Below are 60,948 nucleotides of genomic sequence, written 5' to 3' on the forward strand. Positions count from 1 at the left end.
TCTTGGTGTTCTGACCTCGGAGGGACCTTTCCTAAGGGGCCCATCAAACTCTTGTTCATCTGGAGATTTTCGCCGATAGCTGTTACATCCTCGCCTTGAGAGTTTTATTATTTCTTTATCTCTCTATATGGCCTGTTTATGACCGACATCTGGTTTTTTCGTGTTTCTGGCTTACGGGTTTGATTCATTAAACAAAAAATATATTGTTTGTCATGAGAGAAAGGAAAAAGAAATCTAGGTGTGTGCATCCGTAAATATTCTTATGGATATTAATTGTGGAAAAAGGGCCGTATACAACAGAGCCCACCGCATTAAAACGATGCTCAGCTGAGCGGGTCGAGTCACGGACAGGGGGGGGGGTCACCTTATCTTTGTCACGTGCCGTAGCTCACGTGACTTCTGACATGACAATGTCTGGATGTTTTCGCCTGAGGACGACCGCTCGTGATGCGATCGAAACGTCGTGATTTATTTATTATTATTTTATTTTTCTACCTACGTGACTTTACTCAAAGATGCAAAGTGTATGAAAGGCGTCTTGTCTGCTGATCTTGTTCATATCCTCGTACATCGAGATCCCACATTGCTTACACGTACACACCACACACAATGAAATAAACAGAAACTAGATCGACTTCCGGGGATGGGAAAAGATCGAGGAATCTCTTTCAATGGAGCTAGTTAAGTTTGTTCGATTCAACATCTCTCTGTCCGTCTGTGTCTCTGTTCCCCTCTGTGTCTCTCTCTCGCTGACTGTGTCTCTGTCGTCTGTATCTTTCTTTCTGTGTTCCTCTTGTCTGTGTCTGTCCACCTCTCTCTTGTCAGTCTCTGTGTGTCTCTATCAGCGTCTTTCCAACCGTGTTCAACTACTGTCAGTAGCAACATGCGCCCGTTCAACTTTCACGGCCCACGACTGCACGCGACTCAAACTTGCTCAGAGTCTCTGTGTGCACGTTGAAATTATTTCGTACCGTAAGTAGCCAACCATGCTAATCTGTGGGTCTCTGTGTGAGTCTCTGTGTGTATCTGGAACTTCTTTCGCACCGTACGTAGCCGAACCTGCACAGTAGGAGCGGCTGGTAGCTGTGGAGCTGTGGGCTGGGTACATCTGTCAGCAGGAGCGAGAGACAATGAAGCTCCCAAGCATTCACTACGTTACCAACATCATATTTGCACTCATAAGTCGCTTGACTAACTGCCTCGGCAACTCGGTGTTTCGTATCGAATCTCATCTCAAACAATCGAAGGACCCCCCCTAAGTGGCAGCTGCCCCTGTGTGGCACAAGGTGGCCCTGCACCGGCCTGCACGTGGACATGAGTCTGTCGGTAGGGGGCGATCATTGACGCGCCATCTCCCTTGTGTAGTTTCTGGATAATGTTTGGAATTGCCACAATGTTGACCGTGACACCAACATGCAATGACCTGTGCGTTGTGAATGACACAACGCTATGTTTTACAGCTGCCGTGAAGCAGACTGCGCATATCGTGGTGATTGTTACTGGGGTAGCCAGGTGTGCCTGTCGCATTTGAACCGTGAACCTCTGCAGTAAATAGCGAATGTGCTACAATATTCTTGGTTCTTTCGGTAAAGTCACGTAAATAGAAAACACAATTTTTTTTATTTTTTATTTAAATTGTCATTTTGTTCTATTTAAGTGACTTTACCGAAAGAACCAAGAATATTAATTCCTGCAGTCACGAAAGTTTCAAGTCAAAATAGAATTCGCCTCCACTCGACTCGCCTCAATCTGCGTGGAGGCGTTGGGGGGGTCAGCCTGAGAGAACTTCCTTCCAGACGGCTCCACGCAGCTTCGTGCGGAGCGACAGGCCAGGGAGCTCCCACACAGCGTGGCGCAGCTGATGAACATTTATATTGTTGGTTCTGTCGGTGAAGTCACGTAGGTAGAAAACAAAAAAAAAATTGGAAAATAATAAATTGATGAAAAGATGGCATTGGTCGACTGACTGAGATGACTGTGCCCACCACAGTGTACACACACACAGTGTACACACACAGTGTACACACACACAGTGTACACACACACAGTGTACACACACACACAGTGTACACACACAGTGCACACACACAGTGTATACACACACACAGTGTGTACACACACACACAGTGTACACACACAGTGTATACACACAGTGTACAAACACCCACAGTGTACACACACAGTGTACACACACAGTGTATACACACACACAGTGTATACACACACACAGTGTATATACACACACACACAGTGTACACACACAGTGTACACACACAGTGTACACACACTGTGCACACACACACAGTGTACACACACAGTGCACACACACAGTGTATACACACACACAGTGTGTACACACACACACAGTGTACACACACAGTGTATACACACAGTGTACAAACACACACAGTGTACACACACAGTGTACACACAGTGTACACACACAGTGTACACACACACTGTACACACACAGTGTACACACACTGTGCACACACACTGTGCGCACACACAGTGTACACAAACAGTGTACACACACACTGTGTACACACACTTTGTACACACACTGTACACACACACAGTGTACACACAGTGTACACACACACAGTGTACACACACACTGTACACACACAGTGTACACACACTGTGCACACACACTGTGCACACACACACAGTGTACACACACAGTGTACACACACAGTGTACACACAATGTGTACACACACACTGTGCACACACAGTGTACACACACTGTACACATACACTGTACACATACACTGTACACACACACAGTGTACACACACAGTGTGTACGTACACACACACAGTGTGTACACACACACAGTGTACACACACACAGTGTACACACACACAGTGTACACACACAGAGTGTATACACAATAATGTCCACGTTGTTGCTGAGCTCACACACCCAAGGGGTCTCTGTTCAAGGGAGGGAGCAATGGAAAATGAATCTAAATCAACTTAAACTCCAACCACGTTCACAAACACACACAGTGTACACACACAGTGTATACACACACACAGTGTATACACACACACAGTGTACACACACAGTGTACACACACAGTGTACACACACTGTGCACACACACACAGTGTACACACACAGTGTACACACACAGTGCACACACACAGTGTATACACACACACAGTGTGTACACACACACACAGTGTACACACACAGTGTATACACACAGTGTACAAACACACACAGTGTACACACACACACAGTGTACACACACAGTGCACACACACAGTGTATACACACACACAGTGTACACACACAGTGTACACACACAGTGTACACACACTGTGCACACACACACAGTGTACACACACAGTGTACACACACAGTGCACACACACAGTGTATACACACACACAGTGTGTACACACACACACAGTGTACACACACAGTGTATACACACAGTGTACAAACACACACAGTGTACACACACACACAGTGTACACACACAGTGCACACACACAGTGTATACACACACACAGTGTGTACACACACACACAGTGTACACACACAGTGTATACACACAGTGTACAAACACCCACAGTGTACACACACAGTGTACACACACAGTGTATACACACACACAGTGTATACACACACAGTGTATATACACACACACACAGTGTACACACACAGTGTACACACACAGTGTACACACACTGTGCACACACACACAGTGTACACACACAGTGCACACACACAGTGTATACACACACACAGTGTGTACACACACACACAGTGTACACACACAGTGTATACACACAGTGTACAAACACACACAGTGTACACACACAGTGTACACACAGTGTACACACACAGTGTACACACACACTGTACACACACAGTGTACACACACTGTGCACACACACTGTGCGCACACACAGTGTACACAAACAGTGTACACACACACTGTGTACACACACTTTGTACACACACTGTACACACACACAGTGTACACACAGTGTACACACACACAGTGTACACACACACTGTACACACACAGTGTACACACACTGTGCACACACACTGTGCACACACACACAGTGTACACACACAGTGTACACACACAGTGTACACACAATGTGTACACACACACTGTGCACACACAGTGTACACACACTGTACACATACACTGTACACATACACTGTACACACACACAGTGTACACACACAGTGTGTACGTACACACACACAGTGTGTACACACACACAGTGTACACACACACAGTGTACACACACACAGTGTACACACACAGAGTGTATACACAATAATGTCCACGTTGTTGCTGAGCTCACACACCCAAGGGGTCTCTGTTCAAGGGAGGGAGCAATGGAAAATGAATCTAAATCAACTTAAACTCCAACCACGTTCACAAACACACACAGTGTACACACACAGTGTATACACACACACAGTGTATACACACACACAGTGTACACACACAGTGTACACACACAGTGTACACACACTGTGCACACACACACAGTGTACACACACAGTGTACACACACAGTGCACACACACAGTGTATACACACACACAGTGTGTACACACACACACAGTGTACACACACAGTGTATACACACAGTGTACAAACACACACAGTGTACACACACAGTGTACACACACAGTGTACACACACACAGTGTACACACACAGTGTACACACACAGTGTACACACAGTGTACACACACAGTGTACACACACACTGTACACACACAGTGTACACACACTGTGCACACACACTGTGCACACACACTGTGCACACACACTGTGCACACACACACAGTGTACACACACACTGTGTACACACACTTTGTACACACACTGTACACACACACAGTGTACACACAGTGTACACACACACAGTGTACACACACAGTGTACACACACAGTGTGTACACACACAGTGTGTACACACAGTGTACACACACAGTGTACACACACACAGTGTACACACACACACAGTGTACACACACACTGTACACACACAGTGTACACACACTGTGCACACACACTGTGCACACACACACAGTGTACACACACAGTGTACACACACACTGTGTACACACAATGTGTACACACACTGTGCACACACACAGTGTACACACACTGTACACATACACTGTACACATACACTGTACACACACACAGTGTACACACACAGTGTGTGTACGTACACACACAGTGTGTGTACGTACACACACAGTGTATACACACACACAGTGTACACACACACAGTGTACACACACACAGTGTACACACACAGAGTGTATACACAATAATGTCCACGTTGTTGCTGAGCTCACACACCCAAGGGGTCTCTGTTCAAGGGAGGGAGCAATGGAAAATGAATCTAAATCAACTTAAACTCCAACCACGTTCTGTGACGTCACCACTCAGCATTACCTTATCGGCGTGAAACGCCAGGGGGAGGTGTACCTCGCTAGTGACGTAATGTCACCAAGGTGTTCACCCCACCCCGTCCACCGCGCCCTTGAGCGTGACGTCACTCATGCCTGGGTCGCTTTCGTTATCTGTTCAAGTACAATCCTTATTTGGGCACATGTACTCACGGTGACTGGCGGCTCATTAACATAATGTCTTCGTGAAAGCCGTCGCGAGTTTATTGCGACGAGTTTGACACCCACGCCCCATCCCTCCACTTATAGGCCAGGCTCATTAACATAAATTATTTAATTTACAGAGCCGCTCATTGTGGGTGGGGAGTGTCTTGTTCCCCGCAAGTGACGTCATGTCACCGCCTCCTGCCGCGTGACGTCACGAGGTAACTGGAATCTGCCGCTCCGCGCGTAAACTGAAATCCGAGGTGAGAAATTCTCATCGCGGTTGTGGTGGTTGTTGTTTGTGGTGGTGGTTGTTGTGGTTGTTGTTGTGGTTGTGGTGATTGTTGTGTTTGTGGTGGTTGTTGTGGTGGTTGTGATGGTGGTTGTGGTGGTTGTTGTGTTTGTGGTGGTGTTTGTTGTTGTTTACCGAGGTAGAGCCTCGCTTTCTCTCTCGTAGGGATGTCAATTGAGTAGCAGCGAGCTTGGAAGCGATGTCCAGGTTGGAACTTTACAGCGCGGGGCCTAGCCACGTGGCGTCTTGCCTCCTGCCCTCGCCTGATCGCGTTTGCTTCAATTCTCTCGCTTAGTTGAGCAATCTTTGTAAGAAAGTAACAACCAGGCTATGCGTTACTTGTGTGTTGACCGACTCTCTGTGTTGCATTACATTTCCTAATTGTACTCAGTTTTATTAAGTGTGCTTTCTCTCTCTCTGTGTGTGTGCTCGTTTTATTATTATTTACTGCAGTCACCAAAGTTCCAAATCTCTCATTGACACAAGGCCGTAATTATATATTATAATAATTATAATATATTATAATAATATATATTGCGGGACACAACCCTCCCAATTATCAAATATGCTCAAAATATCCCCCCCCCCCCAATATATTGCTATAGCAATATATATAATATAATATTGCTATAAAAATGTTTTCTAAATAATAATTGCTATGCTATGTTAATAAAAACAACAATTTGCTAAACCTTGGCCACAAAATCTGGACTTGTCTTCATATAACAATGCATAGATTTCTGTTCATATGATTGCGTTGTACTTTATGAATCCCTAATCTCTGCCATTACATACTATGAAAGAAGAAAAGGTGTAAAAAGTAAAAACTGAGCAATGTAATACAATACAATATTAGACATGATTGTATCAAATAATACAAAATCCATCCCATGTGTTAGTGAAATTTGTTAATATTTTACGCAGGAAATTGCAGGAAATAAGTTTTCAAATTTACATTTTTTTCTGGGGGGGGGGTTCCCAGACCCCCTGGAAGATTTGGTCTTCCCCAATGTTGACTCCATGGCTACGGCCTTGCATTGACTTGCTAATTTCTCTATCCCCCTCTCTCTCTATTTAAGGCCTCGACACAGAGGCGTTGTTTGTCTGTGTGCGTGTCTCTCTCTGTGTGTCTCTGTGTTATCTCTGTCTATGTGTCTCCGTGTCTGTGTTTTGTCTCTCTCTCAAATTGAGCAATCTTTGGAAGAACGTTATCAACCAGGTGGGGTGTTGTTGACTGTTACGTTAGCCGACTCTCTGTGTTGTTATTGCATTACGTTTCTAAGTTTAACTAGGTTTAATTTCTCTTTCACTTGTACCTGATGATGATTGCTTGTGTTGCAATCGAAACGTCGTATGCTATTTGCACACAGCGTTGGTGTAGGGTGCTTTTTGTGGAATATTTTGCTGTTTTTCCCTGGATTTTCTGTTTGCAGAGTCACATTGTCACTTCAAGATGTTTTCTTGTTCATGTTTAAGTTTTTTGATTGTTGCAGTTGCACCCGATTCAAGAGCCGAATGGCTCACAGGGCTATACTAAATAAATGAAACTGAAACTATTATTTAATTAATTTATTCATTTCTACTTGACTTTACCGAAAGAACCAAAGAGAATCTTGCTTTAGTTTAAATTTCTCTTCACCTGGCTCGCTACTTTGTAACTTTGTTTTAAATATTCACAGTTTTATTTTTATTTTTTTACCAGGCCACGCCCACGTTGAGCTGGTGAAACCGCTCTTGTTTTCAGAAGCGACCTGCCCACAACAACAATAACAACAAGGTGCGGCTTGTCAACAGCGTGGCGGTGTTCACTCTAGACGTGTGGCGGTGTTCACTCTGGGCGCGTGGCGGTGTTCACTCTAGACGCGTGGCGATGTTCACTCTGGACGTGTGGTGGTGTTAACTCTAGATGCATGGCGGTGTTCACTCTAGACGCGTGGCGGTGTTCACTCTAGACGCGTGGCGGTGTTCAATCTAGACGCGTGGCGGTGTTCACTCTAGACGCGTGGCAGTGTTCACTCTAGACGCGTGGCGGTGTTCACTCTAGACGTGTGGCGGTGTTCACTCTGGATGCATGGCGGTGTTCACTTTGGGCGCGTGGCCGTGTTCACTCTCTACATGTGGAGAGGAAACCCGGGGATCGGGAAGGAAATCCATGCGACCACGGGGAGAGTGAGAGAGACAGGCAGCCTCGGCTGTGTTGATTTATCCTCAATGAATTACTTGGTGGAGTGAGGAACCATTAATACTGAGCAGGTGAAGGTGGCCAGGCATGGGTCTGGACACACCACCACCTGTGAACCATGCCAGTGTGTGACAGTGGTGGAGCCAGTGGGGGTGGGGTGGCACGTTCCTCCCCAACGATCCGATCGAAATCCCTAATTTCGATCGGATCCTTGGGGTTTATTAGTAACTAGCTTCACTACCCGGCTTCGCCCGGGACTTGGATTCTTGTCTTGGATACATTTCATATTCCCTTATATTTCACTGAAAAACCCGGAAATGTTGATGCTCGCACGAAGGAAAAAAGCCGAAACAAATCAAGTAACCTAAATCCGATGTTTTCACTAATGGAAATTTAACCTTAATCCACTTCTACGCAAGGTCGATTTTGGCCACTCGGGAAGGGAATGACGTGGCGAGCTGAAAATAGTCGCGTTCACTTAGAAATTCCAGACAGCATGAGCTGTGAAAATTTCATGACGCCAGAGCACAGCGTTGGAGAGGTTTTGCTGCGTCACACAAACAGGTGTAATGTTCTGCTTTATATTTAAGATAGCCGTTGTACCCGTTCTTCGCACGGATATGTATTGAAACTCCGAGAAGCCAATGGCTTCATCAGCCAGGAGCGAAGCGCCACCTAAAATCTCCCTGCACGCTGTTAACACCTCCTAGAAGTACAGCGCACGAAGAGCCATATGGTAGGGGTAAACATTACAGAGCGCTTAACTCAGGTGTGTTGCGGGTTGACTCCACAAACTTCATGGTCATTCCCCCACCCTCCTCCCCCCCCCCCCAGAATTTAAAAGTCTATTTTTATTCTTTTTACGTTGTGTACAGTATGGAACCTACCGACATGCCAAGTGTCAAGTGTGTAGCATGTTGGGAAGTTTGCTAAACATTTCGAACAGACACACATATCCACACATTTCCATTTAATATATATAGATAAATCAGCATTTTGCGACCCCCACTGCCACCGTGTGGCATATTATTACGTGCCAGGGACTCTATGAGAGGACAACAGTCCGAGTCCATAATTGGCAATAATTAACGGCAAAGCAGTTACAAGCGACTTACAGAATTGTGCGCAGTTGCGTATACAGTACACGACTTCCCTGATGGCAAACACCTTCAGCGAGCGTGATACCTTTCACACGCATTGATTAAAAAGCAAGGGACAAGTCAAATTTTGATTTAAAGCTTTCGTGACTGCAGTAATTCATATTCTTAGTGCTTTCGGTAAAGTCACGTTGAAGGGAAACAATAAAATACTAATATATATAAAACAATAAAAATTCTCACGACGTTTCGACCATAACACAACCGTTTGTGTTATGGTCGAAACGTCGTGAGAATTTTTATTGTTTTATATATATTTTATTATTTTATTGTTTCCCTTCAACGTGACTTTACCGAAAGAGCTAAGAATATAAGGGACAAGTCCTTAGTAACAACTCCTTACGAACAACTCCCTACTTACTAACAACTCCCTACTAACAACTCTTTACGTACTAACAACTCCCTACTTACTAACAACTCCTTACTTACTAACAACTCCTTACTTACTAACAACTCTTTACTTACTAACAACTCCTTACTAACAACTCTCTACTTACTAACAACTCCTCTCATTTTTCATTGCTGGAGGGGTTGCCCCCCCTACCTGAAAATCCTGGCTCCACCTCTGAGTGTGTGACAGTGTCAAGTTTGTATTTGCAGTAAAGTCTATTAACTCTATTAGAGTATGGCGGTTATCGCAAAACAGTAGTTTATTTAGTTTTTCTCCGGAACTCTTTGTAAGAATGGAGTCAGGAAGTTATCACAGCAAACGTGCAGCTGAAGTCGGAACTGTTCATCCCAGCATTCAAGGACATCTGTGCCTGGCTTCACACCTCTAAGTTGCAATTGAACATTAATTTATGCATTTCTGCATAACACAAATAGTATTATTTTCAACACCCTTTGCTATGTCAGCTGAATTTAGCTTTCATAAATGTTCCTTTTGAAGCCAGAAAGCCGAAATTGTGTGCTCGGAGTTTTGGGTTAACATTCATTTTGAAGATACGAGGGCTTCCAGGCACGATTGTGACATTTGCCCACTCATTGTGTGCCATAACAGCCCGTGTGATGAATTTGGGACGCTTTTTCACTACAACATGAATATATGAATAAGTATAGACATGTAAGTCACGTGTGACTGTGTGTATGCATTCCTCTGTGCATCGATACTGACGTGTAGATGGTGTGGATATTTTTTTTCTCTCTGCAGCTGTCGCTTCCTCTGCAGAATTTGTCTCATGGAGCAAAGGCACTCGGCGCGGCTCGGTGCAAAAAGGCAGCAATGCGACCGGCGTGAAAACAACCCGGATCGTACTGGAGATTTGACACGGCCCCAGAGAACTCACACGGGAGAGAAACCCTTCAAGTGCAGTGTGTGTGGGAAGGCGTTTGCACAGTCATCTACTTTTGTAACACACCAGAGAACACACACAGGAGAGAAACCCTTCAAGTGCACTCTGTGCAGGAAGGCGTTTTCAAATTCATCTAATCTTGTAACACACCAGAGAACACACACGGGAGAGAAACCCTTCAAGTGCACTCTGTGCGGGAAGGCGTTTTCAGATTCATCTACTCTTGTAACACACCAGCGAACACATACGGGAGAGAAACCCTTCAAGTGCAGTGTGTGTGGGAAGGCGTTTGCACAGTCACCAAATCTTTATGTACACCAAAGAACACACAAGCATCAGAAGATCCACAAGGAGTGGAGTCTGAAATCATCTTGTGGAAGTCAAAGTGCCGCAATGAGCCCACCCCTCATGAAACAAGAACCGGAAGAAAATCCCAGCCTGGACACTTTTAAAGGTATCGAGGTAAAATATGAAGAGGTGAAGGTGAAATGTGAAGAAGTGATGGTGAAGAGCGAAGAAGTGAAGGTAAAATGTGAAGATGAAGATTCCACTCCAAAATCGGACCTTCACATCGATGGAGGCAACGTGAAGCAGGAGGAGAATTCTGACTGTGAGGCAGAGCGAGGCAACTCCCAGCAGTTTGTGGAAGTGGAGGTGTGGGTGGACTTCCTCCGAGACAATACAAAGTCAAATGGAGACCCGGTAGATGTGTAAGCTGGAGACGATGTCGCTGCAATAGATGCACCTTTGTCACAGGCCTTTAATGACAAGAATGTGAAGTTGAACACTCAATTCCTAGTATCAACCTGCAGGGTAACAGTGGCCAGTCTTTGTGCACCTGTGGGTTGGGTAGATCTCTAACCAGGAGCGAATGCCAATAAGCTCCCAAGCGTTGACTATGTTATCATAATTGCATTTATATGGTGCTTGCTTAATCGCCTCTGGCAATTCGGAGTTTTGCGTCGTATCTCGTCTCAAACACTCGAAGAGCATCCCCAAGTAGCAGCTGCCCCTGTGTGGCACAAGGTGGTGGCCCTGCACCGGCCTGCATGTGGACAAGAGCCTGTCAGTAGGGGGCGATGTTTGATGTGGCATCTCAGTTGTGGAGTTTGTAGGTAATGTTTAGAATTTGATACATTTTGACCCAAACGTGTGCATACAATGGCCTAATCGTTTTGATTGACACAATAGTATCTTGTACATACACTGTTAAGCAGACGGTGTGTATTTTTTTTAAATATCGTAATGTTAATACGATGTAACCTGATACAGTATATTTCAGTGCAGTTATAAAATTTAGTTAAAATGACTCAATAATTTAGAATGAATACTTGTCCGATTGTGTGCGTACATGTAACATTTTGTCTATAAGGGACAAACATTGAATAAGTGATGTTAGGACAAAGTGTGTGTTTTGGAAGTAACCTGTACAGATAACTCAGGTGAGACTCATTGTTCTTGTGATACAGGTCAAAGGGTGTTTTTGTGTTTTCAGGAAGCATCTCTCTCCGGATCAACTCATTGTCTTTGAAATAGGGAGCACACTCGGATCATTAATCAGTTACAAGGCATACCACTCAAAAGTTACACGTAGAGGAGATTCATTCTCGACAACACGAATTATAATTTTGTATTACGTGTTGACGTAGATTTTTTTCTAACTAGGACAAGAAATGGTCCTTGCTGATTAACGTCTGGATGTCCGTAACGGTTGAAGCAAGCCCGGCTGCTGTTGAGACGCTGTGCACCAATAAGGGTCCACATGTGGCTTGCACTGAATCAATGATGCACTCCCAGAAGGCTGTGCTAGTTATAGGTTGTGTAAAACATTCCTTTGTTTCGTGGAGAGATCGATAAATGAAAGATGTCGTGTCTGCTGATCTGCTTCATAGCAAGGAGGTAATTTTAAGAGACTACATTTGAAATTCATTTTTGGTACAGATTTGTAATCGGTTACAAGGCAGAGCACATCTAGTAGATACATTCTCCACAACAACACTCTAACCCCCAACCCTTAACCCTAACCCATAAACCCTAACCATAACCCCTAACCCCTAACCCTAACATTGACCCTAATCCTCCCCTAATCCTACCCTAACTCCTAACCATAAGCCCTAACACTAACCCCTAACATTAACCCTAACCCCTAACCCCTAACCTTCACCCAAACCCTAACACAATTTTGTCCAAAAACGGCATAGGTTAGTATACCAATTTGCTTTTTGGCCAAAAAAGGTATGCCGATTTTTTTCCTGTGAGTTGAAAATTTTATTGTGAAATTGTAAATGTGTGTAATATGTAGCCTACTACAGCAAACACAATGTATGAATGCACTTTTTATTGAAAAATAAAGCTATGGAAACTTGGCTCATTTTGGCCATGAACTGCAGAGGTTTTATTTTTTTTACTTTAAAATTTCATGGTAAAATTTCCAACTTTTTAACGAAATAAATACTCAGGCGGAACACACCAGAGGATTGCACTTTTGTTGAAAAATAAAGCTGTAGAAATTTGCCCAATATTGACCAAAAACGGCATAAGTTAGTAATCCGATTTGCTTTTTTTTTACATGAAATGTTCATGGTGAGATGTCACACTTTTAATGTAATATAGAGCATAGTAATGCTAAACAAATGGGAGGAATTCACTTTTTATTGGTAAATGTAGCTATGAAAATTTGGATAATTTTGGCTAAAAACTGCATAGGTGCCTTAACCCTAACTACCCCAACCCTCAGCCCTAAACCTAAACCCTAACCCCTAAACCTTAACCTTAACCCCTAAACCTAAACCCTAACCCCTAAACCTAAACTCTAACCCCTAAACCTAAACTCTAACCCCTAAACCGAAACCCTAACCCCTAACCTTAACCCTTAACCTAAACCCCTAACCATAAAGCCTAACCCGCACCCTAACCATAACGCTAACACATAACCCAAACCCGTAACCCTAACCCATATGCCTTTAAACGTGTCTCAGCGAGGTGAGTTGAATTGTTTATGGCGCTAATTGTCGAGTAGAGTCGAAAGGCAAACGCCACTTGCTTGTGTGACTTGGGCAACCGGGGCGGCATTTTGCATTGAAGTCGATGAAGGATTTGATTGTTGCCGATATGAAGGGCGCAGTCAAACGCACTGCATTCCCAAGCAATTTCAGCAGCGATATTCACCAAATATTCAACGGGGTAAACGTATGGGACATGCTTGGCATGTCAACGCAGTAGTTTGTTACGTGAAAATCCGTGAAGGAATAAAGAATTGCAGAGCAAATCGGCCGCAGAGTTTCCTTTTTATTACCGGCGCTTGACGTGTAACGTGTGCCCTCTGGTGGATAGGTGCAGTACCACAGGTCAAGATTTAGTACCACGAGCATTCAATTCGTGGTTACGTCTGCCCTCTGGTGGACAGGTGCAGTACCACAGGTCAAGATTTAGTACCACAAGCATTCAATTCGTGGTTACGTCTGCCCTCTGGTGGACAGGTGCTAAATTCTCCTGTTTGATTTGTACTAGGTGCCTCTGTGAATGTGTATGCTCTGACTTTAACATAGCCAGTTCTGTGACCAGTCACAAGCTAATCACACAGCCGTTTCAATGCTAAATTCTATGGTAATTCCTTTGTCAAGGCGCTCTGTTTCTTCTCACACAGCTTAAAGGTCGCGATCTGAGCGTGGCTTTTTTCGCTCGAGCGCTGTCCTCCAGACAGCCTTCACCTGATGAAGGGCGCTTGTGTTTGTGGCCGAAACGTCGTGAGAATTTCATTGTATTATTTTATTGTATCAATGTATTATTTTATTCCCATTCTAAGTGGTGACTTTACCGAAAGAACCAAAGAAGAAAAAGTGCAGTACCACCAGCATTCAATTCGTGGTTAAGTCTGCCATCTGGTGGACAACGTGCAGTACCACAAGCATTCAATTCGTGGTTAAGTCTGCCCTCTGGTGGACCGGTGCAGTACCACAGGTCAAGATTTAGTACCACAAGCATTCAATTCGAGGTTAAGTCTCCCCTCTAGTGGACAGGTGCAGTGCCACAGGTCAAGATTTAGTACCACGAGCATTCAATTCGTGGCTAAGTCTGCCATCTGGTGGACAAAGTGCAGTACCACAGGCATTCAATTCGTGGTTAAGTCTGCCCTCTGGTGGACAAAGTGCAGTACAGGCCAGCACAGTACGACAGCAGTTGCCCCTGCCAGACGTCACCCGCGCATCCCCCCCTAGTTGTGAGTCGCTGGTGCTGCGGCGTCCTGGCGTTAGTCCCAAGCGCGGTTGGCTGCGAGGGAGCCGTGAAGACGCCGCTCAGTGCCGCTGCTGCTGAAAATTTGGCTTCTTTTGGCTTAAAACCGGCGTAGGTAAAACAAAAATTTGATTTGGAGCTGTCGTGACTACAGGAAATACTTTTAGTTTTTTTAGGTAAAGTTATGAAGAAATAAAATAATTAAAATAATCGTCATCGGGTGGGACAAGCACAGCGAGAGATCTGCCGTGGCACGAGGCTATAGAGGCCTCGGCAGTAGGGGGGGAGGAAGAAGAGGGGTGGGGAGCAGAGCAGAACGTGGACCCCGCAGCAGCAGCGACACTACCCCAGCGCCCCCCTGTGGACACCACGCGGTACTACCCCAGCGCCCCCTTGTGGCCACCACGCGGTACTACCCCAGCGCACCCCTGTGGCCACCACGCGGTACTACCCCATCGCCCCCCTGTGGCCACGACCCGGTACTACCCCAGCGCCCCCCTGTGGCCACTACGCGGTACTACCCCAGCGCACCCCTGTGGCCACCACGCGGTACTACCCCAGCGCCCCCCTGTGGCCACCACGCGGTACTACCCCATCGCCCCCTGTGGCCACCACGCGGTACTACCCCAGCGCCCCCCTGTGGCCACCACGCGGTACTACCCCAGCGCCCCCCTGTGGCCACCACGCAGTACTACCCCAGCGCCGCGTGAATCAGAATATTTACACTGCATGAGAAATCTAATGAGCTACGATGCTCTTTTTTCACAGGGGCTCTGTGTGGTGAGTCTGTGGGTCTCTGTGTGTTGAGTCTGTGGGTCTCTGTGTGCTGAGTCTGTGGGTCTCTGTGTGGTGAGTCTGTGGGTCTCTCTGTGGTGAGTCTGTGGGTCTCTGTGTGGTGAGTCTGTGGGTCTCTGTGTGGTGAGTCTGTGGGTCTCTGTGTGCTGAGTCTGTGGGTCTCTCTGTGGTGAGTCTGTGGGTCTCTCTGTGGTGAGTCTGTGGGTCTCTGTGTGGTGAGTCTGTGGGTCTCTGTGTGGTGAGTCTGTGGGTCTCTGTGTGCTGAGTCTGTGGGTCTCTGTGTGGTGAGTCTGTGGGTCTCTGTGTGGTGAGTCTATGGGTCTCTGTGTGGTGAGTCTGTGGGTCTCTCTGTGGTGAGGCTGTGGGTCTCTGTGTGGTGAGTCTGTGGGTCTCTGTGTGGTGAGTCTGTGGGTCTCTGTGTGCTGAGTCTGTGGGTTTCTGTGTGGTGAGTCTGTGGGTCTCTGTGTGGTGAGTCTATGGGTCTCTGTGTGGTGAGTCTGTGGGTCTCTCTGTGGTGAGGCTGTGGGTCTCTGTGTGGTGAGTCTGTGGGTCTCTGTGTGCTGAGTCTGTGGGTCTCTCTGTGGTGAGTCTGTGGGTCTCTCTGTGGTGAGTCTGTGGGTCTCCGTGTGGTGAGTCTGTGGGTCTCTGTGTGGTGAGTCTGTGGGTCTCTGTGTGCTGAGTCTGTGGGTCTCTGTGTGGTGAGTCTGTGGGTCTCTGTGTGGTGAGTCTATGGGTCTCTGTGTGGTGAGTCTGTGGGTCTCTCTGTGGTGAGGCTGTGGGTCTCTGTGTGGTGAGTCTGTGGGTCTCTGTGTGGTGAGTCTGTGGGTCTCTGTGTAGTGAGTCTGTGGGTCTCTGTGTGGTGAGTCTGTGGGTCTCTGTGTGGTGAGTCTGTGGGTCTCTCTGTGGTGAGTCTGTGGATCTCTCTGTGGTGAGTCTGTGGGTCTCTGTGTGGTGAGTCTATGGGTCTCTGTGTAATGAGTCTACGGCTTTCTGAGTGCGATTCAGGTAACTTGTAGAATTCAAAGTTCAAGTGTTTTACGACTCTCAGCTACCCCCCTCCATACTCTCTGTTCACTCTCCCGCTCACCCTCACACTCCCGCTCACACTCCCGCTCAGGAAAGCAAAGGGATGGTGGGAATCTGGTTTCAGATAAGCATCCGTATGGGTAGCTTTCCTGTAGACAGAGTGGCTCATTGAACCATCAGGTCTCTTTTTAATTAGGACATCCAAAAAAGGTAGCTTGCCATCTTTTTCGACTTCCATGGTAAATCGGATACCCTACATTGCGGGGATCACGAAAAAAAAGATCTCCAAAATCTTGAATAAACACAAGATCCAGGTCCGTTTCAACACATTACATAAAATCCGTGATCTGGTTCCGTCTGTAAAAGATGTGATTCCGGACATACAATACCCGGTGTCTACAAACTAAGTTGCCTCTGTGGTAGTAGTTACATTGGAGAAACCAAACGCCATGTCTCGGACCGCATTCGTGAACACAAAGCAGACCTTAAACACGGTAGGACCAACACCTCGGCTGTAGCAGATCATTGTTCTAATTCAGTAGGCTCACATGCCATTGACTTTTCCAAGACAGAGGTTCTTTGTAAGCCATCTGGCTTCCATGAGAGATTCGTTCATGAGGCTATCCACATATACAAGCACAGAGACAATTTCAACCGAGAAGATGGATTCTATCTTAGCAATCATTGGAAAGATTTGATAAACCATTTCAGTTCTTAATTGATTGTTCACGCTTACAGTGGCTTTCAGACAGCATACATTATAAAAAATTTCGTCTCCCCCCTCCTCTTTTCAAAATATAGATGGACTAGTCCTGGGTAAACTGCCAATCGCTGCGCGTGACGCCAACGTTTTTTATAAATAAATAAATGCGCCGTTTAAAAATAAATTTATGCAAACCAACACACCTGAAGATGACCGTTTGAGTTATGGTCGAAACGTCGTGAGAATTTTTTATTGTTTTATATATATTTTATTATTTTGTTGTTTCTCTTCAACGTGACTTTACCGAAAAAACTAAGAATATGCAATGACCTGTGCGTTGTGAATGACACAACGCTGTTTTACAGCTGCCGTGAAGCAGACTGCGCATATTGTGGTGAATGTTACTGGGGTAGCCAGATGTGTCTGTCGGATTTGAACCTTGAACCTCTGCCATAAATAGAGAATGTGCTACCATATTCTTGGTTCTTTCAGTAAAGTTACGCAAATAGAAAACAAAAAAGAAAAACATTTTTTGGGAAATAATAAATTGATGAAAAGATGCCATTGGTCAACTGACTGAGATGACTGCGTCCCCCCACAGTGTGTACACGTACACAGTGTACACACACACAGTGTACACACACACAGTGTACACACACAGTACACACACAGTGTACACACACACAGTGTACACACACAGTGTACACACACAGTGTGTGTACACACTGTGTGTGTACACACACTGTGTGTGTGTACACACACAGTGTGTACACACACAGTGTACACACACACTGTGTGTGTACACACACTGTGTGTGTGTACACACACAGTGTGTACACACACACAGTGTACACACACACAGTGTACACACACAGTACACACACAGTGTACACACACACTGTGTATACACACACAGTACATACACACACAGTGTACACACACACAGTGTACACACACAGTGTACACACACAGTGTACACACACACAGTACACACACACACAGTGTACACACACACAGTGTACACACACAGTGTACACACACACAGTGTACACACACACAGTGTGTACACACACACAGTGTACACACACAGTGTACACACACAGTACACACACACAGTGTACACACACAGTACACACACACAGTGTACACACACAGTGTACACACACACAGTGTGTACACACACAGTGTACACACACACAGTGTGTACACACACACAGTGTACACACACAGTGTACACACACAGTACACACACACAGTGTACACACACAGTGTACACACACACACAGTGTACACACACAGTGTACACACACAGTGTACACACACAGTGTACACACACACAGTGTACACACACACACAGTACACACACACAGTGTACACACACAGTGTACACACACACACAGTATACACACACAGTACACACACACACAGTGTACACACACAGTGTACACACACACACTGTGTACACACACACAGTGTACACACACACAGTGTGTACACACACACAGTGTACACACACAGTGTACACACACAGTGTACACACACACACAGTGTACACACACACACAGTGTACACAGACAGTGTGCACACACAGTGTACACACACACAGTGTACACACACACAGTGTACACACACACAGTGTACACACACACACAGTGTACACACACACAGTGTACACACACACACACTGTACACACACACACAGTGTACACAGACAGTGTGCACACACAGTGTACACACACACAGTGTACACACACACAGTGTACACACACAGTGTACACACACACACAGTGTACACACACACAGTGTACACACACACACACTGTACACACACACACAGTGTACACACACAGTGTACACACACAGTACACACACACAGTGTACACACACAGTGTACACACACACACAGTGTACACACACACAGTGTACACAGACAGTGTGCACACACAGTGTACACACACAGTGTACACACACACAGTGTACACACACACAGCGTACACACACAGTGTACACACACACACAGTGTACACACACACAGTGTACACACACACACAGTGAACACACACAGTGTACACACACACACAGTGTACACACACACAGTGTACACACACAATGTACACACACACAGTGTACACACACACACACAGTGTACACACACACACAGTGTACACACACACAGTGTACACACACACACAGTGTATACACACAGTGTACACACACACACAGTGTACACACACACACAGTGTACACACACACAGTGTACGCACAGTGTACACACACACAGTGTACACAGTGTACACACACAGCGTACACACACACAGTGTACACACACACACAGTGTACACACACACACAGTGTACACACACACACTGTGTGTGTACACAATAATGCCCACGTTGTTGTTGCTGAGCTCACACACCCAAGGGGTCTCTGATCAAGGGAGGGAGCAATGGAAAATGAATCCTGCTCTGTGACGTCACCGTCACCACTCAGCATTACCTCATCGGCGTGAAACGCCAGGGTGAGGTGTACCTCGCTAGTGACGTCATGTCACCAAGGTGTTCACCCCACCCCGTCCACCGTGCCCTTGAGCATGACGTCACCTCTGCCTGAGTCACTTCCGTTGTCTGTTCAAGTACAATCCTTATTTGGGCAAAGCTACTCCAACGTAATTTATTTAAATTAAGACCCGCTCGTTGCGAGAGGGGAGTGTCTTGTTCCCCGCAAGTGACGTCATGTCACCTCCTGCTGCCACGTGACGTCACGAAGTAACAGGAATCTGCCGCTCCGCGCGTGAACTGAAATCCGAGGTGAGAAATTCTCATCACGGTTGTGGTGGTTGTTGTGTTTGTGGTGGTGTTTGTTGTGTTTGTGGTGGTGTTTGTTGTGTTTGTGGTGGTGTTTGTTGTTTACCGAGGTAGAGCCTCGCTCTCTCTCGTAGGGATGTCAATTGAGTAGCAGCGAGCTTGGAAGCGATGTCCAGGTTGGAACTTTACAGTGCGGGGCCTTGCCACGTGGCGTCTTGCCTCCTGCCCTCGCCTGATCGCGTTTGCTTCAATTCTCTTGCTTATTTGAGCAATCTTCGTAAGAAAGTAATCAACCAGGCTATGCGTTACTTGTGTGTTGACCGACTCTCTGTGTTGCATTGCATTAGATTTCGTAATTGTACTCAGTTTCGATTTAAAGTTTTCGTGACTGCAATGATTCATCTTTGGTTCTTTCCGTAAAGTCACGTAGAATGAGAATAAAATAATAAATTGATAAAATAAAATAACACAATAATATTCTCACGACGTTTCGGCCACAACACAAGCGGCCTTCATCAGGTGAAGGGACGAGACTGTCTGGTAGGACAGCGCTGGAGTGAAAGAGCCACGTTCAGATCACGACCTTTAAGCTGTGTGAGAGGAAACAAAGCGCCTTGACAAAGGAATTAGCATAGAATTTAGCATTGAAATGGCTGAGTGATTAGCTTGTGACTGCGGATGTGTATGCTTTAACATAGCTATTTCTGTGACCAGTCACAAGCTAATCACTCAGCCATTTCAATGCTAAATTCTATGCTAATTCCTTTGTCAAGGTGCTTTGTTTCCTCTCATACAGCTTAAAGGTCGTGATCTGAACGTGGCTCTTTCACTCCAGCACTGTCCTACCAGACAGTCTCGTCCCTTCACCTGATGAAGGCCGCTTGTGTTGTGGCCGAAACGTCGTGAAAATATTATTGTGTTATTTTATTTTTTCAATTTATTATTTTCTCATTCTACGTGACTTTACCGAAAGAACCAAAGAAGATGTACTCAGTTTGTTTGATTAAGTGTGCTTTCTCTCTCTCTCTGTGTGTGTGTCCTCGTGTTATTATTATTTACTGCAGTTACCAAAGCTCCAAATCTCTCATTGACACAAGGCCATAATTATAATATATTTTAATAATTATATATATTGGGGGACACAACCCTCCCATTGATCAAATATGCTCAAAATGTCCCCCCCCCCAATATATTGCTATAGCAATATACAATATATAATATTGCTATAAAAATGTTTTCTAAATAATAATTGCTATGCTATGTTAATAAAAACAACAATTTGCTAAACCTTGGCCACAAAATCTGGACTTGTCTTCATATAACAATGCATAGATTTCTGTTTATATGATTGCGTTGTACTTTATGAATCCCTAATCTCTGCCATTACATACTATGAAAGAAGAAAAGGTGTAAAAAGTAAAAACAGAGCAATGTAATACAATACACTCGTGGACATTATTGTATCAAATAAAATAAATTCCATCCCATGTGTTGGTGAATTTTAAAAATATTTTATGCAGGAAATGGCAGGAAATAAGTTTTCAAATTAAAATTTTTTTCTGGGGGGGGGTTCCCAGACCCCCTGGAAGATTTGGTCCCCCCCAATGTTGACTCCATGGCTACGGCCTTGCATTGACTTGCTCATTTCTCTACCCCCCCCTCTCTCTCTATTTAAGGCTTCGACACAGAGGCGTTGTATCTCTGTGTGCCTATGTGTGTGTCTCTCTCTGTGTGTCTCTCTCTGTGTGTCTCTGTGTTATCTCTCTCTGTCTATGTGTCTCCGTGTCTGTGTTTTGTCTCTCTCTCAAATTGAGCAATCTTTGGAAGAACGTTATCAACCAGCTGGGGTGTTGTTGACTGCTACGTTAGCCGACTCTCTGTGTTGTATTGCATTACGTTTCTAAGTTTTACTAGGTTCTCTCTTTTTCACTTGTACCTGATGATGATTGCTTGTGTTGCAATCAAAACGTCGCATGCTATTTGCACACAGCGATGGTGTACGGTGCTTATTGTGGAATATTTTGCTGTTTTCCCCTGGATTTTCTGTTTGCACAGTCACAGTCACTTCAAGATGTTTTCTTGTTCATGTTTTTGTTTGTTGCGGTTGCACCCGATTCAAGAGCCGAATGGCTCACAGGGCTATACCAAATAAATGAAACTGAAACTATTATTTCACTTCTTTATTTTTTCTACGTGACTTTACCGAAAGAACCGAAGAGTATCTTGCTTAAGTTTTAATTTCTCTTCACCTGCCTCGCTACTCTGTAACTTTGTTTTGTTTTAAATATTCACAGTTTTTTTTATTTTTTTACCAGGCCACGCCCACGTTGAGCTGCTGTACCGCTCTTGTTTTCAGAAGCGACCTGCCCACAACAACAATAACAAGGTGGGGCTTGTCAACAGCGTGGCGGTGTTCACTCTAGACGCGTGGCGGTGTTCACTCTAGACGTGTGGCGGTGTTCACTCTAGACGTGTGGCGGTGTTCACTCTAGACGCGTGGCGGTGTTCACTCTAGACGCGTGGCGGTGTTCACTCTAGACGCGTGGCGGTGTTCACTCTAGACGTGTGGCGGTGTTCACTCTAGACGTGTGGCGGTGTTCACTCTAGACGCGTGGCGGTGTTCACTCTAGACGCGTGGCGGTGTTCACTCTAGACGCGTGGCGGTGTTCACTCTAGACGCGTGGCGGTGTTCACTCTAGACACGTGGTGGTGTTCACTCTAGACGCGTGGTGGTGTTCACTCTAGACGCCTGGTGGTGTTCACTCTGGGCGCAAGGCGGTGTTCACTCTAGACGTGTGGCGGTGTTCACTCTAGACGCGTGGTGGTGTTCACTCTAGACGTGTGGCGGTGTTCACTCTGGATGCATGGCGGTGTTCACTTTGGGCGCGTGGCCGTGTTCACTCTCTACATGTGGAGAGGAAACCCGGGGATCGGGAAGGAAATCCATGCGACCACGGGGAGAGTGAGAGAGACAGGCAGCCTCGGCTGTGTTGATTTATCCTCAATGAATTACTTGGTGGAGTGAGGAACCATTAATACTGAGCAGGTGAAGGTGGCCAGGCGTGGGTCTGGACACACCACCACCTGTGAATCATGCCAGTGTGTGACAGTGGTGGAGCCAGTGGGGGTGGGGTGGCACGTTCCTCCCCAACGATCCGATCGAAATCCCTAATTTCGATCGGATCCTTGGGGTTTATTAGTAACTAGCTTCACTACCCGGCTTCGCCCGGGACTTGGATTCTTGTCTTGGATACATTTCATATTCCTTTATATTTCACTGAAAAACCCGGAAATGTTGATGCTCGCACGAAGGAAAAAAGCCGAAACAAATCAAGTAACCTAAATCGGATGTTTTCACTAATGGAAATTTAACCTTAATCCACTTCTACGCAAGGTCGATTTTGGCCACTCGGGAAGGGAATGACGTGGCCAGCTGAAAATAGTCGCGTTCACTTAGAAATTCCAGACAGCATGAGCTGTGAAAATTTCATGACGCCAGAGCACAGCGTTGGAGAGGTTTTGCTGCGTCACACAAACAGGTGTAATGTTCTGCTTTATATTTAAGATAGCCGTTGTACCTGTTCTTCGCACGGATATGTATTGAAACTCCGAGAAGCCAATGGCTTCATCAGCCAGGAGCGAAGTGCCACCTAAAATCTCCCTGCACGCTGTTAACACCTCCTAGAAGTACAGCGCACGAAGAGCCATATGGTAGGGGTAAACATTACAGAGCGCTTAACTCAGGTGTGTTGCGGGTTGACTCCACAAACGTCATGGTCATTCCCCCACCCTCCTCCCCCCCCCAGAATTTAAAAGTCTATTTTTATTCTTTTTACGTTGTGTACAATATGGAACCTACCGACATGCCAAGTCTCAAGTGTGTAGCATGTTGGGAAGTATGCTAAACATTTCGACCAGACACACATATCCACACATTTTCCTTTTTATATATATAGATAAATCAGCATTTTGCGACCCCCACTGCCACCGTGTGGCATATTATTACGTGCCAGGGACTCTATGAGAGGACAACAGTGCGAGTCCATAATTGGCAATAATTAACGGCAAAGCAGTTACAAGCGACTCACAGAATTGTGCGCAGTTGCGTATACAGTACACGACTTCCCTGATGGCAAACACCTTCAGCGAGCGTGATGCCTTTCACACGCGTTGATTAAAAAGCAAGGGACAAGTCAAATTTTGATTTAAAGCTTTCGTGACTGCAGTAATTCATATTCTTAGTGCTTTCGGTAAAGTCACGTTGAAGGGAAACAATAAAATACTAATATATATAAAACAATAAAAATTATCACGACGTTTCGACCATAACACAACCGTTTGTGTTATGGTCGAAACGTCGTGAGAATTTTTATTGTTTTATATATATTTTATTATTTTATTGTTTCCCTTCAACGTGACTTTACCGAAAGAGCTAAGAATATAAGGGACAAGTCCTTAGTAACAACTCTTTACGAACAACTCCCTACTTACTAACAACTCCCTACTAACAACTCTTTACGTACTAACAACTCCCTACTTACTAACAACTCCTTACTTACTAACAACTCCTTACTTACTAACAACTCTTTACTTACTAACAACTCCTTACTAACAACTCTCTACTTACTAACAACTCCTCTCATTTTTCATTGCTGGAGGGGTTGCCCCCCCTACCTGAAAATCCTGGCTCCACCTCTGAGTGTGTGACAGTGTCAAGTTTGTATTTGCAGTAAAGTCTATTAACTCTATTAGAGTATGGCGGTTATCGCAAAACAGTAGTTTATTTAGTTTTTCTCCGGAACTCTTTGTAAGAATGGAGTCAGGAAGTTATCACATCAAACGTGCAGCTGAAGTCGGAACTGTTCATCCCAGCATTCAAGGACATCTGTGCCTGGCTTCACACCTCTAAGTTGCAATTGAACATTAATTTATGCATTTCTGCATAACACAAATAGTATTATTTTCAACACCCTTTGCTATGTCAGCTGAATTTAGCTTTCATAAATGTTCCTTTTGAAGCCAGAAAGCCGAAATTGTGTGCTCGGAGTTTTGGGTTAACATTCATTTTGAAGATACGAGGGCTTCCAGGCACGATTGTGACATTTGCCCACTCATTGTGTGCCATAACAGCCCGTGTGATGAATTTGGGACGCTTTTTCACTACAACATGAATATATGAATAAGTATAGACATGTAAGTCACGTGTGACTGTGTGTATGCATTCCTCTGTGCATCGATACTGACGTGTAGATGGTGTGGATATTTTTTTTTCTCTCTGCAGCTGTCGCTTCCTCTGCAGAATTTGTCTCATGGAGCAAAGGCACTCGGCGCGGCTCGGTGCAAAAAGGCAGAAATGCGTCCGGCGTGAAAACAACCCGGATCGTACTGGAGATTTGACACGGCACCAGATAACTCGCACAGGAGATGAACCCTTCAAGTGCAGTGTGTGTGGGAAGGCGTTTACACAGTCATCAAGTCTTGTAGCACACCAGAGAACACACACGGGAGAGAAACCCTTCAAGTGTAGTGTGTGTGGGAAGGCGTTTGCACAGTCATCTACTCTTAAAAAACACCAGAGAACACACACGGGAGAAAAACCCTTCAAGTGCAGTGTTTGTGGGAAGGGGTTTGCGCAGTCATCTACTCTTGTAACACACCAGAGAACTCACACGGGAGAGAAACCCTTTAAGTGCAGTGTGTGCGGGAAGGCGTTTACAGATTCATCTGCTCTTGTAGCACACAAGAGAACACACACGGGAGAGAAACCCTTCAAGTGCAGTGTGTGTGGGAAGGCGTTTACAGATTCATCTGCTCTTGTAGCACACAAGAGAACACACACGGGAGAGAAACCCTTCAAGTGCAGTGTGTGTGGGAAGGCGTTTGCACAGTCATGTACTCTTGTAGAACACCAGAGAACACACACGGGAGAAAAACCCTTCAAGTGCAGTGTGTGTGGGAAGGCATTTGCACATTCATCAAATCTTCATGTACACCAGAGATCTCAAAAGCATCAGAAGATCCACAAGGAGTGGAGTCTGAAATCAGCTTGTGAAAGTCAAAGTGCCGCAATGAGCCCATCCCTCATGAAACAAGAACCGGAAGAAAATCCCAGCCTGGACACTTTTAAAGGTATCGAGGTAAAATATGAAGAGGTGAAGGTGAAATGTGAAGAAGTGATGATGAAGAGCGAAGTAGTGAAGGTGAAATGTGAAGAAGTGATGGTGAAGAGCGAAGAAGTGAAGGTGAAATGTGAAGAAGTGATGGTGAAGAGCGAAGAAGTGAAGGTCAAATGTGAAGAAGTGATGGTGAAGAGCGAAGAAGTGAAGGTCAAATGTGAAGATGAAGATTCAACTCCAAAATCGGACCTTCACATCGATGGAGGCAACGTGAAGCAGGAGGATAATTCTGACTGAGGCAGAGCGAGGCAACTCCCAGCAGTTCGTGGAAGTGGAAGTGTGGGTGGACTTCCTCCGAGACAATACAAAGTCAAATGGAGACCCGGTAGATGTGTAAGCTTGAGACGATGTCGCTCCAATAGATGCACCTTTGTCACAGGCCTTTAATGACAAGAATGTGAAGTTCAACACTCAATTCCTAGGATCAACCTGCAGCGTAACAGTGGCCAGTCTTTGTGGACCTGTGGGTTGGGTAGATCTCTAACCAGGAGCGAATGCCAATAAGCTCCCAAGCGTTGACTATGTTATCATAATTGCATTTATATGGTGCTTGCTTTATCGCCTCTGGCAATTCGGAGTTTTGCGTCGTATCTCGTCTCAAACACTCGAAGAGCATCCCCAAGTAGCAGCTGCCCCTGTGTGGCACAAGGTGGTGGCCCTGTACCGGCCTGCATGTGGACAAGAGCCTGTCAGTAGGGGGTGATTGTTGATGTGGCATCTCAGTTGTGGAGTTTGTAGGTAATGTTTAGAATTTGGTACATTTTGACCCAGATGCCAGCAGGCAATGGTCTACTCGTTTTGAATGACACAATAGAATGTTGTATATACATTGTTAAGCATACGGTGTGTATGTTTTAAAATAGCTTCTTGTTAGTACGATGTAACCTGATGCAGTATATTTCAGTGCAGTATTTCAATTTTGTTAATATTCCTGTCAATAATTTAGAATTAATACTTGTCTGATTGTGTGCGTACATGTAACATTTTGCCTATGAGGGTCAAACATTGAATAAGTGATGCTTGGACAAAGTGTGTGTTTTGGAAGTAACCTGTACAGATAACTCGGGTGAGACTCATTGTTCTTGTGATACAGGTCAAAGGGTATTTTTGTGTTTTCAGGAAGCATCTCCCTCTGGAGCAACTCATTGTTTTTTTTAAATAGGCAGCACACTCGGATCATTTATCAGTTACAAGGCATACCACTCAAAAGTTACACATAGAGGAGATACATTCTCTACAACACAAATTATAATTTTGTATTACGTGTTGACTTAGATTTTGTCTAACTAGGACTAGAAATGCTCCTTGCTGATTAACGTCTGGATGTTCACAACCAAGGGTTGGAGCAAGCCTGACCGCCTGCGGCGCCCCTCACAACTATTTACGGCCTGGGGCCAGGAAAGTCACGAAAAGAATTGCACACGAACGACGCCTCCACGCAAGCTCCCGATGCTCCGTTTTGAAGTTTGAAAATGAAACAACTTTGTACTGTATTATTTTTTTGAATTAGATAATTGTATTTCTTCATTAAAAGCTTATTCATTGAAAACGATATTTCGTGTGAATTTCCTCTCGTCGTTAAGTAGATGGCCTTGCCGGGGGTTCGGTTCGATGCGGACTTTCACCTGGTTGGGATCGCGGGATCGAGATGAGGCGACACAGAGCTGGCCGTGCGAGAAGATTCCAACGCGATCGAACGTCTGTCCCTGCGCCTCCGTCGTTCATGCAGGTGGTGTGTAGGTTTGCAGCGCCCCCTGCATGAAAACGACGGAACGTGCAGCGTTAGTCACGAAGTTGTGCGTAAGTGCCATAACCAGGCGCTGTAAGCTGACCTGCCACCACGTTCACGGGTCAACAGGGAGCAACCGAGAGAGAGAACGAGGTGCGTAGGGGTCGACCAAAGGTTAAACCCTCAGCCCCCCCCCCCCCCCGTGACCGGGGACTAACACCCCTGAGCCCCCCACGCGTCCCTAAGGCCCCTTAAGACCTTCCAGAATGTTCTGGGAGGGGGGGGGGGGTCAGGAGGGGAGGGGTGACCCCGACCTGGGGATAAAAGGCCGGCCCTCTGGACGGGCCGGGCAGTGTTCACCAACTCAAGCCTGAAGACATCCGAAGACCTGAAGACTGGACCAGCACCCGGGGACCCTCAAGCGAGGCTCTTGTTAGAGCCGGGTTGTAGCGGACCAGAGGTGAGCTCCCGTACCCTGGCTGGGACGGGTCGTCCAGTCTTCCCTTAACGCCAGGCTAAGGGACCCGTGGGTAGCAGAGCCCGGAGTGTGCAGGCTGCGATAGAAGGGAGGCTGTCACTCCCGGAGGCTATCGTCGTGGAAGGGGCCGTACCCTTTGTGTTACAGTAGTGTGTAGAGCCGAGTTCGAAAGAGTTGTAATAAACGCGTTGCCTCAACCAGACGTCTCCGTGTGATTAGTTAAGGACACAACGCTTATATAAAAGAGTTTAGCCAGTGGGTTTTCAAAGTACCTTCGTCTTAAAGAAATTAATTTCGCGTGAGCCCACCGCATTAAAACGATGCTCAACAGAGCGGGGCGAGTCACGGTGGGGGGGGAGGGGGGTCACCTTATCTTTGTCACGTGACGTAGCTCACGTGACTTCTGACGTGACAATGTCTGGATGTTTTCGCCTGTGGACGACCGCTCGTGTTGCGATCGAAACGTCGTGATTTATTTTTTGTTATTTTATTTTTTCTACCTTCGTGACCTTACCGAAAGAACCAAAGAGTATTAAAGACGTCTTGTCTGCTGAGCTTGTTCATATCTGTGTACATCGATATCCCACATTGCTTACACGTACACACCACACACAATGAAATAAATATTAACTAGAACGACTTCCGGGGATGGGCAAAGATCGAGGAAACTTTCAATGGAGCGAGTTAAGTTTGTTCGATTCAACATCTCTCTGTCCGTCTGTGTCTCTGCTCCCCTCTGTGTCTCTCTCTCGCTGACTGTGTCTCTGTCGTCTCTGTATCTTTCTTTCTGTGTTCCTCTTGTCTGTGTCTGTCCACCTCTCACTTGTCAGTCTGTGTGTGTGTCTCTATCAGCGTCTTTCCAACCGTATTCAACTACTGTCAGTAGCAACATGCGCCCACAACTACACGCGACTCAAACTTGCTCCGAGTCTCTGTGTGTACATTGAACTTATTTCGCACCGTACGTAGCCGAACCTACACAGTAGGAGCGGCTGGTATCTGTGGAGCTGTGGGCTGGGTACATCTGTCAGCAGGAGCGAGAGACAATGAAGCTCCCAAGCATTCACTACGTTACCAACATCATATTTGCACTCATAAGTCGCTTGCCTAACTGCCTCGGCAACTCAGTGTTTCGTATCGAATCTCATCTCAAACAATCGAAGGACCCCCCCTAAGTGGCAGCTGCCCCTGTGTGGCACAAGGTGGCCCTGCACCGGCCTGCACGTGGACATGAGTCTGTCGGTAGGGGGCGATCATTGACGCGCCATCTCCCTTGTGTAGTTTCTGGATAATGTTTGGAATTGCCCCAATGTTGACCGTGACACCAACATGCAATGACCTGTGCGTTGTGAATGACACAACGCTTATGTTTTACAGCTGCCGTGAAGCAGACTGTGCATATTGTGGTGAATGTTACTGGGGTAGCCAGGTGTGCCTGTCGGATTTGAACCTTGAATCTCTGCAGTAAATAGAGAATGTCCTACCATATTCTTGGTTCTTTCGGTAAAGTTACGTAAATAGAAAACAAGAGTAAAAATTATAATTTATTTTTATTATTTAAGTTGTTATTATATTACAATTTTTTCTTTAAAGTAACCTTTTTTAAAATTTACGTGAATTTACCGAAAGAATGAGAATAAAACAATAAAATAACGCAATGAAATTCTCACGACGTTTCGGCCACAACGCAAGCGGCCGTCTTCAGGTGAAAGGAACAGACCTGTCGGGACGTCAGAGCTTCAACAAACCTGTCGGGACGTCAGAGCTTCAACAGACCTGACGTCAGAGCTTCAACAGACCTGACGTCAGAGCTTCAACAGACCTGTCGTCAGAGCTTCAACAGACTTGTCGTCAGAGCTTCAACAGACCTGACGTCAGAGCTTCAACAGACCTGTCGACAGAGCTTCAACAGACCTGTCGTCAGAGCTTCAACAGACCTGTCGTCAGAGCTTCAACAGACCTGACGTCAGAGCTTCAACAGACCTGTCGTCAGAGCTTCAACAGACCTGACGTCAGAGCTTCAACAGACCTGACGTCAGAGCTTCAACAGACCTGTCGTCAGAGCTTCAACAGACCTGACGTCAGAGCTTCAACAGACCTGTCGTCAGAGCTTCCTTTCACCTGAAGACGGCCGCTTGCGTTGTGGCCGAAACGTCGTGAGAATTTTATTGTGTTATTTTATTGTTTTATTCTCATTCTACGTGACTCTACCAAAATAACCAAAGAAGATGAATCCTTGCAGTCACGAAAGCTTTAAATCGAAATTTACCGAAAGAACCAAGAATATTAATTCCTGCAGTCACGAAAGTTTTAAGTCAAAATAGAATGCGCCTCCACTCGGCTTGCCTCAATCTGCGTAGAGGCTTGGCCCCCACACACACACACAGTGTGTACACTGTGTACACACACAGTGTGTACACAGTGTACACACACAGTGTGTACACTGTGTACACACACAGTGTGTACACTGTGTACACACAGTGTGTGTATACGTACACACACAGTGTGTACACAGTGTTTACACACACAGTGTACACAGTGTTTACACACACACTGTGTACACGTAAACACACAGTGTACACACACAGTGTTTACACACACACAGTGTACACACACAGTGGGCACACACACACACACAGTGTACACACAGTGTTTACACACACACAGTGTACACACACAGTGTTTACACACACATAGTGTACACACACACACACAGTGTACACACCCACACAATGTGTATACGTACACACACAGTGTACACACAGTGTTTACACACAGTGTACACACAGTATTTACACACACACATTGTGTGTACACACACACACAGTGTGTGCACGTACACACACAGTGTACACACAGTGTTTACACACACACTGTGTACACGTAAACACAGTGTACACACACAGTGTTCACACACACAGTGTGTATACGTACACACACAGTGTACACAGTGTTTACACACACACAGTGTACACACACACACAGTGTACACACAGTGTTTACACACACACAGTGTACACACACAGTGTGTACACACACACACAGTGTACACACAGTGTTTACACACACACAGTGTACACACACACAGTGTACACACACAGTGTGTATACGTACCCACACAGTGTACACACAGTATACACACACACACACAGTGTACACACACACAGTGTACACACAGTGTTTACACACACAGTGTACACACAGTGTTTACACACACAGTGTGTGTACACACACAGTGTACACACACACAGTGTGTGCACGTACACACACAGTGTACACACAGTGTTTACACACACACTGTGTGTACACACAGTGTTTACACACAGTGTTTACACACACACTGTGTACACGTAAACACACAGTGTACACACACAGTGTTTACACACACAGTGTACACACAGTGTTTACACACACACAGTGTACACACAGTGTTTACACACACACAGTGTACACACAGTGTTTACACACACACAGTGTACACACACAGTGTACACACACACAGTTTGTACAGATACACACACAGTGTGTGTGTGTACACACACACAGTGTGTGTGTGTACACAATAATGTCCACGTTGTTGTTGCTGAGCTCACACACTCAAGGGGTCTCTGTTCAAGGGAGGGAGCAATGGAAAATGAATCTAAATCAACTTAAACTCCAACCACGCTCTGTGACGTCACCACTCAGCATTACATCATCGGCGTGAAACGCCAGGGGGAGGTGTACCACGCTAGTGACGTAATGTCACCAAGGTGTTCACCCCACCCCGTCCACCGCGCCCTTGAGCGTGACGTCACTCTTGCCTGGGTCACTTTCGTTATCTGTTCAAGTACAATCCTTATTTGGGCAAAGCTACTCACGGTGACTGGCGGCTCATTAACATAATAGTGTCTTGTTCCCCGCAAGTGACGTCATGTCACCGCCTCCAGCCGCGTGACGTCACGAGGTAACAGGAATCTGCCGCTCCGCGCGTGAACTGAAATCCGAGGTGAGAAATTCTCATCGCGGTTGTGGTGGTTGTGGTTGTTGTGGTGGTTGTTGTGTTTGTGGTGGTGGTTGTTGTGGTGGTGGTTGTGGTGGTTGTTGTGGTGGTTGTTGTGGTGGTGGTTGTTGTGGTGGTGGTTGTTGTTGTTGTGGTGGTTGTTGTTGTGGTGGTTGTGGTGGTGGTTGTTGTGGTTGTGGTGGTGGTTGTTTGAGTAGCAGCAAGCTTGGAAGCGATGTCCAGGTTGGAACTTTACAGCGCTGGGCCTAGCCACGTGGGATCTTGCCTCCTGCCCTCGCCTGATCGCGTTTGCTTCAATTCTCTCGCTTAGTTGAGCAATCTTTGTAAGAAAGTAATCAACCAGGCTATGCGTTACTTGTGTGTTGACCGACTCTCTGTGTTGCATTACATTTCCTAATTGTACTCAGTTTTATTAAGTGTGCTTTCTCTCTCTCTGTGTGTGTGCTCGTTTTATTATTATTTACTGCAGTTACCAAAGTTCCAAATCTCTCATTGACACAAGGCCGTAATTATATATTATAATAATTATAATATAATTATAATATATTATAATATATATTAGGGGACACAACCCTCCCAATTATCAAATATGCTCAAAATATCCCCCCCAATATATTGCTATAGCAATATACAATATATAATATTGCTATAAAAATGTTTTATAAATAATAATTGCTATGCTATGTTAATAAAAACAACAATTTGCTAAACCTTGGCCACAAAATCTGGACTTGTCTTCATATAACAATGCATAGATTTCTGTTTATATGATTGCGTTGTACTTTATGAATCCCTAATCTCTGCCATTACATACTATGAAAGAAGAAAAGGTGTAAAAAGTAAAAACAGAGCAATGTAATACAATACACTCTTGGACATTATTGTATCAAATAAAATAAATTCCATCCCATGTGTTGGTGAATTTTAAAAATATTTTATGCAGGAAAATGGCAGGAAATTAATTTTCAAATTTTTATTTTTTTCTGGGGGGGGGTTCCCAGACCCCCTGGAAGATTTGGTCCCCCCCAATGTTGACTCCATGACTACGGCCTTGCATTGACTTGCTAATTTCTCTACCCCCCCTCTCTCTCTATTTAAGGCCTCGACACAGAGGCGTTGCATCTCTGTGTGCCTATGTGTGTGTCTCTCTCTGTGTGTCTCTGTGTTATATCTCTCTGTCTATGTGTCTCCGTGTCTGTGTTTTGTCTCTCTCTCAAATTAAGCAATCTTTGGAAGAACGTTATCAACCAGGTGGGGTGTTGACTGTTAGCCGACTCTCTGTGTTGTATTGCATTACGTTTCTAAGTTTACTAGGTTTGTTTTCTCTATCACTTGTACCTGATGATGATTGCTTGTGTTGCAATCGAAACGTCGTATGCTATTTGCACACAGCGATGGTGTACGGTGCTTTTTGTGGAATATTTTGCTGTTTTTCCCTGGATTTTCTGTTTGCAGAGTCACATTGTCACTTCAAGATGTTTTCTTGTTCATGTTTTAGTTTTTTGATTGTTGCAGTTGCACCCGATTCAAGAGCCGAATGGCTCACAGGGCTATACTAAATAAATGAAACTGAAACTATTATTTAATTAATTTATTTATTTCTACTTGACTTTACCGAAAGAACCAAAGAGTATCTTGCTTTAGTTTTAATTTCTCTTCACCTGCCTCGCTACTCTGTAACTTTGTTTTGTTTTAAATATTCACAGTTTTTTTTATTTTTTTTACCAGGCCACGCCCACGTTGAGCTGGTGAAACCGCTCTTGTTTTCAGAAGCGACCTGCCCACAACAACAACAACAAGGTGGGGCTTGTCAACAGCGTGGCGGTGTTCACTCTAGACGTGTGGCGGTGTTCACTCTAGACGCGTGGTGGTGTTCACTGTAGACGCGTGGCGGTGTTCACTCTAGACGCGTGGCGGTGTTCACTCTAGACGCGTGGCGGTGTTCACTCTAGACGCGTGGCGGTGTTCACTCTAGACGCGTGGCGGTGTTCAATCTAGACGCGTGGCGGTGTTCACTCTAGACGCGTGGCAGTGTTCACTCTAGACGCGTGGCGGTGTTCACTCTAGACGTGTGGCGGTGTTCACTCTGGATGCATGGCGGTGTTCACTTTGGGCGCGTGGCCGTGTTCACTCTCTACATGTGGAGAGGAAACCCGGGGATCGGGAAGGAAATCCATGCGACCACGGGGAGAGTGAGAGAGACAGGCAGCCTCGGCTGTGTTGATTTATCCTCAATGAATTACTTGGTGGAGTGAGGAAGCATGAATTCTGAGCAAGTGAAGGTGGCCAGGCGTGGGTCTGGACACACCACCACCTGTGAACCATGCCAGTGTGTGACAGTGGTGGAGCCAGTGGGGGTGGGGTGGCACGTTCCTCCCCAACGATCCGATCGAAATCCCTAATTTCGATCGGATCCTTGGGGTTTATTAGTAACTAGCTTCACTACCCGGCTTCGCCCGGGACTTGGATTCTTGTCTTGGATACATTTCATATTCCCTTATATTTCACTGAAAAACCCGGAAATGTTGATGCTCGCACGAAGGAAAAAAGCCGAAACAAATCAAGTAACCTAAATCGGATGTTTTCACTAATGGAAATTTAACCTTAATCCACTTCTACGCAAGGTCGATTTTGGCCACTCGGGAAGGGAATGACGTGGCGAGCTGAAAATAGTCGCGTTCACTTAGAAATTCCAGACAGCATGAGCTGTGAAAATTTCATGACGCCAGAGCACAGCGTTGCAGAGGTTTTGCTGCGTCACACAAACAGGTGTAATGTTCTGCTTTATATTTAAGATAGCCGTTGTACCTGTTCTTCGCACGGATATGTATTGAAACTCCGAGAAGCCAATGGCTTCATCAGCCAGGAGCGAAGCGCCACCTAAAATCTCCCTGCACGCTGTTAACACCTCCTAGAAGTACAGCGCACGAAGAGCCATATGGTAGGGGTAAACATTACAGAGCGCTTAACTCAGGTGTGTTGCGGGTTGACTCCACAAACGTCATGGTCATTCCCCCACCCTCCTCCCCCCCCCAGAATTTAAAAGTCTATTTTTATTCTTTTTACGTTGTGTACAATATGGAACCTACCGACATGCCAAGTCTCAAGTGTGTAGCATGTTGGGAAGTATGCTAAACATTTCGACCAGACACACATATCCACACATTTTCCTTTTTATATATATAGATAAATCAGCATTTTGCGACCCCCACTGCCACCGTGTGGCATATTATTACGTGCCAGGGACTCTATGAGAGGACAACAGTGCGAGTCCATAATTGGCAATAATTAACGGCAAAGCAGTTACAAGCGACTCACAGAATTGTGCGCAGTTGCGTATACAGTACACGACTTCCCTGATGGCAAACACCTTCAGCGAGCGTGATGCCTTTCACACGCGTTGATTAAAAAGCAAGGGACAAGTCAAATTTTGATTTAAAGCTTTCGTGACTGCAGTAATTCATATTCTTAGTGCTTTCGGTAAAGTCACGTTGAAGGGAAACAATAAAATACTAATATATATAAAACAATAAAAATTCTCACGACGTTTCGACCATAACACAACCGTTTGTGTTATGGTCGAAACGTCGTGAGAATTTTTATTGTTTTATATATATTTTATTATTTTATTGTTTCCCTTCAACGTGACATTACCGAAAGAGCTAAGAATATAAGGGACAAGTCCTTAGTAACAACTCTTTACGAACAACTCCCTACTTACTAACAACTCCCTACGAACAACTCTTTACGTACTAACAACTCCCTACTTACTAACAACTCCTTACTTACTAACAACTCCTTACTTACTAACAACTCTTTACTTACTAACAACTCCTTACTAACAACTCTCTACTTACTAACAACTCCTCTCATTTTTCATTGCTGGAGGGGTTGCCCCCCCTACCTGAAAATCCTGGCTCCACCTCTGAGTGTGTGACAGTGTCAAGTTTGTATTTGCAGTAAAGTCTATTAACTCTATTAGAGTATGGCGGTTATCGCAAAACAGTAGTTTATTTAGTTTTTCTCCGGAACTCTTTGTAAGAATGGAGTCAGGAAGTTATCACATCAAACGTGCAGCTGAAGTCGGAACTGTTCATCCCAGCATTCAAGGACATCTGTGCCTGGCTTCACACCTCTAAGTTGCAATTGAACATTAATTTATGCATTTCTGCATAACACAAATAGTATTATTTTCAACACCCTTTGCTATGTCAGCTGAATTTAGCTTTCATAAATGTTCCTTTTGAAGCCAGAAAGCCGAAATTGTGTGCTCGGAGTTTTGGGTTAACATTCATTTTGAAGATACGAGGGCTTCCAGGCACGATTGTGACATTTGCCCTCTCATTGTGTGCCATAACAGCCCGTGTGATGAATTTGGGACGCTTTTTCACTACAACATGAATATATGAATAAGTATAGACATGTAAGTCACGTGTGACTGTGTGTATGCATTCCTCTGTGCATCGATACTGACGTGTAGATGGTGTGGATATTTTTTTTTCTCTCTGCAGCTGTCGCTTCCTCTGCAGAATTTGTCTCATGGAGCAAAGGCACTCGGCGCGGCTCGGTGCAAAAAGGCAGAAATGCGTCCGGCGTGAAAACAACCCGGATCGTACTGGAGATTTGACACGGCACCAGATAACTCGCACAGGAGATGAACCCTTCAAGTGCAGTGTGTGTGGGAAGGGGTTTACACAGTCATCAAGTCTTGTAGCACACCAGAGAACACACACGGGAGAGAAACCCTTCAAGTGTAGTGTGTGTGGGAAGGCGTTTGCACAGTCATCTACTCTTAAAAAACACCAGAGAACACACACGGGAGAAAAACCCTTCAAGTGCAGTGTTTGTGGGAAGGCGTTTACAGATTCATCTGCTCTTGTAGCACACAAGAGAACACACACGGGAGAGAAACCCTTCAAGTGCAGTGTGTGTGGGAAGGCGTTTACAGATTCATCTGCTCTTGTAGCACACAAGAGAACACACACGGGAGAGAAACCCTTCAAGTGCAGTGTGTGTGGGAAGGCGTTTGCACAGTCATGTACTCTTGTAGAACACCAGAGAACACACACGGGAGAAAAACCCTTCAAGTGCAGTGTGTGTGGGAAGGCATTTGCACATTCATCAAATCTTCATGTACACCAGAGATCTCAAAAGCATCAGAAGATCCACAAGGAGTGGAGTCTGAAATCAGCTTGTGAAAGTCAAAGTGCCGCAATGAGCCCATCCCTCATGAAACAAGAACCGGAAGAAAATCCCAGCCTGGACACTTTTAAAGGTATCGAGGTAAAATATGAAGAGGTGAAGGTGAAATGTGAAGAAGTGATGATGAAGAGCGAAGTAGTGAAGGTGAAATGTGAAGAAGTGATGGTGAAGAGCGAAGAAGTGAAGGTCAAATGTGAAGAAGTGAAGGTCAAATGTGAAGAAGTGATGGTGAAGAGCGAAGAAGTGAAGGTCAAATGTGAAGATGAAGATTCAACTCCAAAATCGGACCTTCACATCGATGGAGGCAACGTGAAGCAGGAGGATAATTCTGACTGAGGCAGAGCGAGGCAACTCCCAGCAGTTCGTGGAAGTGGAAGTGTGGGTGGACTTCCTCCGAGACAATACAAAGTCAAATGGAGACCCGGTAGATGTGTAAGCTTGAGACGATGTCGCTCCAATAGATGCACCTTTGTCACAGGCCTTTAATGACAAGAATGTGAAGTTGAACACTCAATTCCTAGGATCAACCAGCAGGGTAACAGTGGCCAGTCTTTGTGGACCTGTGGGTTGGGTAGATCTCTAACCAGGAGCGAATGCCAATAAGCTCCCAAGCGTTGACTATGTTATCATAATTGCATTTATATGGTGCTTGCTTTATCGCCTCTGGCAATTCGGAGTTTTGCGTCGTATCTCGTCTCAAACACTCGAAGAGCATCCCCAAGTAGCAGCTGCCCCTGTGTGGCACAAGGTGGTGGCCCTGCACCGGCCTGCATGTGGACAAGAGCCTGTCAGTAGGGGGTGATTGTTGATGTGGCATCTCAGTTGTGGAGTTTGTAGGTAATGTTTAGAATTTGGTACATTTTGACCCAGATGCCAGCAGGCAATGGTCTACTCGTTTTGAATGACACAATAGAATGTTGTATATACATTGTTAAGCATACGGTGTGTATGTTTTAAAATAGCTTCTTAGTACGATGTAACCTGATGCAGTATATTTCAGTGCAGTATTTCAGTTTTGTTAATATTCCTGTCAATAATTTAGAATGAATACTTGTCTGAATGTGTGCGCACATGTAACATTTTGCCTATGAGGGTCAAACATTGAATAAGTGATGCTTGGACAAAGTGTGTGTTTTGGAAGTAACCTGTACAGATAACTCGGGTGAGACTCATTGTTCTTGTGATACAGGTCAAAGGGTATTTTTGTGTTTTCAGGAAGCATCTCCCTCTGGAGCAACTCATTGTCTTTGAAATAGGCAGCACACTCGGATCATTCATTAGTTACACGTAGAGGAGATACATTCTCTACAACACGAATTATAATTTTGTATTACGTGTTGACGTAGGTTTTGTCGAATTAGCACGAGAAATTGTCCTTGCTGATTAACGTCTGGATGTTCACAACCGAGGGTTGGAGCAAGCCTGACCGCCTGCGGCGCCCCTCACAACCATTTACGGCCTTGGGCCAGGAAAGTCACAAAAAGAATTGCACACGAACGACGCCTCTACGCAAGCTCCCGATGCTCCGTTTTGAAGTTTGAAAATGAAACAACTTTGAATTGTATTATGTTTTCGAATTAGATAATTGTATTTCTTCATTAAAAGCTTATTCATTGAAAACGATATTTCGTGTGAATTTCCTCTCGTCGTTAAGTAGATGGCCTTGCCGGGGGTTCGGTTCGATGTGGACTTTCACCTGGTTGGGATCGCGGGATCGAGATGACGCGACACAGAGCTGGCCGTGCGACAAGACCGCCGTCCGCAGATCGAACGTCTGTCCCTGCGCCTCCGTCATTAATGCAGGGGGCGCATTGGTTTGCAACGCCTCCTGCATGAAAACTCTCTGCATGTGGAGTGGGATCCAGAGGGAAATCAACGCAACCACAGGGAGAGAGAGAGAGAGAGACACGCAAACTCCAAATATACAGCAAGCGTCAGGGTCGGGTTCGTACCCACGACTTCCTGTATGCCAGGAGAGGTAGTTAACATCTCACCACATGGAGAGAGAGACACGCAGCCTCAGCGATGTTGATTGATCTTCAATTAATTACTTGGTGGTGTAAGGAAGCATTAATACTGAGTGGATGAAGGTGGCTAGGCATGCGTCTGGACACACCACCAACTGTTTACCATGCCAGTGTGTGACAGTGTGAAGTTTGCATTTTCAGTAAAGTCTATTAACTGTGTTGAGCACGGAGGTTATATCAAAACTGTTTATTTTAGTTTTCCTCTGGAACTCTTTGTAAGAATGGAGTCAGGAAGTTATCACAACACACGTGCAGCTGAAGTCGAAACTGTTCATCCCAGCATTCAAGGACATCTGTGCCTGGCTTCACACCTCTAAGTTGTGATTGAACATTCATTTATGCACTTCTGCATAACACATAGTATTATTTTCCACACCCTTTGCTATGTCACCTGAATTTAGCTTCATACATATTCCTTTTGAAGCCAGACAGCCGAAATTGTGTGCTCGGAGTTTTGGGTTAACATTCATTTTGAAGATACGAGGGCTTCCAGGCACGATTGTGACATTTGCCCTCTCGTGTGCCATAACAGCCCGTGTGATGAATTTGGGACACTTTTTCACTATATCATGAATATATGAATAAGTATAGACGTGTAAGTCACGTGTTACTGTGTGTATATGCATTCCTCTATGCATCGATCCTGACGTGTAGATTGTGTGGATATTTTGTTTCTGTCTGCAGCTGACGCTTCCTCTGTTGCTTCCTCTGCAGAATTTGTCTGATGGAGCAAAGGCACTCGGCGCAGCTCGGTGCAAAAAGGCATCAATGCGACCGTTGTGCATACAGCACGGATCGTACTGAACATTTGACACGGCACCAGAGAACACACACAGGAGAGAAACCCTTCTTGTGCAGTGTGTGTGGGAAGGCGTTTGCACGTTCATCTACTCTTAAAAAAACACCAGAGAACACACACGCGAGAAAAATCCTTCAAGTGCAGTGTGTGTGGGAAGGCATTTGCACATTCATCAAATCTTCATGTACACCAGAGATCTCAAAAGCATCAGAAGATCCACAAGGAGTGGAGTTTGAAATCAGCTTGTGAAAGTCAAAGTGCCGCAATGAGCCAATCCCTCATGAAACAAGAACTGGAAGAAAATCCCAGCTTGGACACTTTTAAAGGTATCGAGGTGAAACATGAAGTAGTGAAGGTGAAATGTGAAGAAGTGTTGGTGAAGAGCGAAGAAGTGAAGGTGAAATATGAAGAAGTGTTGGTGAAGAGCGAAGAAGTGAAGGTAAAATGTGAAGATGAAGATTCAACTCCAAAATCGGACCTTCACATCGATGGAGGCAACGTGAAGCAGGAGGAGAATTCTGACTGTGAGGCAGAGCGAGGCAACTCCCAGCAGTTTGTGGAAGTGGAAGTGTGGGTGGACTTCCTGCGAGACAATACAAAGTCAAATGGAGACCCGGTAGATGTGTAAGCTTGAGACGATGTCGCTCCAATAGATGCACCTTTGTCACAGGCCTTTAATGACAAGAATGTGAAGTTGAACACTCAATTCCTATGTGCAACCTGCAGCGTAACAGTGGCCAGTCTTTGTGGACCTGTGGGTTGGGTAGATCTCTAACCAGGAGCGAATGCCAATAAGCTCCCAAGCGTTGACTATGTTATCATAATTGCATTTATATGGTGCTTGCTTTATCGCCTCTGGCAATTCGGAGTTTTGTATCGTATTTCGTCTCAAACACTCGAAGAGCATCCCCAAGTAGCAGCTGCCCCTGTGTGGCACAAGGTGGTGGCCCTGCACCGGCCTGCATGTGGACAAGAGCCTGTCAGTAGGGGGCGATGTTTGATGTGGCATCTCAGTTGTGGAGTTTGTAGGTAATGTTTAGAATTTGATACATTTTGACCCAAACGCCAGCATACAATGGCCTAATCGTTTTGATTGACACAATAGTATCTTGTACATACACTGTTAAGCAGACGGTGTGTATTTTTTTAAATATCTTAATGTTAATACGATGTAACCTGATACAGCATATTTCAGTGCAGTTATAAAATTTAGTTAAAATGACTCAATAATTTATAATTAATGCTTGTCTGATTGAGTGCCTACATGTAACATTTTGTCTATAAGGGTCAAACATTGAATAAGTGATGTTAGGACAAAGTGTATGTTTTGGAAGTAACCTGTACAGATAACTCAGGTGAGACTCATTGTTCTTGTGATACAGGGCAAAGGGTATTTTTGTGTTTTCAGGAAGCATCTCTCTCCGGATCAACTCATTGTCTTTGAAATAGGGAGCACACTCGGATCATTCATCAGTTACAAGGCATACCACTCAAAAGTTCCACGTAGAGCAGATACATTCTCGACAACACGAATTATAATTTTGTATTACGTGTTTACGTAGATTTTTTTCTAACTAGGACAAGAAATGGTCCTTGCTGATTAACGTCTGGATGTCCGTAACGGTTGAAGCAAGCTCGGCTGCTGTTGAGACGCTGTGCACCAATAAGGGTCCACATGTGGCTTGCACTGAATCAATAATGCACTCCCAGAAGGCTGTGCTAGTTATAGTTTGTGTAAAACATTCCTTTGTTTCGTGGAGAGATCGATAAATGAAAGATGTCGTGTCTGCTGATCTGCTTCATAGCAAGGAGATAATTTTAAGAGACTACATTTGAAATTCATTTTTAGTACAGATTTGTAATCGGTTACAAGGCAGAGCACATCCAGTAGATACATTCTCCACAACAACACTCATTAGAATTAGATAATTGTATTTCTTCATTAAAAGCTTGTTCATTGAAAACGACATTTCGTGTAAATTTCCTCTCGTCGTTAAGTAGATGGCCTTGCCGGGTGTTCGGTTCGATGCGGACTTTCACCTGGTTGGGATCGCGGGATCGAGATGAGGCGACACAGAGCTGGACGTGCGACAAGACCGCCGTCTGCAGATCGAACGTCTGTCCCTGCTCCTCCGTCGTTCATGCGGGGGTTGTGTAGGTTTGCAGCGCCCCCTGCATGAAAACGACGGAACGTGCAGCGTTAGTCACGAAGTTGTGTGTAAGCGCCATAACAAGGCGCTGTAAGCTGACGTGCCACCACGTTCACGGGTCAACAGGGAGCAGCCGAGAGAGAGAGCGAGGTGCGTAGGGGTCGACCAAAGGTTAAACCCCTGCTCCCCCCCCCCACCCCCCGTGACCGGAGACTAACACCCCTGACCCCCCACCCGTCCCTAAGGCCCCTTAAGATAAGACCTTCCAGATGGTTCTGAGAGGGGGGGGGGGGGTCAGGAGGGGATGGATGACCTTGACCTGGGGTTAAAAGCCCACCCCTTTGGACGGGCTGGGCAGTGTTCACCAACTCAAGCCTGAAGACATCCGAAGACCTGAAGACTGGACCAGCACCTGGGGACCCTCAACCGAGGCTCTTGTTAGAGCCGGGTTGTAGCGGACCAGAGGTGAGCTCCCGTACCCTGGCTGGAACGGGTCGTCCAGTCTTCCCTTAACGCCGGGCTAAGGGACCCGTGGGTAGCAGAGCCCGGAGTGTACAGGCTGCGATAGAAGGGAGGCTTCGATTTAAAACTTTTGTGACTGCAAGGATTCATCTTCTTTGGTTCTTTCGGTAAAGTCACGTAGAATGAGAATAAAATAATTGATAAAATAAAATAGCACAATAAAAATTCTCACGACATTTCGGCCACAACACAAGCGGCCTTCAAAACGAACAAAATAATCTAATTCAACAGCATTAATTGATCAGACCAAAGAGTTATCGTTGAAACCCTCTGCTGCCAGACCACCAAGATTATATGGCCTTCCAAAGATACACAAAGAAGATACACCCCTTCGTCCCATCGTCTCTACTATCAACTCCCCCACCTATAAACTGGCACATTTTCTTACTGATATACTGCGACCTTTCACTGGAAAAACCACCTCTGCGGTACTAAATTCTACTCACCTGGTATCGACAATCAAAGGCATTTCCCTGTCCCCAGACGACCTGCTTGTCAGTTTTGATGTAGTTTCCTTATTCACCAAGGTTCCTGTACCTGACACCATTGCAATCATTGAAGACTTGGTTCATCAAGGACTAAACACTGAGGTACCCCCCCTGGTGAGACACTGTTTAACCAATACATACTTCACTTGGAATGGAACTTTCTACAAACAAACTGAGGGCACCCCAATGGGCTCCCCCCTTTCTCCAGTTATAGCTAACATTTTCATGGAGAAATTTCAGACTGACGCCATCCAGACTGCCACTCTGCACCCAACCTTATGGAAGAGGTACGTGGATGACACTTTTGTCATCTGGCCACATGGCCGGCCTGCTCTAGACCAATTCTTCGACCACATCAATTCCATACACCCAGCCATCAGATTTACCATGGAAGTCGAAATAGATGGCAAGATACCTTTTTTGGATGTCCTAATTAAAAAGAGACCTGATGGTTCAATGAGCCACTCTGTCTACAGGAAAGCTACCCATACGGATGCTTATCTGAAACCGGATTCCCACCACCATCCATCACAGAAGAATTCTCTCATCAAGACTCTGTATCATAGAGCCCAATGCATATCCGACCAGGAACACATAAGCAGTGAACTCAAGCACGTACACCAAGCTCTTAGGGCTAATGGTTACTCCGACTATACAATCCGCAAAGCTATCACTCAAACCATGAAGAAGAACCCTCTTGAGGAGCCTTTCAAAACCATCACTTTACCCTAAATTGCTGGGATCACAAAAAAGATCTCCAAAATCTTGAATAAACACAAGAAGGGAGGCTTCGATTTAAAGCTTTTGTGACTGCAAGGATTCATCTTCTTTGGTTCTTTCGGTAAAGTCACGTAGAATGAGAATAAAATGATAAAATAAAATAGCACAATAAAAATTCTCACGACATTTCGGCCACAACACAAGCGGCCTTCAAAACGAACAAAATCATCTAATTCAACAGCATTAATTGATCAGACCAAAGAGTTATCGTTGAAACCCTCTGCTGCCAGACCACCAAGATTATATGGCCTTCCAAAGATACACAAAGAAGATACACCCCTTCGTCCCATCGTCTCTACTATCAACTCCCCCACCTATAAACTGGCACATTTTCTTACTGATATACTGCGACCTTTCACTGGAAAAACCACCTCTGCGGTACTAAATTCTACTCACCTGGTATCGACAATCAAAGGCATTTCCCTGTCCCCAGACGACCTGCTTGTCAGTTTTGATGTAGTTTCCTTATTCACCAAGGTTCCTGTACCTGACACCATTGCAATCATTGAAGACTTGGTTCATCAAGGACTAAACACTGAGGTACCCCCCCTGGTGAGACACTGTTTAACCAATACATACTTCACTTGGAATGGAACTTTCTACAAACAAACTGAGGGCACCCCAATGGGCTCCCCCCTTTCTCCAGTTATAGCTAACATTTTCATGGAGAAATTTCAGACTGACGCCATCCAGACTGCCACTCTGCGCCCAACCTTATGGAAGAGGTACGTGGATGACACTTTTGTCATCTGGCCACATGGCCGGCCTGCTCTAGACCAATTCTTCGACCACATCAATTCCATACACCCAGCCATCAGATTTACCATGGAAGTCGAAATAGATGGCAAGATACCTTTTTTGGATGTCCTAATTAAAAAGAGACCTGATGGTTCAATGAGCCACTCTGTCTACAGGAAAGCTACCCATACGGATGCTTATCTGAAACCGGATTCCCACCACCATCCATCACAGAAGAATTCTCTCATCAAGACTCTGTATCATAGAGCCCAATGCATATCCGACCAGGAACACATAAGCAGTGAACTCAAGCACGTACACCAAGCTCTTAGGGCTAATGGTTACTCCGACTATACAATCCGCAAAGCTATCACTCAAACCATGAAGAAGAACCCTCTTGAGGAGCCTTTCAAAACCATCACTTTACCCTACATTGCTGGGATCACAAAAAAGATCTCCAAAATCTTGAATAAACACAAGATCCAGGTCCGTTTCAACACATTACATAAAATCCGTGATCTGGTTCCGTCTGTAAAAGATGTGATTCTGGACATACAATACCCGGTGTCTACAAACTAAGTTGCCTCTGTGGTAGTAGTTACATTGGAGAAACCAAACGCCATGTCTCGGACCGCATTCGTGAACATAAAGCAGACCTTAAACACGGTAGGACCAACACCTCGGCCGTAGCAGATCATTGTTCTAATTCAGTAGGCTCACATGCCATTGACTTTTCCAAGACGGAGGTTCTTTGTAAGCCATCTGGCTTCCATGAGAGATTCGTTCATGAGGCTATCCACATATACAAGCACAGAGACAATTTCAACCGAGAAGATGGATTCTATCTTAGCAATCATTGGAAAGATTTGATAAACCATTTCAGTTCTTAATTGATTGTTCATGCTTACAGTGGCTTTCAGACAGCATACATTATAAAAAAATTTCGTCTCCCCCCTCCTCTTTTAAAAAAAAAATAGATGGACTAGTCCTGGGTAAACTGCCAAATCGCTGCGCGTGACGCCAACGTTTTTTATAAATAAATAAATGCCCCGTTTAAAAATAAATTTATGCAAACCAACACACCTGAAGATGTCCGTTTGAGTTATGGTCGAAACGTCGTGAGAATTTTTTTATTGTTTTATATATATTTTATTATTTTGTTGTTTCTCTTCAACGTGACTTTACCGAAAAAACTAAGAATATGCAATGACCTGTGCGTTGTGAATGACACAACGCTGTTTTACAGCTGCCGTGAAGCAGACTGCGCATATTGTGGTGAATGTTACTGGGGTAGCCAGATGTGTCTGTCGGATTTGAACCTTGAACCTCTGCCATAAATAGAGAATGTGCTACCATATTCTTGGTTCTTTCAGTAAAGTTACGCAAATAGAAAACAAAAAAGAAAAACATTTTTTGGGAAATAATAAATTGATGAAAAGATGCCATTGGTCAACTGACTGAGATGACTGCGTCCCCCCACAGTGTACACACACAGTGTACACACACAGTGTACACACACACAGTGTACACACACAGTGTACACACACAGTGTACACACACACAGTGTACACACACACAGTGTACACACACAGTGTACACACACAGTACACACACACAGTGTACACACACACAGTGTACACACACACAGTGTACACACACAGTATACACACACAGTGTACACACACACAGTGTGTACACACACACACAGTGTACACACACACAGTGTACACACACAGTGTACACACACACAGTGTACACACACACAGTGTACACACACACAGTGTGTACACACACACAGTGTACACACACACAGTGTACACACTGTGTGTGTGTACACTGTGTGTGTGTGTACACACACACAGTGTACACACACACACAGTGTACACACACACACACTGTACACACACACACAGTGTACACACACAGTGTACACACACAGTACACACACACAGTGTACACACACAGTGTACACACACACAGTGTACACACACACACAGTGTACACAGACAGTGTGCACACACAGTGTACACACACAGTGTACACACACACAGTGTACACACACACAGTGTACACACACAGTGTACACACACACAGTGTACACACACAGTGTACACACACACACAGTGTACACACAGTGTACACACACACAGTGTACACACAGTGTACACACACACAGTGTACACAGTGTACACACACAGCGTACACACACACAGTGTACACACACACAGTGTACACACACACACAGTGTACACACACACACTGTGTTAATGCCCACGTTGTTGTTGCTGAGCTCACACACCCAAGGGGTCTCTGATCAAGGGAGGGAGCAATGGAAAATGAATCCTGCTCTGTGACGTCACCGTCACCACTCAGCATTACCTCATCGGCGTGAAACGCCAGGGGGAGGTGTACCTCGCTAGTGACGTCATGTCACCAAGGTGTTCACCCCACCCCGTCCACCGTGCCCTTGAGCATGACGTCACCTCTGCCTGAGTCACTTCCGTTGTCTGTTCAAGTACAATCCTTATTTGGGCAAAGCTACTCCAACGTAATTTATTTAAATTAAGACCCGCTCGTTGCGAGAGGGGAGTGTCTTGTTCCCCGCAAGGGACGTCATGTCACCTCCTGCTGCCACGTGACGTCACGAAGTAACAGGAATCTGCCGCTCCGCGCGTGAACTGAAATCCGAGGTGAGAAATTCTCATCGCGGTTGTGGTGGTTGTGGTGGTTGTTGTGGTTGTTGTGTTTGTGGTGGTGGTTGTTGTGGTGGTGGTTGTGGTGGTGGTTGTTGTGGTTGTGGTGGTGGTTGTTTGAGTAGCAGCAAGCTTGGAAGCGATGTCCAGGTTGGAACTTTACAGCGCTGGGCCTAGCCACGTGGGATCTTGCCTCCTGCCCTCGCCTGATCGCGTTTGCTTCAATTCTCTTGCTTAGTTGAGCAATCTTCGTAAGAAAGTAATCAACCAGGCTATGCGTTACTTGTGTGTTGACCGACTCTCTGTGTTGCATTACATTTCCTAATTGTACTCGGTTTTATTAAGTGTGCTTTCTCTCTCTCTCTGTGTGTGTGCTCGTTTTATTATTATTTACTGCAGTTACCAAAGTTCCAAATCTCTCATTGACACAAGGCCGTAATTATATATTATAATTATTATAATATAATTATAATATATTATAATAATATATATTAGGGGACACAACCCTCCCAATTATCAAATATGCTCAAAATATCCCCCCCAATATATTGCTATAGCAATATACAATATATAATATTGCTATAAAAATGTTTTATAAATAATAATTGCTATGCTATGTTAATAAAAACAACAATTTGCTAAACCTTGGCCACAAAATCTGGACTTGTCTTCATATAACAATGCATAGATTTCTGTTCATATGATTGCGTTGTACTTTATGAATCCCTAATCTCTGCCATTACATACTATGAAAGAAGAAAAGTTAAAAAAGTAAAAACAGAGCAATGTAATTCAATATTAGACATGATTGTATCAAATAATACAAAATCCATCCCATGTGTTAGTGAAATTTGTTAATATTTTACGCAGGAAATGGCAGGAAATACGTTTTCAAATTTACATTTTTTTCTGGGGGGGTTCCCAGACCCCCTGGAAGATTTGGTCCCCCCCAATGTTGACTCCATGGCTACGGCCTTGCATTGACTTGCTAATTTCTCTACACCCCCTCTCTCTCTATTTAAGGCCTCATCACAGAGGCGTTGTATCTCTGTGTGCCTATGTGTGTGTCTCTCTCTGTGTTATCTCTCTCTGTCTATGTGTCTCCGTGTCTGTGTTTTGTCTCTCTCTCAAATTAAGCAATCTTTGGAAGAACGTTATCAACCAGGTGGGGTGTTGACTGTTAGCCGACTCTCTGTGTTGTATTGCATTACGTTTCTAAGTTTACTAGGTTTGTTTTCTCTATCACTTGTACCTGATGATGATTGCTTGTGTTGCAATCGAAACGTTGTATGCTATTTGCATACAGCGATGGTGTACGGTGCTTTTTGTGGAATATTTAGCTGTTTTTCCCTGGATTTTCTGTTTGCAGAGTCACATTGTCACTTCAAGATGTTTTCTTGTTCATGTTTAAGTTTTTTGATTGTTGCAGTTGCACCCGATTCAAGAGCCGAATGGCTCACAGGGCTATACCAAATAAATGAAACTGAAACTATTATTTCACTTCTTTATTTTTTCTACGTGACTTTACCGAAAGAACCGAAGAGAATCTTGCTTTAGTTTAAATTTCTCTTCACCTGGCTCGCTACTCTGTAACTTTGTTTTGTTTTAAATATTCACAGTATTTTTTTTATTTTTTTACCAGGCCACGCCCACGTTGAGCTGCTGTACCGCTCTTGTTTTCAGAAGCGACCTGCCCACAACAACAACAACCAGGTGGGGCTTGTCAACAACATGGTGGTGTTCACTCTAGACGCGTGGCGGTGTTCACTCTAGACGCGTGGCGGTGTTCAATCTAGACGTGTGGCGGTGTTCACTCTAGATGCATGGTGGTGTTCACACTCTACATGTGGAGGGGAAACCCGGGTATTGGGAAGGAAATCCACGCAACCACGGGGAGAGAGAGAGAGACACGCAGCTTCGGCTGTGTTGATTGATCCTCAATGAATTACTTGGTGGGGTAAGGAACCATTAATACTGAGCAGGTGAAGGTGGCCAGGCTTGGGTCTGGACACACCACCACCTGTGAACCATGCCAGTGTGTGACAGTGGTGGAGCCAGTGGGGGTGGGGTGGCACGTGCCCCCCCAACAATCCGATTGAAATCCCTAATTTTGATAGGATCATTGGGGTTTATTAGTAACTAGCTTCACTCCCGGCTTCGCCCAGGACTCGGATTCTTGTCTTTTCATATTCCCTTATCAAATTTCATATTCCCTTATCTTTCACTGAAAAACCCTGAAAAAATTGATGCTTGCAAGAAAGAAAAAAGCAGAAACAAATCAGGTTTCCTAAATCGGATGTTTTCACTCAAGGAAATTCAACCTTAACCCACTTCTACATGAGGTCGATTTTGGCCACTCGGGAAGGGAATGACGTAGCGAGCTGAAAATAGTCGCGTTCACTTAGAAATTCCAAACAGCAGAAGCTGTGAAAATTTCATGACGCCAGAGCTCATCGTTGGAGAGTTTTAGGTGCTTCACACAAACAAACTGATGTAATTTCTGCCTTATATTTAAGATAGCCGTTGTACCTGTTCATCGCACGGATTTGTTTTGAAACTCCAAGAAACCAATGGCTTCATCGGCCAGGAGCAAAGCGCCACCTAAAATCTCCCGGCACACTTTTGACAGCTCTAGAAGTACGGCGCGCGAAGAGGCATATGGTAGGGGTAAGCATTGCAGAGCACTGAACGCAGGTGTGTTGCGAGTTGATGTCACACACTCCATGGTCATTTCCCCCACCCTCCCCCCCCCCAAATGCCAAAGTTTATCTTTATACTTTTTACATTGTGTACAGTATGGAACCTAGCCACATGCCAAATTTCAAGTGTGTAGCCTGTTGGGAAGTTTGCTAAACATTTCGAACAGACACACGTATCCACACATTTCCCTTTTATATATATAGATAAATCAGCATTTTGCGACCCCCACTGCCACCGTGTGACATATTATTACGTGCCAGGGACTCCATAATTGGCAATAATTAACGGCAAAGCAGTTACAAGCGACTCACAGAATTGTGCGCAGTTGCGTATACAGTACACGACTTCCCTTATGACAAACACCTTCAGCGAGCGCGATGCCTTTCACACGCTTTGATTAAAAAGCAAGGGACAAGTCCTTACTTACTAACAACTCCTTACTAACAACTCCTTACTTACTGACAACTCCCAACATTTTTCATTGCTGAAGGGGTTGCCCCATCTACCTGAAAATCCTGGCTCCACCTCTGAGTGTGTGACAGGGTCAAGTTTGTATTTGCATTAAAGTCTTTGTAAGAATGGAGTCAGGAAGTTATCACAGCACACGTGCAGCTGAAGTCGGAACTGTTCATCCCAGCATTCAAGGACATCTGTGCCTGGCTTCACACCTCTAAGTTGCAATTGAACATTAATTTATGCATTTCTGCATAACACAAATAGTATTATTTTCAACACCCTTTGCTATGTCAGCTGAATTTAGCTTTCATAAATATTCCTTTTGAAGCCAGAAAGCCGAAATTGTGTGCTCGGAGTTTTGGGTTAACATTCATTTTGAAGATACGAGGGCTTCCAGGCACGATTGTGACATTTGCCCACTCATTGTGTGCCATAACAGCCCGTGTGATGAATTTGGGACGCTTTTTCACTACAACATGAATATATGAATAAGTATAGACATGTAAGTCACGTGTGACTGTGTGTATGCATTCCTCTGTGCATCGATACTGACGTGTAGATGGTGTGGATATTTTTTTTTCTCTCTGCAGCTGTCGCTTCCTCTGCAGAATTTGTCTCATGGAGCAAAGGCACTCGGCGCGGCTCGGTGCAAAAAGGCAGAAATGCGTCCGGCGTGAAAACAACCCGGATCGTACTGGAGATTTGACACGGCACCAGATAACTCGCACAGGAGATGAACCCTTCAAGTGCAGTGTGTGTGGGAAGGCGTTTACACAGTCATCAAGTCTTGTAGCACACCAGAGAACACACACGGGAGAGAAACCCTTCAAGTGTAGTGTGTGTGGGAAGGCGTTTGCACAGTCATCTACTCTTAAAAAACACCAGAGAACACACACGGGAGAAAAACCCTTCAAGTGCAGTGTTTGTGGGAAGGGGTTTGCGCAGTCATCTACTCTTGTAACACACCAGAGAACTCACACGGGAGAGAAACCCTTTAAGTGCAGTGTGTGCGGGAAGGCGTTTACAGATTCATCTGCTCTTGTAGCACACAAGAGAACACACACGGGAGAGAAACCCTTCAAGTGCAGTGTGTGTGGGAAGGCGTTTACAGATTCATCTGCTCTTGTAGCACACAAGAGAACACACACGGGAGAGAAACCCTTCAAGTGCAGTGTGTGTGGGAAGGCGTTTGCACAGTCATGTACTCTTGTAGAACACCAGAGAACACACACGGGAGAAAAACCCTTCAAGTGCAGTGTGTGTGGGAAGGCATTTGCACATTCATCAAATCTTCATGTACACCAGAGATCTCAAAAGCATCAGAAGATCCACAAGGAGTGGAGTCTGAAATCAGCTTGTGAAAGTCAAAGTGCCGCAATGAGCCCATCCCTCATGAAACAAGAACCGGAAGAAAATCCCAGCCTGGACACTTTTAAAGGTATCGAGGTGAAATATGAAGAGGTGAAGGTGAAATGTGAAGAAGTGATGATGAAGAGCGAAGTAGTGAAGGTGAAATGTGAAGAAGTGATGGTGAAGAGCGAAGAAGTGAAGGTCAAATGTGAAGAAGTGATGGTAAAGAGCGAAGAAGTGAAGGTCAAATGTGAAGATGAAGATTCAACTCCAAAATCGGACCTTCACATCGATGGAGACAACGTGAAGCAGGAGGATAATTCTGACTGAGGCAGAGCGAGGCAACTCCCAGCAGTTCGTGGAAGTGGAAGTGTGGGTGGACTTCCTCCGAGACAATACAAAGTCAAATGGAGACCCGGTAGATGTGTAAGCTTGAGACGATGTCGCTGCAATAGATGCACCTTTGTCACAGGCCTTTAATGACAAGAATGTGAAGTTGAACACTCAATTCCTAGGATCAACCAGCAGGGTAACAGTGGCCAGTCTTTGTGGACCTGTGGGTTGGGTAGATCTCTAACCAGGAGCGAAAGCCAATAAGCTCCCAAGCATTCACTAGAGTCTATTAATTCCATTTATATGGTGCTTGCTTAATCGCCTCTGGCAATTCGGAGTTTTGTGTCGTATCTCGTCTCAAACACTCGAAGAGCATCCCCAAGTAGCAGCTGCCCCTGTGTGGCACAAGGTGGTGGCCCTGCACCGGCCTGCATGTGGACAAGAGCCTGTCAGTAGGGGGTGATTGTTGATGTGGCATCTCAGTTGTGGAGTTTGTAGGTAATGTTTAGAATTTGGTACATTTTGACCCAGATGCCAGCAGGCAATGGTCTACTCGTTTTGAATGACACAATAGAATGTTGTATGTACATTGTTAAGCATACGGTGTGTATGTTTTAAAATAGCTTCTTGTTAGTACGATGTAACCTGATGCAGTATATTTCAGTGCAGTATTTCAATTTTGTTAATATTCCTGTCAATAATTTAGAATGAATACTTGTCTGATTGTGTGCGTACATGTAACATTTTGCCTATGAGGGTCAAACATTGAATAAGTGATGCTTGGACAAAGTGTGTGTTTTGGAAGTAACCTGTACAGATAACTCGGGTGAGACTCATTGTTCTTATGATACAGGTCAAAGGGTGTTTTTGTGTTTTCAGGAAGCATCTCCCTCTGGAGCAACTCATTGTTTTTTTAAATAGGCAGCACACTCGGATCATTTATCAGTTACAAGGCATACCACTCAAAAGTTACACATAGAGGAGATACATTCTCTACAACACGAATTATAATTTTGTATTACGTGTTGACGTAGGTTTTGTCGAATTAGCACGAGAAATGGTCCTTGCTGATTAACGTCTGGATGTTCACAACCAAGGGTTGGAGCAAGCCTGACCGCCTGCGGCGCCCCTCACAACCATTTACGGCCTTGGGCCAGGAAAGTCACGAAAAGAATTGCACACGAACGACGCCTCCACGCAAGCTCCCGATGCTCCGTTTTGAAGTTTGAAAATGAAACAACTTTGAATTGTATTATTTTTTTGAATTAGATAATTGTATTTCTTCATTAAAAGCTAATTCATTGAAAACGACATTTCGTGTGAATTTTCCTCTCGTCGTTAAGTAGGTGGCCTTGCCGGGGGTTCGGTTCGATGCGGACTTTCACCTGGTTGGGATCGCGGGATCGAGATGAGGCGACACAGAGCTGGCCGTGCGACAAGACCGCCGTCTGCAGATCGAACGTCTGTCCCTGCGCCTCCGTCATTAATGCAGGGGGCGCATTGGTTTGCAACGCCTCCTGCATGAAAACTCTCTGCATGTGGAGTGGGATCCAGAGGGAAATCAACGCGACCACAGGGAGAGAGAGAGAGAGAGACACGCAAACTCCAAATATACAGCAAGCGTCAGGGTCGGGTTCGTACCCACGACTTCCTGTATTCCAGGAGAGGTAGATAACATCTCACCACATGGAGAGAGAGACACGCAGCCTCAGCGATGTTGATTGATCTTCAATTAATTACTTGGTGGAGTAAGGAAGCATTAATACTGAGTGGATGAAGGTGGCCAGGCATGCGTCTGGACACACCACCAACTGTTTACCATGCCAGTGTGTGACAGTGTGAAGTTTGCATTTTCAGTAAAGTCTATTAACTGTGTTGAGCACGGAGGTTATATCAAAACAGTTTATTTTAGTTTTCCTCTGGAACTCTTTGTAAGAATGGAGTCAGGAAGTTATCACAACACACGTGCAGCTGAAGTCGGAACTGTTCATCCCAGCATTCAAGGACATCTGTGCCTGGCTTCACACCGCTACGTTGTAATTGAACATTCATTTATGCATTTCTGCATAACACATAGTATTATTTTCCACACCCTTTGCTATGTCACTTGAATTTAGCTTTTATACATATTCCTTTTGAAGCCAGACAGCCGAAATTGTCTGCTCGGAGTTTTAGGTTAACATTCATTTTGAAGATACGAGGGCTTCCAGGCACGTTTGTGACATTTGCCCTCTCATTGTGTGCCATAACAGCCCGTGTGATGAAATTGGGACGCTTTTTCACTATATCATGAATATACGAATACGTATAGACGTGTAAGTCACGTGTGACTGTGTGTATGCATTCCTCTGTGCATCGATACTGACGTGTAGATGGTGTGGATATTCTTTTGTTTCTGTCTGCAGCTGACGCTTCCTCTGTTGCTTCCTCTGCAGAATTTGTCTGATGGAGCAAAGGCACTCGGCGCAGCTCGGTGCAAAAAGGCATCAATGTGACCGTTGTGCATACAGCACGGATCGTACTGAACATTTGACACGGCACCAGAGAACTCACACAGGAGAGAAACCCTTCAAGTGCAGTGTGTGTGGGAAGGTGTTTGCACAGTCATCTACTCTTGTAGAACACCAGAGAACACACACGGGAGAAAAACCCTTCAAGTGCAGTGTGTGTGGGAAGGCATTTGCACATTCATCAAATCTTTATGTACACCAGAGATCTCAAAAGCATCAGAAGATCCACAAGGAGTGGAGTCTGAAATCAGCTTGTGAAAGTCAAAGTGCCGCAATGAGCCCATCCCTCATGAAACAAGAACTGGAAGAAAATCCCAGCTTGAACACTTTTAAAGGGATCGAGGTGAAACATGAAGAGGTGAAGGTGAAATATGAAGAAGTGATGGTGAAGAGCGAAGAAGTGAAGGTGAAATATGAAGAAGTGTTGGTGAAGAGCGAAGAAGTGAAGGTCAAATGTGAAGATGAAAATTCTACTCCAAAATCGGACCTTCACATCGATGGAGGCAACGTGAAGCAGGAGGAGAATTCTGACTGTGAGGCAGAGCGAGGCAACTCCCAGCAGTTTGTGGAAGTGGAAGTGTGGGTGGACTTCCTCCGACACAATACAAAGTCAAATGGAGACCCGGTAGATGTGTAAGCTGGAGACGATGTCGCTCCAATAGATGCACCTTTGTCACAGGCCTTTAATGACAAGAATGTGAAGTTGAACACTCAATTCCTAGGATCAACCTGCAGCGTAACAGTGGCCAGTCTTTGTGCACCAGTGGGTTGTGTAGATCTCTAACCAGGAGCGAAAGCCAATAAGCTCCCAAGCGTTGACTATGTTATCATAATTGCATTTATATGGTGCTTGCTTTATCGCCTCGGCAATTCGGAGTTTTGTGTCATATCTCGTCTCAAACACTCGAAGAGCACCCCCAAGTAGCAGCTGCCCCTGTGTGGCACAAGGTGATGGTCCTGCACCGGCCTGCATGTGGACAAGAGCCTGTCAGTCAAGGGCGATGGTTGATGTGGCAGTTGTGGAGTTTTAGGTAATGTTTAGAATTTGATCAATTTTGACCGAGACGCCAACATGCAATGGCCTACTCATTTTGAATGGTGCAATAATATGTTGTACATACACTGTTAAGCAGACGATGCGTATGTTTTAAAAAGAGCTTCTTGTTAGTACGATGTAACCTGATGCAGTATATTTCAGTGCAGTATTTCAATTTTGTTAAAATTCCTGTCAATAATTTAGAATGAATACTTGTCCGATTGTGTGCATACATGTAACATTTTGTCAATAAGGGTCATACATTGAATAAGTGATGTTAGGACAAAGTGTGTGTTTTGGAAGTAACCTGTACAGATAACTCAGGTGAGACTCATTGTTCTTGTGATACAGGGAAAAGGGTATTTTTGTGTTTTCAGGAAGCATCTCCCTCTGGATCAACTCATTGTCTTTGAAATAGGGAGCACACTTGGATCATTCATCAGTTACAAGGCATACCACTCAAAAGTTACACGTCGAGGAGATACATTCTCTACAACACGAATTATAATTTTGTATTACGTGTTGACGTAGGTTTTGTCGAATTAGCACGAGAAATTGTCCTTGCTGATTAACGTCTGGATGTTCACAACCAAGGGTTGAAGCAAGCCTGACCGCCTGCGGCGCCCCTCACAACCATTTACGGCCTTGGGCCAGGAAAGTCACGAAAAGAATTGGACACGAACGACACCTCCACGCAAGCTGCCGATGCTCCGTTTTGAAGTTTGAAAATGAAACAACTTTGAATTGTATTATTTTTGAGTTAGATAATTGTATTCATTAAAAGCTTATTAATTGAAAACGACATTTCGTGTGAATTTTCTCTCGTCGTTAAGTAGGTGGCCTTGCCGGGAGTTCGGTTCGATGCGGACTTTCACCTGGTTGGGATCGCGGGATCGAGATGAGGCGACACAGAGCTGGCCGTGCGAGATCGCCATCTGCAGATCGATTCCAGCGCGATCGAACGTCTGTCACTGCGCCTCCGTCGTTCATGCAGGGGGCGCGTAGGTGTGCAGCGTTCGTCACGAAGTTGTGCGTAAGCGCCATAACAAGGCGGTGTAAGCTGACCTGCCACCACGTTCACGGGTCATCAGGGGGCAGCCGAGACAGAGAGGTGTGTAGGGGTCGACCAAAGGTTAAACCCCCGCCCCCCCCCCCCCCCGTGACCGGAGACTAACACCCCTGACCCCCCACCCATCCCTAAGGCCCCTTAAGATTAGACCTTCCAGAAGGTTCAGGGAGGTGGGGGGGGGGGTCAGGAGGGGAGGGGTGACCCCGACCTGGGGATAAAAGGCCGGCCCTCTGGACGGGCCGGGCAGTGTTCACCAACTCAAGCCTGAATACATCCGAAGACCTGAAGACTGGACCAGCACCCGGGGACCCTCAACCGAGGCTCTTGTTAGAGCCGGGTTGTAGCGGACCAGAGGTGAGCTCCCGTACCCTGACTGGGACGGGTCGGGACCCAACACTTATATAAAAGAGTATAGCCAGTGGGTTTTGAAAATGCCTTCGTCTTAAAGAAATTAATTTCGCGTGAGCCCACCGCATTAAAACAATGCTCAGCTGAGCGGGGCGAGCCACGGTGGGGAGGGGGGTCACCTTATCTTTGTCACGTGCCGTAGCTCACGGGACTTCTGCCGCGACAATGTCTGGATGTTTTCGCCTGAGGACGACCGCTCGTGTTGCGATCGAAACGCCGCGATTTATTTATTTTTTATTATTTTATTTTTGCTACCTACGTGACTTTACTGACAGAACCAAAGAGTATGAAAGACGTCTTGTCTGCTGATCTTGTTCATATCTGTGTACATCGATATCCCACATTGCTTACACGTACACACCACACAATGAAATAAATAGAAACTGGAACGACTTCCGGGGATGGCCAAAGATTCAGTTCAGTTTATTTTTGTATAGCCCTGTGAGCCATTCGGCTCTTGAATCGGGTGCAACCACAACAAAAACACGAACAAGAAAAACATCTTAAAGTGACTATGTGACTGTGCAAACAGAAAATCCATGGAAAAAAAACAGCAAAAATATTCCTGAAAAAAGCACCGTACACCAAGGCTGTGTGCAAAAAATCCCAATGGGATGCAAGTCAAACAACAACAACAACATACTCTTTGGTTCTATTCGGTAAAGTCACGTAGGTAAAAAATAAAACAACAAAAATCACGACGTTTCGGACACAACACAAGCGGCCTTCATCAGGTGAAGGGACCAGACTGTCTCCTTTGTCAAGGGGTACCTCTGCGGATGTGTATGCTTTAACTTAGCTATTTCAATGAGCCATTTCAATGCTAAATTATATGCTAATTCCTTTGTCAAGTCGCTTGGTCTTTTTCTTCTCACACAGCTTAAAGGTCGTGATCTAAGCGTGGCTTCTCCCACTCCAGCGCTGTCCTCCAGACAGTCTCGTCCCTTCACCTGATGAAGGCCGCTTGTGTTGTGGCCGAAACGTCGTGATTTTTTGTTATTTTATTTTCACCTACGTGACTTTACCCAATAGAACCAAAGAGTATCATTTCTCAGGTCGATGTAGCCCTCAAAGGTATAGGACACATCCAAGCAGACGTCGCGAGAGCTGAAATAGCTACTATTACTGGTAGGAACGAAGTTGTAAACTGAGTGTACCAGCCTGCAATAGATTAATGTGTCCGTCCGTCCGTCCCCTTTCAATACTTTAACGAAGTGAAATCTCGTGCTGTTGGGTGTAAAATCAGCAATAATCTCTCTCTGTGTGTGGCGTTTGAATGTGATCGCTGCATTGCGTGTGATGTTAATCCTCTTCATAATTTAACCGTTTTTTATTTACGTGATATATATTTTTTTATTTACGTGATATATATTTTTATTTACGTGATATATATTTTATATATTTACGTGATATATATTTTTTAAAGTGCAAAATAAAACACGCAGGCACACATCCCTCGTGTCCTGGCGGGCCCCGGGCCCAAGCGCAAGCGCAGAGCCTGCCTTGCCTGATTTCGCTGCCGGACAAAAGCCCTCGTCGTCCCGGCGCTCCCCGGGCCCGCGCCAGGGCCTGCCTTGCCTGATTTCGCTGCCGGAGAACTCGCGCGCCTTGCCGCGCGACGGAGTCCGGATGAGACCGTGGTAGGTCCAATACGGTTACGTGGCCGATGTGATTTGTTTGTGAGCTAATTAAATCCACGCGTGTTCGTCATTCTGCCGCTTAACTTTTAATTGTACCCCGTCTCTCAATGCAATCGTAAGCGCGCGTTGATTTAAATTGTTAAGGTTGACGCTTCTCGAACGTATGACACACACTGCCGTGTACAGTTTTATTATTTTACATTGATATTACAATACGTAGCGTGGACACAATACATGTTCTTGCTACGGTATTACTATTTTTTTTAACTATGTTAAGTTTACCAGGTGTAAGGCCCTCCCCAACTGAGCTGCTTTGTAGCTTTTTTTGAGAAGGCGACCTGATCATCACAGATGATAGCTCGACCAAAGAGTATCATCACCATCATCGCGTGGAAAATTATAGCAGCAGTCAAATACTCTATAGCAGGGACTGGTGGAATGCACAATTATTGCATACCGTGATCATAACAATATTAACTTGACCGGGCATGGGCGAGTTAAAACTATAAAACTACTGTAAAAACTTTAGATTTAAAGCTTTCGTCACTGCAGGGATTCACATTCTTGGTTCTTTCGGTAAAGTCACGCTAGGTAGAAAAAAAAATCTATCACGACGTTTCGATCGCAACACAAGTAACCGTCTTCTTCAGGTGAATAAGTAATATTAAAAACAAATTTAACACGCTTTTAAGAAACGTACAAGTAATGAAAGAACTCCACGACTCGAGGAAGTGGCCCGAAGCTTGGCCACGACGCAAGGGACCGTGGTTCATTACAGCCAACGTCAGTTGAGCGTGGACAATTAGACCCAAGCAGAAACATAATATATAACAAAAATAATGTTTAATTATATATTTCTTTTTTTATGATAGAATATAGTAATTGTCATCAGTATGCCATAAGTATACCAAGTTTGCAGTCGATACCACATTGGGAAGTGGGTTAAAATTGGACAATTAGACCCAAGCAGAAACATAACTTATATAACAAAAATAATGTTTAAAAATATATATTTCTTTTTTTATGATAGAATATAGTAATTGTCATCAGTATGCCATAAGTATACCAATTTTGCAGTCGATACCACATTGGGAAGTGGGTTAAAATTGAGTTACAAGATTTGAGACTACAATAAGGACAACAGTGAGCTAAATAAAAGCTTGTAGTAAAAAGAGGGGGAATCTTTATTCTTTGTTTTTTTTCGGTAAAGCCACGTACAAATAATAAAATAACATAATAGTGTACGACGTTTCGATTGCAACACAAGCAATCATCATCAGGTACAGAAGAGCTAAATTTACGAGAGAGAGGAGACACATAACCGCAGATGTATATACAGACACAGATACAACAGGGGATACAGAGAGAGAGACACGTGGGAGCACACTAAATCAAACAGGTTTTAGCAAGATTTGGAAACCATATAACGCAATACAGACGGTCAAAATACAATTAACGCAAGGTCAGGTTGATGATTACGTTATACTGGTAGGAACGAAGTTGTAAACTGAGTCTACCAGCCTGCAATAGATTAATGTGTCCGTCCGTCCGTCCCCTTTCAATACTTTA

The 60,948-nt window shown here is 45.0% G+C and overlaps 4 protein-coding genes across 8 annotated transcripts; all 4 read left to right on the forward strand.

Annotated features, from left to right (window-relative positions):
* Positions 1–5,641: 5,641 nt before the first annotated feature.
* Positions 5,642–12,916, forward strand: LOC142908296 (uncharacterized). Of its 3 annotated transcripts, none has more exons than XM_076058788.1 (3): positions 5,642–5,871; positions 7,603–7,677; positions 10,390–12,916. In XM_076058788.1, exon 3 carries the CDS (start codon positions 10,418–10,420, stop codon positions 11,243–11,245), a length of 828 nt encoding a protein of 275 aa, XP_075914903.1. In that variant the 5' UTR covers positions 5,642–5,871; positions 7,603–7,677; positions 10,390–10,417; the 3' UTR covers positions 11,246–12,916. The 3 variants fall into 3 exon arrangements, with proteins under 3 accessions (XP_075914903.1, XP_075914905.1, XP_075914904.1); XM_076058790.1 differs by having other exon boundaries at positions 5,642–5,829; XM_076058789.1 differs by lacking the exon at positions 5,642–5,871 and adding an exon at positions 5,947–6,107.
* Positions 12,917–19,925: 7,009 nt separating this feature from the next.
* LOC142908287 (uncharacterized) lies at positions 19,926–27,817 on the forward strand. Its single transcript, XM_076058773.1, has 3 exons — positions 19,926–20,095; positions 22,408–22,478; positions 25,374–27,817. Exon 3 carries the CDS (start codon positions 25,402–25,404, stop codon positions 26,503–26,505), a length of 1,104 nt encoding a protein of 367 aa, XP_075914888.1. The 5' UTR covers positions 19,926–20,095; positions 22,408–22,478; positions 25,374–25,401; the 3' UTR covers positions 26,506–27,817.
* LOC142908294 (uncharacterized) lies at positions 20,201–39,300 on the forward strand. Of its 3 annotated transcripts, none has more exons than XM_076058782.1 (3): positions 20,201–20,268; positions 34,207–34,278; positions 36,990–39,300. In XM_076058782.1, the coding sequence occupies exon 3, from the start codon at positions 37,018–37,020 to the stop codon at positions 38,014–38,016; it is 999 nt and encodes a 332-aa protein (XP_075914897.1). In that variant the 5' UTR covers positions 20,201–20,268; positions 34,207–34,278; positions 36,990–37,017; the 3' UTR covers positions 38,017–39,300. The 3 variants fall into 3 exon arrangements, with proteins under 3 accessions (XP_075914897.1, XP_075914896.1, XP_075914898.1); XM_076058781.1 differs by lacking the exon at positions 20,201–20,268 and adding an exon at positions 32,283–32,463; XM_076058783.1 differs by lacking the exon at positions 20,201–20,268 and adding an exon at positions 32,556–32,700.
* Positions 39,301–47,689: 8,389 nt separating this feature from the next.
* On the forward strand, positions 47,690–54,024 carry LOC116938447 (uncharacterized). Its single transcript, XM_076058778.1, has 3 exons — positions 47,690–47,874; positions 49,520–49,590; positions 51,624–54,024. The coding sequence occupies exon 3, from the start codon at positions 51,652–51,654 to the stop codon at positions 52,711–52,713; it is 1,062 nt and encodes a 353-aa protein (XP_075914893.1). The 5' UTR covers positions 47,690–47,874; positions 49,520–49,590; positions 51,624–51,651; the 3' UTR covers positions 52,714–54,024.
* Positions 54,025–60,948: the final 6,924 nt, after the last annotated feature.

This window comes from Petromyzon marinus, assembly GCF_048934315.1.
Source record: "Petromyzon marinus isolate PM22_M1 ecotype Great Lakes invasive population chromosome 78 unlocalized genomic scaffold, UKy_Petmar_22M1.pri1.0 chr78_unloc.1, whole genome shotgun sequence".
Classification (NCBI taxonomy): domain Eukaryota; kingdom Metazoa; phylum Chordata; class Hyperoartia; order Petromyzontiformes; family Petromyzontidae; genus Petromyzon; species Petromyzon marinus.

Excerpts from the sequence above, each read along its gene's own strand:
- LOC116938447 (XM_076058778.1), top strand. The coding sequence starts at position 51,652 with ATGGAGCAAAGGCACTCGGCGCGGCTCGGTGCAAAAAGGCAGAAATGC.
- LOC142908287 (XM_076058773.1), top strand. The coding sequence starts at position 25,402 with ATGGAGCAAAGGCACTCGGCGCGGCTCGGTGCAAAAAGGCAGAAATGC.
- LOC142908294 (XM_076058782.1), top strand. The coding sequence starts at position 37,018 with ATGGAGCAAAGGCACTCGGCGCGGCTCGGTGCAAAAAGGCAGAAATGC.
- LOC142908296 (XM_076058788.1), top strand. The coding sequence starts at position 10,418 with ATGGAGCAAAGGCACTCGGCGCGGCTCGGTGCAAAAAGGCAGCAATGC.